Source organism: Vicia villosa, linkage group LG5, assembly GCF_029867415.1.
Source record: "Vicia villosa cultivar HV-30 ecotype Madison, WI linkage group LG5, Vvil1.0, whole genome shotgun sequence".
Lineage (NCBI taxonomy): Eukaryota > Viridiplantae > Streptophyta > Magnoliopsida > Fabales > Fabaceae > Vicia > Vicia villosa.
The window spans coordinates 44,827,559-44,899,647 of NC_081184.1; the positions used below are offsets into that span (position 1 = coordinate 44,827,559).

Sequence of the window (72,089 nt, forward strand, 5' to 3'; positions counted from 1 at the left end):
TTTTGTTTCAACACTAGTATGCTAAAAGATCATAAGAATACTGGAGCCATTTATGCATAATGATAACACAGTTATCACAAACATGTTTTAATCTGGGTTGGTTCTATAAAAGCACAAGCTTTGGAAGTATTCCCTGATTTCGTATAAGATGTTACATCTTATACCAGATTAATAAACCAGTGCAGAAAATAAATAGCTTAATGAATTGTTTACCCAGTTCGGATTCACAATCCTACTTTGGAGGCTACCAAGCCAGGGGCAACACCACTAAATAGAATCAATTCATAGACCCTCAACAAACAACCAGTTTGCGATCTAATCACTTAATACTACCCATGCTATACTTCTACCTAAGACTCACCTAGGTATGAGACCCTCCTCAAATCCATTCAATCACAACATGTGATAACATCAACTAAGAAATTGAAGACACGCTTCAAGACAAAAAAATACTTGATCTTGCTTAAAAGCTTCGATCAAGAAACAAAACACTCAACTCTTACCTACAGGTTTTGAGTGAGAATAACACTTCTCTTACCTACAGGTTTTGAGAAGAACATGACAGCCATCCCACAACCCGGGTGATCTACCTTGACAAATCCTAATGATTACATCTTTTTAATACCTGTATTACTCACCAACTAGGTTACAAAGCTTCCTATTTATAACCTATTCCCAACTAGACCTAGGCCTTCAATCACAGCCTTATTTACAGTTACAAATCAGCAGAAAACTTCTGCTAAAGGAAAGGTCTTCAATCATAAGTTTCCTAAATTATCTCCATAATTAGAAATTGCATAATCTTCAATATTCTGACTTGATTCTTTTGACCTTGAAACATGCGCCACATAGGATTGCATAATATTCCATAGAATATTCTGCATTTGTTGAGTACATACTGAATCTTCATATTCCAGCTCAGCAGGCGCGATGTCATTAGTTTCTGCATATGATATGTCATAAGACATGTTGTCACCGAACATGTCTCAACATTCCATAGAACATCTTGCTTTTGTACCTGTTTTGTACCTGTTTACATTTGCAAGTTCTATACATCCTATTACATATTGCTGCTACTACAGTTTAGCCAAACATAAATGCCAATCACATAATTCAAAGAATTAACAATCTCCCCCTTTGGCTTATTTTGGCTAAAACTACACATATAATTATAATTACATTTATACTCGATTTGCAGCAAAACATAAACTACAAACTGAAGAAGCACAGGCCTTTCATATCTTTGATAGTTTTCATATATTCTTTAATCTTCTTTGTCTTCAAAGACTCCTTTGTTCTTTTGACAGGAGTGCATCAAAAATACCTCTCCCCTTTTTTAGCCATAATATGGAAAAGGGAACATCCATGTCATAACATCTTGTTCGACATCTGCATCATCTGCATGTGCATCTGTGGAGTACACACGATGTGAGGTACACACATTGTGCCGTACACGAGGAAGAAGATAGGAGAGACTTTCCGACAACACAGAAACCAGTTCTTGTCACTGAAGACCAATGGTGAAATAAGAGAACTCTTAATTACTCGTTGAGGAGCATAAGAAGAAATTAAAGATCAAAGCCTCCACCACTTCTCGTAACTTAGAACACAAATCATAATTGTGTTCATAACTCAGATCACAAATCACAACAACAATAGCTCCAACTATAGGCATGAAAGTACATATGATTGGACATGTTTTGACGACCTCATATGAGAGCTGATGACAGAAAAATTTAGCATCACCAGCCCATGTTTCTCTTTTTCTGGTCAAAACATGGCATGCCAACCCATCACAATACCAGACCCAGACACAACTTATCTATACACAAACAATTGACATATTAGCTGTTATAGGTGATACACAATTATGTTGTGACTGAAGAGGAGAGATGACACCATTATATAGTCATTTGTAATCATAGAAATTAACGATGGTTTTGGTCTTTGTCAAAGGCGTTATTTAGGAAACATACCCAAAAGCAATTACACTTTCCAAAGCGGTTTCTGACTATTTCTTCTGGAGGGATTTATTTCTAAAACCAACGCATGCACAGTCATCAATTACAATTTACACCTTCTACTAATGTGTATAGATTGTATCAAAAAATATTTCCTTGTCTGGCTTAATTGATAATTATGTCCTCAAACATGTCCTAACATCCTGTCAGACATTGCCTTAAACCACCTTTTCAAAACTCATATACACAAACCAAGCCTCTTCAAATAGACTTGAGGAAAAATCTTATCAACCAGATTAATAACCGCCCAATAAGTCTACTAACTCCCCATGTCATAGACACAATACTCCTGTTGCTCGTAACCACTTCAACACAAAATAAAATCCACATGTATCTCTTCACATGCTTACAATGAAGAACCATAACTAGTGAATTTACTCATATCCTTGTGAAAACAATCCTGAACCAAAATATCTTACTTATTGATTAGTTAACTCAACAATGACATACCAGCTACCTGGCATAACCAATCCACCCAACTTCAAGATACTCTTACTGTAGGACTTAGGAGATTTGACTAACTCATCACATGTGCAATATTTTCAAAGTATCACATGTTGTATTTCCAACTCGTCCTTACACCTGGCATCACCAGACACTGTAAATTCACATGACTCTTGCAGGACCAGCACCTCCTCTTGGAGTAAAACCTTACAAACTAGCTACTCAAGGCTAGAAACAAACAAACCCAGGAAAGGACACAACTAGCTACATCTTGTTGCAATATGTCCAGACATGTTATCTGACATCCTCATAAGGAGAAAACAAAACTCCATACATTCATTAATCCACCAATCCATTGCTCCTCATGTCAATGATGACCAAAACTCTCAACTGATCATAAGCACTTGAGCACACAAACACTTCTCTATGGAGAATATTCACAAACACTAGCTCAATAACTCCACGCACTTTGAGTTGCTTATATATAAGGTACACTTCTGGTTTATGCCCTTAAACCTTCATGCATGTTGACATGACTCTAATATTTCATGTAACCACAGTTTGCAGAAGGAATCTTCAAGAATGCTAATCGTGCCATTCTTCTGCTCCTAACATTCACTAGTAGTAGTGTGTCAAAAAAAAAACATTCACTAGTAGTTGTTGATACTAAGTGATTTCTTCAAAACCCAAAAATAGTAGGTATGCATTACCTGAACATACTACTCTAAATAAACTCAACCCCATAGTCCCAAACCTCTTCATAGGCTGATATTAGTAATGATGTTTACGAAATTAATTGGACATCACCAGCATTTACCTCAGAACCTATCAGATTTTGTTCTGGTATCATCATCCAAGGGACTTATATTCACAGAAGTCCAAACACAACTCCCTAATTACAGAACAGGATCTCAAGAGATCTTATCTTTACCATCTACCAGACATCAGAACATACTTTAAGAGAAATAAACTCTCAAAACATTTTCTGAAGACAAATGTTCAAAAAAAATTGCATCCAATCAACTTACACCCACTCAGTCTCCTGTCAGAGGTTTTGTAACTAATACACATGCAAAATTTCTAATAAATGCTTAGCTTCAGTCACGCTGTTTATCACATCATCGGATAAGAAATGCCTTCTCACGCTAGGTAGGACATTGATCTGATGTCCTTCTTCTTCACACCTGTGGTACTTGCTGAAGCAGCCAATACGTTCTAGATTAGGTAGTGGCTTGAACTTAAACTCAGCTCTGGAGAACACACTCTTCCTTGACTGAACAAGCTGAGATAATGTTTTGACATCTGATACGACATCATCCACTCTTACGATGGTTCTGGGGGAATATCCATAGTAGCACATACATACCTTCTTGTGCGTAATCAGGGCATCAAGCCAAGTAGAAGTCTTTTTGAACAGGATTGCCAACACTCTTTTTCTTAACAATAGCGACACCTCATGAAAAATTGTAGAGATGTTCATTAGGTGTAGTTGGAGCACTAATGTCCCTTAATATTGTCCTCAGACAATTTAGCTCACGTGGGGATCAACTTCTTCTCTTCTGGTTTCAAGATTACTGCACTTTCATTAAACATCTCCAGTTTAAGTGTTGAGACATTATGAATGATACTTTTTGCAAAAATACAACCATGAGTAGTTGCAAATGCATTAGCAACACAACCATTAGTTGTGGCATGAATAGGATACACAACCATCAGTAGTTGTGATCAGAGTAGGATAACAATCAGTAGTTATCTGGTATCATTATTATTACAACCATTAATAGTTATCGTCATTGATATAATCATTTAAAGTTGATTTATTGGTGAAAATAGCATAGATGTAGTAGACTTGCAATAATTTGATAACCATCAGTAGTTATCGTTAGATTCCAAAAGTACCAGCAAGATAGTATCTTTCGATTACATCATGGTTGAATATTTCAACTGTGAAATCCAAGAGTGAGTAGCAACTCTCATCCCATGATCTTCAGACACAACTTCCTAGTCCGAGGAAGTTCACCCTTTGAGATGATGTCCTGACATCAGATAAGACATCAATCTCACTCCTATGGAGTTTTCCACTAGCTATGATTCTCAAACTTCAGCAGTTGATTAAATATGCAGATAGACCATCAATAGCTGAGACCACATCCTAAAGGGGTTTCTTTACAAACACAAAATGAGAAGATTCCTTTAACCAATCAGCCCACACAAAAACTAAGATTCTCTTCCCAGAAAACATCTTAGAAACATAGCTTAGATGCCTCCTCTTCCAGACGAGAACTAGGTTCCAAACATATGTGCTCACACATTTGTTTGACACCCAAAGCATCTGTGAAACAACAGGAATCGCCTCATCTAATTCTATGATGTCCGAACATTTAGTAGGACATTCTTCCCATTTACTTGGAACATACAAAACTCAGATTAGTTCTGAAACCATCTTTGCTTTCTAAAATTATACCACAGACAGACCCTTAATCATTAAGAGATTAAGACCACATATACCAAGCTCCAGTTGTCACAAAAACAAAGAGTTACAACGAATGCACATGCTCCATACACCAGTTGAGGAGACCATACTCAAATACTAACATATAAACCATGGTTAAAAGAGATACCATGCAGCAGAATACAACTAAAATTCATCATCAACAAAGCTCAGGCCTAACACAATAACCTTTGTACAAACATATCAATCCAGGTGCAATAGGTTGGGTTTGAAAGTAAATCAAACTCCAAACAACAGTAGCTTACCAACAAAGCTACTCCCTTGGCATATAACAAAAGGCATATTTCATTCTTACCCTGTCATGAATGGTCCATCCTCCCACTTCTAGGGACCATTCAACCAATCATATGAACCCTCCTTGTTCATATGGCTTGACCAATTTTCACCTTAAGCAGATTTTTCAGCTAAGTCTTCTTCTTCCATTACACAAGGATCTCCTTTAATCCTTACAAACACCAATGTTCCATCATGCGAAGACACCACATGATAGAACCTTGATTCAAAGAAAACTTTCCACATAGAAGCCAGAAAACCATAGACCTTTGGTTCCACATGATAATAACTTCTTGTTCCAAGCAACTGAGATGCTCTTCCTAGGTGATTTGGATGACTCTCCAGAGCAGATATCAACCATTGGACATTAGTTGAAACAAATCCAGTGCACACTAATCCCTTGAATGATTTTTCATCAGAACTAGAGTTCCATGCTCTCATAGACTTGATAAGAGTTATCAAGTTTGAGTAAACAACTTCTCTCATGTTGACGAGAAACATCACCATTCAGACTGAAAAATATAAATTCTCTTCTCTACTTTCTGCACTTTCTGTTACTGGTACATAGAATTTGTTTTACTTCCATCCTTCTTGAAGAACTCAGAGATCATGAGAAATAAACTCAAGCATTTTATAAACCAGAATAAGATTAACTCCCTTATCTTTCATCAGTCCCAGCTTCATAAAACACAGCTCCATTGATACTTCACAGCACCTACAACCTGACAGGTCTTGACTAATCATATACAATAAAGTGTTGAAGTGTCTTACGATGTCAAGACATTAATAGTGACATTGCACCTTCAACTTCTCTCTTGATGAAAATTCCTCCGGTTAAAGAAAATATCCATACGCAAGTTCATCTTAAGATATACCAGGACCATATTGGACACCATAATCAAAAAGATTCTCTTAATTAGGTGACCACAAATAAGTTTAAGAGATAACTTATCAAGATCCTCACTCACGTGTGAAGAATTTGATATTAACAGTTATAGCATCACCTTCTTCCTTTATCATCAAGAATATAAAAAACAAGAATACGTATCTTGGACAAATTGGTCTTTAATACCTGATTTGCAGTAAAATCTTCTTCTGATATGAAAAATGAAAACATGTGTTTTCTTTAAACCTAATGAAACTTCCATGTCATACAACCTCCAGTAAAAACCACTCATCTCCTGATGACTTCTTTAACACAGAGATCAAACGAGTCAGACTTTACATCTCAACCAAGTGCTCTTCTTCTCCTTTACCATTGCACCAGAAAGTATCATCTCTCTATCTCATCCAGAAACACAACAAGATGCCTGCTCTGATACCAATTGAAATTCTGGTAAGGCAGTCCCAGATGTCAAATGACATGTCAAGACATCTAGTCTGTTATAAAAGTTGCAATGGTAGGATAGGATGATCTTCAATTTTGGTTCAACACTAGTATGCTACAAGATCTTATGAATACTAGAGCTATTTATGCATAATGATAACACAGTTATCACAAACAAGTTTTGATCTGGGTTGGTTCTGTAAAAGCACAAGCTTTGGAAGTATTCCCTCATGTCGTATTAGATGTTACGTCTTATACCAGATTAATAAACCAGTGCAGAAAATAAATAGCTTAATGAATTGTTTATCCAGTTCGGATTCACAATCCTACTTTGGAGGCTACCAAGCCAAGGACAAGTCCACTAAATAGAATCAATTCATAGACCCTCAGCAAACAACCAGTTTGCGATCTAATCACTTAATACTACCCGTACTATACATTACCTAAGACTCACCTAGGTATGAGGCCCTCCTCAAATCCATTCAATCACAACATGTGATAACATCAACTAAGAAATTGAAGACACGCTTCAAGACAAAAAAATACTTGATCTTGCTTAAAAGCTTCGATCAAGAAACAAAACACTCAACTCTTACCTATAGGTTTTGAGTGAGAACAATACTTCTCTTACCTACAGGTATTGAGAAGAACATGACAGCCATCCCACAACCCGGGTGATCTACCTTGACAAATCCTAATGATTACATCTTTTCAATAAACGTATTACTCACCAACTAGGTTACAAAGCTTCCTATTTATAACCTATTCCCAACTAGACCTAGGCCTTCAATCACAGCCTTATTTACAGTTACAAATCAGCAGAAAACTTCTGCTAAAGGAAAGGTCTTCAATCATAAGTTTCCTAAATTATCTCCATAATTAGAAATTGCATAATCTTCAATATTCTGACTTGATTCTCCTGACCTTTAAACATGCGCCACATAGGATTGCATAATATTCCATAGAATATTCTGCATTTGTTGAGTACATAATGAATCTTCATATTCCAGCTCAGCAGGCGCGATGTCATGAGTTTCTGCATATGATATCTCATAAGACATGTTATCACCGAACATGTCTCAACATTCCATAGAACATCTTGTTGTTGTACCTCTTTTGTACCTGTTTATATTTTCAAATTTTATACATCCTAATACATATTGCTGCTACTACATTTTAGCCGAACATAAATGCCAATCACATAATTCAGAGAATTAAGAATAGTTATGTTCTTACTGCTACAATGGTTGTTGTCATCGTAGTTGGTTATTGTGATATGGTTTAAATGGAACTAAACCAACACAGATTAACATTAACATACCGATGAAGACATATGACTATGCTAACAAGCCGGTATCAAGAAGCATATGTCAGAATGAGAAGGTGAAGCACATACCAATCAAAATACTGCTGGGCAATTTAGCTGTTGCTAAAACCTAAGTTGTTTATGCCAAAGCTGATCAGAAGAAGAAGATTCTTTAAGATGCTATTCAACTATCATCAAAAACATCTTGGAAGAAATCAGAAGAAGCAGGGAGCTGCTTATCGGATCTTGCTCGACAAGAAGATGAAGAAGAAGACCACTACAAGATGCTACTCAACTTTAAATCATATAAATCTTTGCAGAACTATGTAATGATCACTATTGTTGTTGCTCGTATAGTGTTTTAAGCCTAGGATTCTTCTTGTAAATTGTCTTAACATAGGAGTTCTTGCTCAGATCTATGTTAAACAATATGTGCTTAATATTTTGTGTAATCTGCTTAGAAGAAGCACTCATGTAAACACAAGTTCATCAACTGAATGTTGATTGTTCCTAGAGCGACCAAGTGAAGGTCAGAAGTCTAAAGGGGTAAATGAATGTTATATCTGTGGATCAGATCACTGAACAATTCATTGTTGGTCAGTCACAAGTGGTTCTTGTGCAAGGGTGTTAGTCACAAACGAAGGTTTGTGCAGGTAACAATGAATGTTTTATATGTGGAACAAATTACTGAATAGTTCATTGTTGGTCAGTCCCACAAGGTACTTGTGCAAAGGGTTGTTAGTCATAGGGGTGCCTGTGCAGGGAACAATGAATGTTATATCTGCTAACTCTGATCACTAAACATGTCATTGGTTGTTAGTCACCGTTTATTGCCCGTGCAAGGTTATTAGTCACAGAGTTGTCTATGAGACGTTAGTCACTGGATGTTGCCTGAGAAATTGTAATTTGATTGGTTATAGTGGATTAAGACCTTGTTTAAGGCGAAATCACCTCAGATGGGTGGACTGAATTAGCTTGAGATTCTCTCAAGTGAACCAGGATATATGTGGTGTTCATTTATTTATTTATTGTTTATTTTTTTCAGTTATCAGAAGCTCAAAGAATTCTTAACTTTCTAAGAAGGCAAACTGCTTCTGAGAAACGATAAACTTCTGATAAGTGAGAGCTTATAGCTTCTGATAAATAAAAACCTCGCAAGCTTCCGCGCGATAGTTTTAAGAGAAAGGGAATTATTATAAACCCAATTCAACCCCCCCCCCCACTTTCTTGTGTTTTTCTCCACCTTCATCATAGTGATGTTTAGATGAGATTTTGAGGGGATTTGAGTGGGAACCCGAGAGTTGTTCGCAAAAAAAATGTAGGATTTTTGTAAAACTTCAAAAATTCATAACTTGAGTTTTGGTTGTCCATTTGACTCAGCGTTAGAATCTCGAGAAACCTAATACAATGTAATTTCTTGTAAGAATGGTTTCATATTATAGAAATAAATCCATTTGACGTGGTTCTAAAGACTCTAAAGACTTGAAGTTGAGAAGACTAAAGTTTATGAAGACAAATGGTTCTAAAGACTAAGTGCTGAAGACGTGGTTATGAAGACTCTGAAGATTTAAAGCTCTGAAGATCCAAAGCTTATTTTCTTCCAACTCATGTTGTGAGCCTCTAAAGTTCAAGAAGACTAGAAGATAACATTATGTAGTACGAGGTACAAGGTACAGACGAATGTTTCGTTCCGCTACCAAGAAAGGACGGACGTTACGTACTATCTTGTCTCTCACTACGTTCAAGCCGCCAATTTTCTAGAAGTTCCAATACTGCCCTCCCACAAATATATTATTTTATTGGCTATATAAAGGGCTTGAAGACTAAAGAGAAAGCTTCTAATTCACGATCATATCCATTCTAAGAAGACTGTTCATAGCTTTATACTCTTAGTCTATTTTTGAAATATATCGTTTACATTCAGCTTGTGTAAAAGCACTTATATTGTAAACAAACCGTGATTCAAACAGTTGTTTGATTTTGCCTCAAGAGACCTGTTGGTCAGTTGTCATGGGAAGTTTAGGACTAGTGAGTCTTAAAGGTTGTTAGTCACAGGCGGTTGCTTTACCCATTCTTATCTTTGGCCCATAAAGACAAAAGGGTTTATCTGGATACTTTGTTTTATTTTGACCCATTTCCCTCCCTCTTCATCTTAATCCCGTTCTTGTTTTTTATTGTTATTTTACATGTGTTGCAAATTTTAGGAGAGTGATTTACATATCATTTCTCTAATTTGTTTTTAAACACATAAATTGTTATTGAACGACCTCGTTGTTGGGTGACTTCTATATAAGTTACTTGGTGATTGCTTAACATAGCGCTAAATTTGTGTCGTATCGAAAAATGATCATTTGTGGCCTAAACTTATGTCTATAAGCCCAAGGATGGTTGATTATTCGACAAATGGTTTAAGACCTTTGAAAACATGTTGTGTAGAGGCTTTGATTTTATCAATTCTCTGATGAGTTTTCATTAACTTTGACCTAAGTTCATTATTCAATCATTATTGATCATTAACTTTTAACAATTAACCATTAACAATTAACTTCTAACTTCTAAGCTTTATTTTATTCTTCTTTTATCATTTTGCTTTATTTTATCTTATGCTTTACTTTACTATTCCTCATTCATCATTATGTTTATGTTTATGTTTATGCTTATTCTTTTTTCTTTTGTCCATTTGGACTCTTATTTTGTTCTTATAACATTAATAATCAACTTGAATAATAAAAAACTTAATGTGGACTTGGATTTTGGTTACTATACCCTAAGCTTGGAGGATGGACTATTGGACTGAGACTTTGATACTTTAGCTTTACTCTGTTGATATTCTGAAGTCCTTGGAGTTTAATCCAAGGCATTGGTTTGATTTTCTTTGTGTGCAGCTTATTTTGAGTTCCATACTTTGTCTCAAGTCCATGGGGTTTACTCCACGACATTGTGATTGGGAATTCTTCTGTATGCAGCTGTTACTCTAGCCAAATTTTGTCTTAAGTTTTTACGCTGCATCTCCAAGGCTTTGATTGCAAGCTACTCATATAAATATGTCATATTCATTTAAGACTTTGCTTGATTCATGATTTATTTGAGGCTTATTGGTATTGTAATTGTTTGGTTGAGTTAATCCAAAGGGTGTGAAATCTAAACTAACTTCTTAATGTCAAGTGTTGGCTTCTTGTTGGTTAGATTATTCTTATCCTAAGCCTTTTACTTTATGCCTTAGGATAGTCCCTTCATCCCCTCCCATCTTCTTTAATTTTCAAAACTTCTCCCTCAATTTCAATATCTTCTTATGTTTGCAAACTCTTTTAAAACCTCTTTTAAATTTAGACATAAATGATTATTTTATGGAGATGTAATCCCCCTAAAGTCTTGATATTGATTAATATGATTGATCCTTTTCCACATGAGAGAGATATTGGCATACTTGTGTATTTATCCAACTTAGAGCCCTTCTTTAATTTGTGATACAAAGGATTCATCTGTTCTCATGTTCAAGAATGATTGGCTGGTTACTATGATGATAAACTGTCTATCCTACTTTAAATAAAAAAAATCTTTCCCTTTTAAGTGGAACTACATTTGCTCTGACTTCTCCATAACATTGAGGAGGTATGTAGGCACAACATGTAATGTCTTGCCAAGCATAATTTTAAAACCAAACACAAACTCTCTTTTGCACACAACTCTTTTTTAACACAAATTTACAAAAATAACCCTGTGGAGTACCACAGATGTGAGGGGTGCTATCACCTTCCCCTTGCATAATCAACCCACGTACCTAAGATCTCTTCTTTTTATTAGTTTTGATTTAAAAAAATTATTTGGGTTATCTTTCTCTCTTTTCCCTTTTCCTTTGGAAACAATAAGGAGTGACGACGTCTTTCACTAAAATAATGAGTCAAGTCAATCAATGGCTTTGATCTCGATTTTTCTCCACTACAGTGAGCAACTCCCGTGGAAGAGGAAGAGGCAACTATGGATGATAATATGTTTTCCTGCATCATGTGATATTTTACTTTTCAAGTGCACTAGAGAGGCCACTGCATTTAATGACATGAGGATAACCTCCCAAGGATTCCATTTTAGACGCTTTCACAAGGGATCATGAAGAAATTCACATCACTCTCGTCTTTCCCTTTCCCAAAAGAGATCGACAACATGATAGTTCCACATGGAAGATTTAAGGAATCATTGAATGCTAAAAGATTCTCGCCTTCATATAACTTAAGTATCGATCAAGTAACGCTAGTCTCATGAATATTTTGATGTCCATTAGATCGTAGAAGCTCCTTCCCGTCAATGAGGATTCTCGATACTGAATGTTTCACTATGGTGGCAGTTACAACGAGTGGAAGTGTCACATTAGGAGTTCCATCTACTTCCTCGCTTCTCAAAATTAGTAAATAGGCTTATCATCTTCCCGCCTTTTATTTTCCATCACTCAGTTAGAGGAGCTTCATTATACGTAGAAGTTCTTTCTTACTAGACGATCCGTCGTCGATTAATCAATGGAGAGGAAAAGAGAAGATCATGAGGCTGAAAAATTTATCGTCATCATTTTCATCAAATAAGCAGCTCGCGATTTTAGAATTAGAGGGATATAATTTTGAAATTTGTAAGAATCGCACATTGATTCCTATAGACGGTGCAATTGTTTCGTTCAATGAACTAGAAATGATGGCCTACTAGATTAGCACCACAACGCCCAAGTCATGTCAGAAATCCAAATAATAGAGCAAATTAAGGATTGTTAAAATTAATGTGTTGTAACCACCACTATTAGTGAGCATTATGAAAGAAGTGTAACCATCACATTATAATGATTGTCTTTATGTTAGAATTGTATCATTAAGATTGAGAGAACCAAAGAGTGCTCATCTTAATTATTATCTTATTGTCTTCTAAGTCAGTTTTGATTCAAGCCTATATAAAGGCTTTGTAATGTTAAGAAAGACAGAGCAGTTGGTGGTGAATTCAATAAAATAGCAGTTTTAAAGCATATCTTCCACCAGTGGAAGTATAGTGAGAAAAGTGTCTGGTGCAGTTTTAAAGCATATCTTCCACCAGTGGAAGTATAGTGCAAAAAGTGTCAAAAACCAGTTTTCCTCTGCAGAATCCTGCAACACCATAATTTATCACATACCGCCTCTAGAATACCACCAACAGAGTGGTATCAGAGCTGCAGATCCTTGCAGCAAAAACAACAAAAGTTATGGCTTTTACAAACAACCCTTCCGCAACTTACAGCAATGTCAAAGTTCCTCTATTTGAAGGAGAGAACTATGATTTTTGGGCTGTTAAAATGGAGACTCTATTCACATCTTTGGATGTTCTAGAGTATGTCAAAAACGGATATGAAGAACAGGCACCAACGGAGGCTCAAAAATCAAAAGAAAAAGCTGAAGAATCAAGCCAACGGCTTGAAGAGTTGAAGAAGAAGAAGATCACAGATGCTGGAGTTCTCGGAATGATTCAAAGAGGAGTCTCTCTATCCATTTTCCCAAGGATTATGAGAGCTAAAACATCGAAAGAAGCCTGGAGTATCCTACAACAAGAGTTCGAAGGAGACTCAAAGGTGCGAACGGTGAAGCTTCAATCTCTTAAGAGAGATTACGAAAATGAAAGGATGAAGGAGAACGAGAGCCTGAATGAGTACTTCAACAGATTCTCCGAGTTGGTGAATCAGATGAAGTCGCATGGTGATACGATAGAAGATCGCAGAATTGTTGACAAAATTCTGATTAGTTTGACAGCAAGATTTGACCTAATGGTGGGTGTGATAGAGGAAACCAAGGATCTATCAACCTTGACTGTTCAAGGGTTGATGGGGTCTTTGAGATCCTACGAGCAAAGGATGTTACGACATTCTGAAAAATCAATTTAGAGTGCCTTTCAATCTAAACTCAACATTCAGTCCAACAATGGTGAAAATAAGCCCCAAATACAAACTAGAGGTGAGTCTTCTAGAGGTGACAGATTTGGAAGAGGCAGAGGCAGAGGTCGAAACCAACGTGGCAGATCTGGAAGAGGCGCAAATGGCAGAAGATGGAATGAAGCATCAAACAAATGGTGCAAAATTTGTAACAGCGGCACTCATGACGAGAAGGACTGTTGGAACAAAGGAAAACCGCAATGTCACAATTGCAAGAGATTCGGGCACCTTTAAAAGGATTGTCGTCTTGCAAATCAGCAACATGCTTCGTACGCAGAAGGAGAATCTGATGAAGGAAATTTGTTTTTTGCTTGTCAAAAAGCATTGCATGTAGAATGTAAAAATGTTTGGTATTTGGACAGCGGCTGTAGCAACCATATGACCGGACAGAAGGAAGCATCTATAAACATTGATTCTTCATTTGGCTCAAAAGTTAAATTGGGCAATGGAGAACATGTCGAAGTGAAAGGGAAAGGAAGCATTGGAGTCACCACAAAGCAAGGAAGCAAAGTCATGCATGACACGCTTTATGTGCTAGAATTAGACGAAAATTTGCTTAGCATTGGACAACTTCTGGAGCACGGCTATTCTCTAAACCTATAGAATAGAGAGTGCAGAATTTTTGACTCAGAAAGAAGAAGTGTTGCCGTTGTGAAGATGACTAGCAACAGGAGCTTTCCACTATGTTTCAACTATGAGAAAAATGTAAGCATGATGGCCAGAGAAGAGAATGACTCGTGTTTATGGCACAGGAGACTTGGGCATTTGAATTACGAAAGTCTCAAGTTACTCTATCAAAAGAAGATGGTGTATGGGCTACCAAGAATTGAAGAAAAATCTGGTGTGTGTGAAGGATGTGTCCTTGGCAAACACCACCGACAACCATTTCCAAAGGAAAGTGCATGGAGAGTAAAACAAGTGTTGGAACTTGTACACACAGATGTGTGTGTTCCTATGAATACTTTGTCTCATGGCAAAAACAGGTACTTTATCTTGTTTATTGACGACTTTACCCGCATGACTTGGGTATATTTCATGAGACAAAAATCTGAAGCGTTTGTAATCTTTAAGAAGTTTAAAGCATTAGTTGAAAAACAAAGTGGCCGATTTATAAAGATGCTGAGAAGTGATCGAGGGAAGGAGTACACCTCAAGTGAATTTCACAAATTTTGTGAAGATGAAGGTGTTGAAAGACAGCTCACTGTTGGCTATACACCTCAGCAAAATGGTGTATCTGAAAGAAAGAACCAAACTGTGATGGAGATGGAAAAATCTATGCTACTTGAGAAAGGTTTACCTAAAACCTTTTGGCCCGAGGCCGTTAACACTGCTGTGTATTTGATGAACAGGTGTTCAACAAAGGCCGTGTGGAAAAAGACTCCATTTGAAGCTTGGAGTGGAAGAACACCGTCGATGAACCATCTTAAAATTTTTGGATGTGTTTGCTATGCTCAAATTCCTAAACAAAAGAGGACAAAGCTGGAAGAAACAAGTGAAAGATGTGTCTTTATTGGCTATAGTTCCATGTCAAAGGGTTATAAACTTTACAACTTGAAGATAAACAAGGTGATCATTAGTCGGGATGTTGTATTTGATGAGAATGCTTCTTGGAATTGGGAAGAAGACAAAATGAAGGAGAAAACAGTCCCAGCAATCATATTACAACAACAAAATTCAGCACCTGAGAATGAGCAACGAGCCCCATGTACACCAAGTTCCTCATCCTCTCCAAGTTCATCAAGTTCAAGTTCATCATCTCCCAGCTCAACTCCAATAAAATTGAAGGATTTGAGTGATATTTATGCAAGATGTAACTATTATGTTGTGGAACCAGACAATTTTGATGAAGCAATCAAAGAATATGTTTGGAGGAATGCGATGCAAGAAGAGATAAATGCCATTGAGAAAAACAAAACATGGCAGCTAGTTGAAAAGCCAAATGACAAAGAAGCTATTGGGGTAAAGTGGGTGTACAAATTGAAGCATAATCCAGATGGGTTAATTCAAAAAGCCAAGGCTAGATTGGTAGTAAAAGGCTATGCACAACAGCCTGGAATTGACTATAGTGAAACTTTTGCCCCAGTTGCAAGATTAGATACTGTACGAACAGTTATTGCATTAGCAGCTCAGAAAGGGTGGAACCTGTACCAACTTGATGTGAAGTCAGCTTTCCTGAATGGAGAATTAAAAGAAGAGGTATATGTGCAGCAACCTCAAGGCTTTGTGACTAAAGGCCAAGAAGAAAAAGTTTACAAGTTGACGAAAGCTCTCTATGGGTTGAAACAAGCCCCTAGAGCATGGTATAGTGAAATTGACACCTACTTCATTCAACAAGGATTTCAAAGAAGTCAGAGTGAGCATACCTTGTATGTGAAGCATCAAGGTAAAGATGATATCCTTCTTGTTGCCCTTTATGTTGATGATTTGGTGTATACGGGTAACAACAAGAAAATGGTTGAAAATTTTAAAATAGAAATGATGAAAAAATATGAGATGAGTGATCTTGGCTTGCTGCCATTTTCTTGGTATTGAGGTTTACCAAGATGAATATGGAGTTTTTATTTGTCAAAGGAGATATGCTGAAAATATTTTGAAAAAGTTTGGCATGAAAGACTGCAAACCTGTTGACATTCCTTTAGTGGTGAATGAAAAATTAAAGAAGGAAGATGGTGGAAGATTAGTAGATGCAAGCATGTATAGAAGTTTGGTTGGAAGCTTGCTTTATCTAAAAGCTACACGACCCGACTTAATGTTTGCTGCTAGTTTACTCTCAAGGTTCATGAGTAAACCGAGTCACTTACACCTTGGAGCAGCAAAAAGAGTTCTAATGTATGTCATGGGAACCATGGAGCATGGAATCAGGTTTGAAAAGAGTTTTAAACTCAAAATTAAAGGCTACTGTGACAGTGATTGGGCTGGAAGTGTTGATGACACGAAAAGCACTTCTGGTTATGTGTTCAGCCTGGGTTCAGGAGTAATTTCTTGGTGTTCAAGAAACAAGACACTGCGCAATCTTCAGCTGAAGCAGAATATATGACAGCTGGTTTGGCTACACAACAATCATTGTGGTTGAGAAGAATACTTGAAGATATCGGAGAAAAGCAAGAAGAAAGTCTGCTGCTTCACTGTGACAATAAATCAGCAATAGCCATGGCGAAGAATCCTGTTTTCCACAGTCGAACAAGAGCAGCTTAGTGATGCCGTATATATGAGAGAATACCACCAACAAGGATAAAAGTACCTGCAGAATTGTCGTGGATACCGTATATATGAGAGACGGTTATAACCACCCCCTTATTTTGTGGCATAAAACACGAGGGTCCATTAGATCATATCTAACTGTAGATAAACGTCTACAAGATGGATCGAGTATGAGTTCAATAGGTGCAGGTGGATTAGACCCTAACCCTGTCTTAGATACGCCTTTGGACGGTTAATTAGACCTACACATCATTGGACCTACAACCGTCAAAAAAATACTGAAACTTTCCAAGTCAATCCATTAATTCTTAAAAGGAAAAAAAACTATTGAGATTTATGAAAAAATTAATTAATTTATTAATAACAGATAGAAACTTATATTTCGTTTTCAAGTGCATGTTTGACTTACAATAAATTATGCTAAATGCCACCCAAAACAGCATCTGCAATAACAGACGAAATATTTGAACGTGGCTAAAACCACATACCACTTACATTTCCTTCATTCGTTAGAATGTTTAATTTTTGTGTTTACTTCTTACAAAGACTTTTTTGTTTGATTTTGTATATCTTTAACGACTTCAGTTGCCAGAGCAGACCGCAACCCAAAGAATATACTCTTATTATTAGTTCATATTGATTTCTAAAAACTAAACTAATTTACAATTTGTTTGTAAGAAATATGAAGTAATCAAATAGAGAGAAATAATTATTTTTTCATGTAAAGTCAACTATCCAGATTTCTCATGCAAGAAAATGTTGAAATGTCATAAAGTTGGTAAATCAAAAGAAACCAAATCAAAGTCAAACTTAATGAACATCAAGTGGTTATAAACTTAAATTCATGTTTACAACTCTTCAATAAGCAAATAAAGCAATTGAACAAAGAAGCCATTTTCTGAATTCTGTCATCACTAAAAAATGTCCAACAATAACCATAATCACACATTTCCAATTTCAGCTACTTTGTTGATTTTCTTGTTGCTAAATCTATGTCAAGAGAATTCAGGTTTAACACAATATGAAGCCTTGTTAAAGTGGAAACAAAGTCTCCCTCAACAACCGATTCTTGATTCATGGATCATTAACAACTCAAGTTCAACACAAACACCATGTTTATGGAGAGGTATCACTTGTGATTCAAAAGGAGATGTGACAATTCTAAACATGTCATATACTGGACTTCAAGGTAATCTTAATCACTTGAACTTATCAGTTTTTCCAAACCTTCTTCGTCTCGATCTTAAAACAAACAATCTCACCGGTGTCATACCTGAAAACATCGGCGTTCTTTCAAAACTCCAATTTCTTGATCTTTCTACTAATAATTTCACCGGAACTTTGCCTCTTTCTATTTCCAATTTGACTCAAGTTTACGAGCTTGATGTTTCGAGAAATGATGTGTCTGGTATATTAGACCGTCGTTTGTTTCCTAATAAGCCCAGTTCTAAAACTGGGCTTATCAGCATTAGGAATCTTCTTTTCCAAGATACCCTCTTGGGTGGTCCGTTACCGAACGAAATAGGGAACATAAAAAACTTGACCTTACTAGCACTCGACGCAAACAATTTCTCCGGGCCTATTCCTTCATCTTTAGGAAACTGTGAACATTTAAGCATTCTTAGATTGAATGAAAACTATTTCTCTGGACCAATTCCACCAAGTCTTGGCAAATTGACCAATCTAACCGATCTTCGGTTTTTCACCAATGAATTAAATGGCACTGTTCCACAAGAATTCGGAAACCTTTCTTCCTTGGTTGTTTTACATCTTGCTGAAAACAACTTCATTGGTGAGTTACCACCAGAAGTTTGTAAAAGTGGCAAGCTTGTGAATTTCAGTGCAGCCTATAACAGTTTCACAGGTCCAATTCCAAGAAGCCTTAGAAATTGTCCTTCTTTGTATAGAGTTAGAATTGAATACAATGAGTTAACCGGTTATGCAGATCAAGATTTCGGAGTTTATCCGAATCTTAATTACTTGGATTTCAGCTATAACAAGGTGGAAGGTGATTTATCTTCTAAGTGGGGGTCTTGCAAGAACTTACAATCACTCAATATGGCTGGTAATTCGGTGAATGGTAACATTCCAACTGAGATTTTTGAATTGAAGCAGTTACAAGAGCTTGATCTATCATTTAACCAATTATCAGGAACTATTCCTTCTCAAATTGGAAACTCTTCGAATTTGTATACTTTAAGTTTGGGTGGAAATAGGCTTTCTGGTAAGATACCAATCGAAATTGGAAAGCTTTCAAATTTGCAACATTTAGACCTTTCGATGAACATGTTGTTGGGAGAAATTCCATCTCAGATAGGAGATTGTTCCAAATTGTTGAATTTAAATTTGAGTAACAATCATTTGAATGGAACGATTCCGTTCCAAATAGGACAACTTGCATCTTTACAAGACTTTTTGGACTTGAGTTACAATTCGATTTCAGGGGAAATTCCTTCGAATATTGGCTTGCTTTCGAATTTGATAAGCTTGAATATCTCAAACAATAATTTATCAGGTTCTATTCCTGATGGAATTAGTGACATGTTGAGTTTATCAAGTCTTAACCTCTCTTACAATAATTTAGAGGGTAGTGTTCCTAAAGGTGGCAATGGCATATTCAAAGTCAATTCTTCTCATGTTATTGATTTGAGCAACAACCAAGGTCTATGTGGTGAATTCCAAGGTTTGAAACCTTGTAATGTTTCACTCATTCAACCTGGTGATGGGAGTAACAAAAAAAAGGTTTGGATTCCAATTGTTGCTTCTTTAGGAGGTGCACTTTTTCTATCATTGGTGTTTGTTGGTATATTTTTCTTGTGCTACAAGAAAAGTTCAAGAACTTCAAGAATTAAAAAGCCTTCATTCAATATACCAAATCCATTCTCAATTTGGTACTTCAACGGAAGAGTTGTATACGGCGACATAATTGAAGCTACCAATAATTTCGACGATAGGTATTGTATCGGAGAAGGAGCATTCGGGAATGTTTACAAAGCCGAACTAAAAGGAGGTCAAATATTCGCGGTGAAAAAGTTGAAATGCGACGAAGAGAATTTAGACACTGAAAGTATAAAAACATTTGAAAATGAGGTTGAAGCTATGACAGAAACAAGGCACAGAAACATTGTGAAGCTTTATGGATTTTGTTGTGAAGGGATGCATACATTTCTTGTTTATGAATATATGGATAAAGGAAGTTTGGCTGATATGTTGATGGATGATAAGAAAGCACTAGAACTTGATTGGGTTAAAAGGGTTGAGATTGTTACAGGTGTTGCAAGTGCTTTATCTTATATGCATCATGATTGTTCACCACTTTTGATTCATAGGGACATTTCAAGCAAGAATATTTTGTTATCTTCAAATCTTGAAGCTCATGTATCAGATTTTGGTACTGCAAGGTTTCTTAAGCCAAACTCACCTATTTGGACTTCATTTGCAGGCACATATGGTTATGCTGCTCCAGGTAATGTTATCTAACTGTCTTATGTTCTAAAATATCGAAAATACTATTTTTCGATTTCTTGTTTTCGTGTTACTAATTTTCACTATTTTCTTGCTACTATAGAGCTTGCTTACACAATGGCGGTGACAGAAAAATGCGATGTATTCAGCTTTGGTGTTTTAGCATTTGAGATTCTAACTGGAAAACACCCTGGTGATCTTGTATCTTACATACAAACTTCTAATGATCAAAAGATAGATTTCAAAGAGATTTTAGATCCTCGTCTACCTTCTCCTCCGAAGAATGTTTTGAAGGAGTTGGTTTTGGTTGGAAACTTGGCTCTTTCTTGTTTACACACAAATCCTCAATCTAGACCTACCATGAGAAGCATAGCACAATTTCTAGAAATGGAGACTACATATAATTCTTGATTGATGTTCTTTACTTGTTTTTGGTCTATTTGGTTTGTATATAGACACTTGTTGTGTATATCATACTGATTGTTATTCCCTTTGTCAAAAGGAACCATGTATAATGAAATGATGTAAAGGCATATAATATGAACAACTTTTATTGTGTTCTTTGTAATTCATTTTAGAATGTGTTTAAATGTATCATTGAATTTTTTTTAGAGGAAAAGACAATTACTTCATTTCATTAACAATAAGAGAATGTATACATGTTGGTACATCATTAAAAATCTCAAAACTAGCGAAAGATGTAGTCGCCCGAGTCAAGACATGAGCAACTTCATTTGCTTGTTTCCTAATGAACTTAACATGAGAGTTCCATAATAACAATGCTAGAGACCGTTTACATTCGAGGGTAATAGCACCACAATCCGTATTATTAGGATGAGATCTTTTTACATTATCCACAACACTTTTAGCATCCAACTCAAAATCCACATTATCATAACCAAGCGTATGCACCCATTTTATAGCTTATAGCAGCCCCATTGCTTCTCCAACAGCAACTTCAGTGATAGGAGAGAACCACTATGTCCTGGCTGCTTTAAAAATACCTTTATCGTCCCTGATGCAAGCACCTATGTCAACTTTATTATTTGAAAAAGAAGCATCAATGTTGCATTTGAGACAATCACCCGACGGTTTACTCCAAGTAAGAGCAACAGAAGGGAGAACTTAAAAAAATATCTCTCAACTGTGTCAATATCTCTCAACTATGATTTTTTTTTTATTTTAAGACTTGTTTGCAAGTTTGAAGGAGAGGGGAAAGGAAGGCTTCCAAAAACGAGTTTTTAAAAAAATATCGAAAAATATTTGACATTTTTTAAGAAAATAATTTGTATAGAATGATAAAAGAGTGTGTATCATAACTAAATTTTTTATTTTATAATACTATAACGACATAAAAGATATTTAGAAAATTTATGTAAGCCCTCCAATAAGTGTAAGCCAAATTGAACATATAGTTTAAGCATTTGCATTTAATTAACATTTGAGTTTCATTTGGTTAGCATTTATATTTGGGGTGTTAGTATATGAACCCATTGATATTTGCCTTTGTAACAGAAATCACCTTTTTCAATTTGAGATAGAAAGTTAGTTACATTCTCTCTCTTTCTTTCTCTTTGCATCTTCATCTTCAACTTTTTGCTCTAACAATTGATATCTAGAGTTCCGATTAGATTCACAAAGAAACACGAGTGTACGTGAGGCGTTTGTGATTGCTTTCGTTTCTTGAATTCACGTTGAATTTACGATTGAAATAAAAAAAATCACATTTCTTAATACTTTGAGATTGGGAAACACGGGTGTTGGTGAGATCTGAGTGAATTTTCACAAGAATAAGATGAACGACCAAAAAGGTAGTTTGAACACAAAGCTTCCAGTATTTGATGGAAAGAAATGGAACCAGTGGATGATTCGGATGTGTATGTTGTTTGGCGCTTAAGATATTCTTGATCTTGTCAATGACGATTACAAGCCGGTTGCAACAGATGCAACGAAAGCGCAAATAAGCGCCCAAAGATAATTGAGGAAGAAGGACCAGAAGGTGTTGTTCTATATCCACCAGTGTATGGATTAGATTGTGTTTGAGAAGATCGCTGATTAAACGATGGCGAAGATCACGCGGGATACACGGGTACGGTGCTACAACGATGATGCATCTGTGAAGAAGGTGAAGCTTCAGAGTCTATGTAAGAAGTATGAGAATCTTAACATGAAGAATAATGAAAAGGTGTCAGATTACATCTCCAAAGTGGTTGTGGTCCCCAATGTGATAAAGGCCTGTGGTTAAACGCTCTATGAACTAGTTATTATTGATAAGGTACTCAGATCCCTTACACCTCAATTTGATTACATAGTTGTAGCAATTGAACATTCTAAGAACCTAAGCACCATGAGAATTGAAGAGCTATAGAGCAGTCTAAAGGAACAAGAGTTGCGTCTGACTGAGAGAAGCACTAAAAGAGAGGTAGAGTATGCTTTGAAAGAGTCTTCTAGTAAGAAGAATCAAAAGCAGTCTTGGTCAAAGGCCAAGAAGAGACGTGGTGGTTCTCAGAAGTCAGAAGCCTCTGAATCTTATGAAAAAAACATCAGAAAGGAAAGGAGAGATGTGACAAGAGAAAGGTTCAGTGTTACAATTGTAATAGGTTTGGTCATTTTACTAAGGACTATGGTCAAACAAGGAAAGGAAGTCATAAGAAGAAAACATAGCCAAATGAGATTCTGATGATAAACATGTGCTATTGATGGCTTTTGAATCTGATGGTGGATATTTGGTAGACTGGTGGTATATGGACACTGGCTGCTCAAATCCCCTAATTGGAAACAAACATTGGCTAACTGATTTTGACTCTAGAAAGAGGACAAAGATCAGATGTGCTGATGATAAGTACCACTTACTCCCGTAGGACCGTGAACTTCCCGATTCCAGCTTCCTTGATCATATCTAGTTTTTCTCTCCAGTGTGATTGACTGTTTCGAACTATTGACTCCTCCTTCAGTCCCACCTGGACCCTCATATACCTCATTCATGGGAGGGGGCATTCTTTCATGACACCTCTATGCCTCCCTTAGACTTACAGATGTCGCTAGGGTTACCCTCAACGTACACACGTGACATTTTTCCAATAGGCGAGCTTCCTCATATCGACCCGACACGTGTGCCATCTTTGGAGTCGGACGTAGGTGGAGTAGGGGATGGCATAGGGGGAGTAGGGGATGACGTAGGTGGAGAAGAGGATGATGATGATAATGATCCCTTAGAGCACGATTATGATAGCGGATAGGATGGCTCTGATCATACCCTGTTGAGCGTTTGTAGGGGTTTGTGTGGAGATGGAGCTGTAGAGTATTGAGGTTGTCATTAAATTTTGATCATGGTAGTTAGGGATTAGACGAGAGTAGTATTTTCAGCACTAGATGACGGTTACTGTATGCGTGGTTCGGACTTTCCCTGGGGCAGCTCTCCTGCGTGAGTGTCTGCCGGGGACTCTTATTTTATCGTTTTATGGTTTGTATTAATAATCACCATCAGCACTTATTAACTTGTGACACTACGCCATATTTATGTATAGTATGTTTTTCTTATGTTCTAATCTATGTTATCTAATTTTCCTTATAAACCTAGGTCAAGTTTTAGAACATATCTAAATACAAAACTCATCATAGGGTTTAATTATTTTATTTTATAAATAAAAAGGGACGTTATTTTGCATAAGGAAAACCATTAATTGATTTATTTATGGAAATAGTCCCTTTTAAAAATACACCCTCGTTGTTAAAAATCAGAGTGTTACAATGTGGTATCAGAGCCAGACCTCTCCCAGTACGATGTGGTTCGAGGACGAACCATGTAGAAGTTGGTGGGCATGTAACACCCGAGGCTAAAGAAGGTGAGGGGTGGTTGTACCGCATGTAACACCCAAGGCCAATGAGGGCAAGGGTGGTCGCTACATTGGAATGAGAGGGATCTTGATGTTGTGCAGGTATGGGACTGCATGGTTGAAGGAAAGCTTATAAGGATTGATGGGTACTACCTATACCAGCAAGATGTATCTTTTTTTCAGTAGCCTAACCATAAGAACTCCACAGTTAAGCGTGCTTGACTTGGGCAATTTAGGGATGGGCGACCTTCTTGAATGTTTCCCGGAAAGCGTGTGAGTGAGGACAAATCATGCTGAAAAGACCCGTGTTGGTTTGTGGGGTCAGTCGATCATCCCGAAAGAAGATTGGGGCGTAACATCCATTGAAATACCTTTACTTGGAGTAAATAAGTACTTTGTGTATTTTGTGGATGAGTTCACAAGAATTACATGTGTAGCAGTAGCACTAATCAAGTTTAAGCATGAGTTATTCGCTGAGTTTCAAAAATTCAAAGTGAAGGCGGAAAAAAAGAGTGGTCAGAAGAAACTGAAAATTCTTATAACTGATGATGTAGGTGAGTACAATTTTACATAGTTCAAGAAGTTCTATGAGGATAATAGAATTGAGCATAAGGTTATTGCTCAATGCACTCCTCAACGCAATGGTCTTGCTAAAAGAAGAAATAGGACTTTGCTTGATATGACAAGGAGCATGCTAAAAGAGAAAAAGCTTCCTCACACCTTGAAGGGTGAAGCTGTTGCCTCTGCAACGTATGTGCTTAACAGGTGTCCAACTAAAAAGCTGATGGAAACTATTCCTTTTGAGAAATGGACTAGAGATAAAAAAAGTGAGTCATTTCATAGTATTTGGTTATGTTTGTTACAAACATGTTCCAGTTGCTACTAGAAAGAAGCTGGATGATAGAAGCAAAGTAATGTTGTGGATTAGGTACCACAATACATATTCTTATAAGCTTTATTGTCCAGTCACTAACAAAGTTGAAGTCATTAGTGATGTCATTGTGAAGGAATCAAAAGTGTGGGATTGGAGAAAGTCTCAATCCAACTATGGTGCGATGTTGACACTTGAGATAACTTCTGGAGGAGAATCTGCCTCTAAAGAGGATTATGACTCTGAAGATGAGTTAGAGTCTCAAGGTGACTCTGAAAGTTGAAGTTGAGTCTAAAGACGTGTCACTGTCCGAAGGAGACTCAGATGGCGAGTTTAACTCTAAAATCAATTCAAACCCTTAAATCAATTCACTCCACAAGTTAACAAAACTACCATCTCCTAAGATGATAGTGTCATCCGCAAATTACAATATATCAACCGACTCCTTTTCTTTAATTTGAAGTCTTTAAAATCACCTAACTCCACTGCTCTGTTGGTAAGACCTTATGACATTCCATTTATGATAATTTTATGAATTTTTATGTTTTTCAAATACAATATGATGTTTTTAGTATGGTGATCAGTCACAATTTTGCTATATTTTATCAGTCGTCTCTGTTAGTTTTTGTGATGTTTGGTCACTAAAATATGCAAATTACAGTAAAAATGTCATTGTTTTATAGTTGTCCGGATAATTGGTTTATTTCAGAGACTACTTATATTTGTGAGAAGATATTGTGTGTTTTGCAGGTAAAATGGAAAAGAAATGAATCGAGCACTGATTAGACACATCTCCTAACATGTGTAAAAGTTAAGAAAAAGACATTCTGCCCAAACGCGTGTCCATACATCATTCCTGGTGAATTTATTTAGCTATTCTTGCATTGCAATGATCCAATTTGTGTCTTGGAGTTCTTCATCTACCGAAGTTGGCTCTATCATTGATACTAATCCAAATAATGAATTTTCATTATTTCTTAAGTATGCTCTAGTTCTGATAGGATTATCTTTCTTGCCCAGGATAACATCTTCTGAGTGATGTGTAGTTAGTCTTGGAATTCTTTTCTGTGATTTTTCTTCAGAAGTTATCATGTTCTCCATGGTTGACAGGGTTTCTGATGTTTCTTTGTCTTCTGAGTCATTAGGAATCAAGGGTTGATATTTTATATCTGCAAGATTTTCATTCTGCTTTAGCTTTTGATGGCCAAGCTTATCATCAAATCTAATATTGATTGATTCTTCAACTATTAATTTCTCTGTGTTATATACTCTGTAGCCTTTAGAGCGTTCAGAATATCCAAGCAGAGAACACTTTTGAGCCTTAGAATCAAACTTGTTCAGATGTTCTTTAGTGTTAAGAATAAAATAAGTACAGCCAAATGGGTGAAAATATGAAATATTAGATTTCCTATTCTTCCATAGTTCATAAGGGGTCTTATCAAGAATAGGTCTTAGGGACACTCTATTTTGAATATAGCATGCAGTGTTTACTGCTTCTGCCCAGAAGTGTTTAGCCATATTGGCTTCATTGATCATTGTCCTAGCCATTTCTTGTAATGTTCTATTTTTACGTTCCACAACCCCATTCTGCTGAGGTGTTCTAGGACAGGAGAAGTTGTGAGAGATTCCATTTTCTTTGAAGAACTTCTCAAAGACATGATTCTCAAATTCTCCTCCATGATCACTTCTGACCTTAATGATTTTAGATTCTTTTTCATTTTGTATTTGTTTACAGAAATCAAAAAATACAGTATGTGTTTCATTGTTATGTTTTAAGAATTTGACCCATGTCCATCTGCTGTAGTCATCTGCAATGACTAAACCATATTTCTTACCTCTTATTGATGTTGTTTTCACTAGACCAAATAAATCAATATGTAGAAGTTCTAAAGGTCTTGAAGAAGAAATAACATTTTTAGATTTGAAAGAGGATTTTGAGAACTTTCCTTTCTGACATGCTTCATAAAGAGCATTTGAGTTGAACTTTAAATTGGGCAGTCCTCTTACTAAGTTGAGTTTGTTAAGCTGAGATAATCTTCTCAAACTAATGTTTCCTAATATTCTGTGCCAAACCCATTGCTCATCATTTACAAATAGAAGACAAGTCACATTTAGAGATTTAAGATCAGAAAGATCAATCTTATAAATGTTATTCCTTCTTTTACCAGTAAAAAGAATTGATCTGTCTTTCTGACTTACAGCCTTGCATGATTTTTGATTTAAGACTATATCATAACCATTGTTACTCAGTTGAATGATGGACAACAGATTTTGAGCTAATACTTCATCAAGTAATACATTAGTTATAGAGGGAGAGTTACCATTACCAATAGTTCCTTATCCAATGATCTTCCTATTTGGTTCCCTCCAAATATGACGTCTCCGCCAGATTTAAGTTCCAAGCTTTGGAACATAAACCTTCTTTCCGTCATGTGACGCGAGCATCCAGAGTCCAGGTACCATGACTGGTGTTTTGACTTCACTACTAAGGGCATCTGCAACATAGACAACTTTCTCCTTAAGTACCCATATCTTTTTGGGTCCTTTAATGTTAGTGTCCCTAAAGCTTTGTTTTAGCTTAGATCTAGCACAATAGTTTTCAGAGTATGATGTATATTTAATATTGTGAGTGTAACCAAATATAAACTGTGTGTGCAAAGGTTTATATATTATTTCCATGTCATCAACTAATTTAGGATTGTAGGGTTCCTTACTCTTAGGTGTTTTGTAGCCTATTCCATTTCGGTTGCTTCTACTAACACCATAAATCATTGAGGCCATTTTACTTCTGTTTATGCTTTTAACAAGAAATTTTTTGAAAAATATCATCATATTCTTTCAGAATATCAGACTTTAAGGTGCTATTAAGAATCTTTGTTTCCTTTTCCTCTAATAGTTGTGTATTGTTATCTTTAAGTTCATAATTTTTTTGTTTAAGTTTCTTTGTTTCAGTTAACAGTTCAATCATTAGCCTTTTAAATTTTGTTCTTAATCTATTATGTCTTTCTAAAATTTCTGATAAGCTTTCTTCAAGCTCTTTTCTAGTAAGTTCAGAAAATACCTCAGTTGACATGTATGCTATGTTGGCATGATCATCTTCTGAGTTGTACTCGTCGTCAGATGATTCAGAATCATCCCAGGTAGCCATCAGGCTTTTCTTCCTTTCAGATCTCTTCTTAGGCCTTTCTTTTTGCAGTTTCGGACATTCACTTTTGAAGTGTCCTGGTTCATTGCATTCATAGCACACATCACTTCTTCTGCTAGGCCTTCTGTATTCAGAGGTTTCTCTTTTATAATTGAATCATTATAAAACTTGTATTTCTTACGCAATCCTCGAGATCGATACTTGGGATTGATCACTTTATTACTACACGGGTAAAGATAGTACACTTGCTATTTTTCCGATCATATGGTTATTATTTATTCTGTAATTATATGCTCGTTAGACCTGATTTTTTTTTTTGAAAAATATAATTGAAGATTCATTTTATTTTTTTATAAATAAATTTTATTAAAAAGTTAATTAAAAAAATGTATAACATATTATAGAAAAATGTTGACAAAACCTATACCTACAAAAAAAGATTGGAAAAAAACATTATAAAATGAGTCACACTACAATGTGCAAGGGCTTCTAAAGCGCTTTTTTTGGGCTTTTAGAGCGCTTAAAAGCGCTGCCAAAGCCAGCGTTGACGTAGGTAACGACAGCGCTTTTGAAACGTCAAAAGCGCTCTCGTAGCCCCCCTATAGCAGCGCTTTTTCCAGAAAAGCGCTCTCGTATCCCACCTATAGCAGCGCTATTCCCAGAAAAGCGCTCTCGTATCCCCCCTATAGCAGCGCTTTTTTCGAAAAAGCACTCTCGTAGCCTCCCCTATAGCAGCGCTTTTATCCAGAGAAGCGCTCTCGTAGCCCCCCTATAGCAGCGCTTTTTCCAGAAACGCTTTCGTAGGTTGCGCTTTTTTTTTCTTTTATGCTTTTTTTTTATCTTAAATTCTATGCAGGTTTTTTATATATATCTCAAAATCTCACTAATATTTTGAGAAATACATTTATTATATTAAACAAATAAAATTTTTAGAAAAAATACATTTAATATGAAACATTTTATGAATTAGTATTGCATATATTTATTATCAAAGTACAAATAAAACATCACAAATTTTGTAAGTACTCTAGAAGCTAAGTTTACAATCAAATTCTCAAAACACAAAATACAATACAACTATATATATATATATATATATATATATATATATATATATTGATTTGCTCCCTAAGAAAACTAGTTCTCTTCAGCCAAACGTGTCTCCTCGATGGCCATAATTGACTTTCCAACAATGCACAAATCAACTTCTAATTTATCTTCAATTGTCCATCACATGTATACATATAAGAATAAGAAGAAAAAGAATAAAGTTAATAAAGGAGTATAATACATATTGACTAAATGACTAATAGATAAGTCACATAAATAAATTGTCACTACACTAGAAATGTGAAACTAATCTTCCTATTTGTGAAACTAATAAGTTATAAATCAGATAAGTCATGCTTGAACATTCAGACACACAAACAAATGTATCATATAATAAGTTGGAAAATAAAAAAAAAAAAATCATAGAAGTTACAACAAACAAGTTACTAAGCATATACCCATTATCAATTTTGCTCACACATTACCAACTATTGAGGTACCCACGTCGACAGCGGAATTGGAACCCATGTTTCAAATCTTTAGTACCAACTAAACCAACCTTCATTAACAAACTTAAAAGTAATTGAGTGACAAAAGGGAAAAAGTTAGATATTTGCATATATATATATATATATATATATATATATATATATATATATATATATATATATATATATATATATATATATATATGCATTATCCTTTCATGTGGAATATAAAGAGATGCATTATGCTGTATAGCAACTGAGACGAGGATGACACGTAAATGTTATGAAGAGACAAGTTGGCAAACCTTTTCAAGAAGGAAATCATAGCTTGGAGGAACAACATAATCAGGATAAATATGGCTTATCCATTCTGACAAATGGACCTCCAGATGGAAGGTATGCTTTAATTCTACCTGTTGTTTGAGGAGAGAAAATTTCATACATTAATAAAATTTCAATTAAAAACAAATAAAAATCATCAAATCCAAACACTTGGCACAACAGTTTCAAATAAGAGAAAGAAGCCAATTGACCAAACTGCCTAATGTATATATGTAATCTATTGTGTATTTTGTATTAGGTAAATGTTGCAGTCGCGGAAGTTGGTGTTAAAATGCCATTGTATTTATCTTTTTACACATTTTTACAAAAATACATCTATGAATTTGCAAGATACCTGGCCCTGGTCTAAATCCCTAGAATGTCCTCTGAGAACAATATCCTCCTGTAGAATATAAGCAAAAAAAAAAAGTAAGTATAGGGAAGGTCGGGTGTTATAGAATCTGCACTGACATCCACATACATTTATCATTCCTAGACAAGTATTGTAGAAATCAGTTTCAACCTGGATACGAGTGTTCATCTCCATGAAGTAAAAAGAACCCCATTCATCCAAAAGGAACTCAACTGTTCCAACATCTATGTACCCAATAGATGCGGCAGCTTGAACTGCTGCATCTCCCATTGCCTTCCGTAACTCTTCGGTCAATGCGGGAGATGGTGCTTCTTCAAGCAGTTTCTGATTACGCCTCTGTACCAAAAATCACAATGAACAAACTAATTGCTTCAGGTGGGATCTTTTGCAACATTATTACAAGATAGGAAAGTAAATAATCAGAACACCTTCGGATCTTTCTCTAAAATTTTTAAATAAAATAGAAACCATATGATAAATTGAGTTCAAGGTTTTTTAATTGTATTTGATACGTCATCCTATATTTTCCAGCAATATCAGCACTAGTTACACTCGTGAAACTCCAAAGAGAACAAAATAGAACAGAAACTTTTAAAATAAGTAGTATTGCATTTAACTTAAAGTATCATAGGTTATCTATTGTGACTGGATACTATTTGTCCTCATATATTTCTTTATATCCCTAATTAGTTAAGATCAGAAGTCCAGAATTAATAGGAATAAGAATTAGTTTTCTGTCTTTTATAATAAGATCGTCCAACTTCTTTTTTTGACTAAAAAATACACACACCAATATCAATTTAATTTTTATAACTATTTCTCTTCTACCCCTTTCCTAAAAAAACTAACCTTATAATTTCAAAAGATGTCATTACTAGAAAGTAACTTTTTTATTACATTATTTGAAAGTAAATTGATGTTTCATAAAATTAAAATTGATGTACCCGAGCAAATGAATAGAGTCTCCAAACATAAGTGGTGTGCTCCTTTGAGCCAAGAACAAACAAGAAACTGAAAAGGGGATTGCCACGACCCCTCTCCATAATAGCTTGTTCAAAAGCACATCCTCCATCCAAGACATACAAAGCCATTGTATCAATTACATGCCTTAGATGTTCATCCTCAGGAGGTGTAACCATTATATCAGGAACATTAGGAGTAAGAACCTAGCAAAAGTTACACTTGGTAGATTAGGGGTAAGAACCATTATACCGGAACAACAAATTATGAGAAGCAAAAGAAGAGCCAACATCACAAAAACCCTAAACAATTTTCAAACATCATCATCATCAAAATACACAAAACATTCCGAAATCGTTTGAAGAAAAATAGAAAGAATATTGTTCATCATATTCATCAAGCATCAAACCCAGAAAAAACCCAGAAATTCTTGAGAGGGAAGAAGAGAGACTCAACGAACAAAAAACCAGAAAGATCTCACCGTAAAATCATCATCATCTTCTTCTAGAATCGCGTCACCATCACCAAACCCCAACAACATCATCTCCACAAAATCGGAGAAAGCTCGAATCAGAGAGAAGAAGAGGACGAACGGAGATTCACATCAGAGAAAGAGAAAGGAATCGAAAAAGGGTTTGAGTCACCGGTGATTGATCGGAGAAGAAGAGGAAGACGATTAGAGGAAGAGAGAAGCCACCCCAGTTTTGCTGAAGATGAAGGACGTCGTTCTTGTGTTGAGGAGGAAAAGAAAATAACGTGTTTTGACCAACACAAACCCTAATCGCTTTTCCTATTTATTCTTTTTTTTATTATTATTTTTTTTATTCTGTTATTTAATTAATTAATTTTATTTTAAAAATTTTAATTTTAAATTAGCTATGAGAGCGCTTTTCAAAAGCGCCTTTGTAACCAGCCTATACCAGCGCTTTTTAGATTAAAAGCACTTTCGTATCCTACCCTTATAGCAGCGCTTTTGAAAGCTCTTTCATAACTTACATATAGCAGCGCTTTTATAAAATCGCTTTCTTAAGGTAGCCTATAGAAGCGCTTTTTAAAAGCGCTTTCGTAGGATCACCTATACCAGCGCTTTTTTCCCATGTTTTTTTGTTTTGTTTTTAGCGAAACCTATAGCAGCGCTTTTTCCTAAAAGCGCTTTCGTAGCTGTGCTACTAAAAGCCAAATTTGGCATAGTGTCACTAACAACTAAAACTCATAGCATCGGAAACTCAATCATGGGTGTAAAAGATTTATCGTTCCGTGGGTATAGAAAATTAACATGAAAAATAAGGCCTTTGGATTCGTGTTTTGGGTTATCCCTACGGTTATCCATGCTTTACCAATGATTGTCTGCTGTCACTAAAAGTCAATTTGTAATGTTTCAAATGCAACCAAACCACCGCAGGTTTAATCTGTTGGCATGAGATCTTCCACTCTCCAATAGAGATTTGATTTATTCAAGATGAGACACACAATCTCTTTTGAAAAATTGTGTGAATGCCGATTCAATTGCTAACCAAATACCATGTATCTACAAAAGTGGGACACTAAAGAAAAATGGGAGATCTTGTTCCGACTATACCATATCCACCAGCAGAAAAGTGTGAATCGAGTTGATGACACTTCTCCGATCTAAATTGTACTTAGCTTGCGGCCTACTGTGAATAATAATATGCATATGCGAAAGTAGGGGTGACAAATGAGTCTGTCTCGTCTATGTCCGTCTCATAAAAATATAAACGAGACGAATAGACTTTATTGAGGGTGCTGACTTAAAATTTGGCCGAGTTTCATAAAAAATGAGTGTAGGGTGGGATGGGTCCACAAATATTATATCTTTTAAGTCTAAAAATTATAAATTTCAATGTTAATGTCCATGCTCGCAACTGTCCGGAAAAAAAACATAATGGAATGGGACGGACATATTAGAGAGTGCGAGAATAAAATCATATTTCATACGGTTAAAAATGTGAGAGCAAAATGGTCATGTCCGACGGACCTGATCTATTTTACCACCTTAAAATTCCTAAGGTCAAATGAATATGTTCGTTTAAAAGTCCAACTTAATTTTTCTCTTTTTTAAATGTGTTTAGTGAATAAAACCGTCTTAATTGCAGGTATCGGAATATAGTCCATCCCATAAAATAAGAATGAACAAAGTCAACGCAATTGTCGTAGTTACGAAAAATTAAAGTAGTTACGACTTACGCAGCACATCCTATACGTAAGACGTGTTGACTATTAATACAAACAAATAATAAATATACAGTTTGGTATAATGGCAATATCATGTTCACATTTTACTTTATGAGATATGTAGCATTCAAACACATATTTTAACACAAATTCGGGTCACCGTTGGAAAATAAAAATTATTAATAGTCTATCCATGCGATGATGCACAGTAAATTTTATTATATTATTATTAATATTTATATATATTTAAAAAGTAATTTAAGTATTTTATATTGATTGTGTTGTTTTTAAATAAAAATATCAATAATATAATAGTTTAAATTTTATGAAATAATTTAAATATATGTATATATTTAAAATATTATTAAAAAATGTGAAATGTATATAAACAAAAATCCATATAAATAAATAAAAAAACATAAGTAAGAAATAAAAATAATATAGGATAAAAAACTGAATCATATAATAAACATCAATAAATTAAAAGAACTTCAAAACTAATATCTAAGGAAAAAAATAAAAAATCAACAATTATCAATATTAATACAACATAATATATTATAACATTAAATAATAAAAATAAAAAATATAATTAAAACAACATACTATATTATAACATTGAATAATAAAAGTAAATAAAAAAAATGATGTTATAACATTTATTTTTTAATCAAATAAAGAAAGATTCTAAAACTCTTTTATTGAGAAAAATCAAATAAAATAAAGTATTATAACACTAAATAATAAAAAATAAAAGTAATACAAAAAGCAAAAAAGAAATTCAATAAATTTACTAACCATTTTTTCTTATAACCAGTTTTTTTTAGTTTGAAGAATTTACTAAACTTTTTTTCTTGAAGTTTTTTCTTATAATAAAAGTTTGAAGGTGTAACATCCCATATTTTTCTTTATTTAATTTAATTTAAATTTAAATTAATTATTAAGATTATTTGGCATTTTATTGAATTAATTGGAGAAATTATGGAAAATAAGATAATTGGGCTTGATGGTTAGTAGAAGGGAGGTGCTATTTGAGTAGGCCTTACTAACTATTAGTCTATTTTCATAAAATAGAAGGAATTGAGAAAGAAAGGAAAATAGAAGCAAAAGGGAGAAAAGAGGAGAAGAGCAAGAACGTGAAAGAGCATAGGAGAGGAGAGGAAGAATCAAGAACTTTTGCTAAGGTAAGGGGGGGCTCTTCCAATTATCATCTATTATCGGTTTATGAATGATAAGATTGAATTTGTATGTTATTTGTTTCAATTGGGATGTATGTTAGGTTTTGGGATTTTGGGGTAAATGGTGTAGATTAGATGAAATTGATGAATTGGAATGAATTGAGATTGTGTTTGATGTTAGACAACCCCAAAACATAATAGAAATGTGTTAGATTATGTAAATTGGTAGTATTTTAGTGTTATGTAAGTTCTGGTACGATTTGGATTGAGTTGGATGTGAGGAGATATTGTAAAATATGTGATTTCTGCTACAGACTGTGCGTAATCGGTTATGATAACCGATTACGGTAACGTGAATTGGCTGAGAACTGAGTTTTTGGGCTGGTAACCGGTTACGGTATGCGATTACCAGTGTTTTTCAATAATAGCGAATAGATCTACGTCAAGCGTAACCGGTTACGCTATTCCCTGTAACCGGTTACATTGAAGCATTTTGGCAAAATAAGTGATTTTTCGTGTGTGTAATCGGTTACGCCATTTTGGTAACCGGATACATTGTAGCTTTTTGAAAAAAATATTTTTTAATACATTGTAGCTTCAAACCGTGTACCCGTTTTAAGCGTCGTTTTAAGCGTTGTGAAGCTAATGCAATATTTTATGTGATAAAATGGTGAGATAGGCCGTGGCTCGATTTTATTTAAAAAATCTCAATTTAATTATCTCGGTGAGTTGATACATTGTGTGCATATATTGTTAAATGTGACAATGTGGTAATATGGTGATGAGATGATTGTGATATGAATATTGTGATTGTTGTGATGATGTATGATTGATTGTTGAATGATGCTGAAACATGAACATACTATGTTTGGTGTTGATAACGGTGAGTTATGTTGAGATGAAATTGTTCATCGTATCGGTGATGATTGTGAGTTTTGATGGTATATTTGGTGTAAATATGTATGATTGATTATTGAATAGTGCTACACATGAACATACTAAATTCGGTGATGTGGTGTTGAGATGATTTTGTTCATCGTGATCGGTGATGATGGTAAGTATGTCATATGTTATGCATGCATTCATAATTATTTTGGTGGCTGAATCCCGATGACGTTTGGATCGGTGGATGGCGTAATTCCCATTGTGTGGAATTAATGATGGCAGGGCCGTATCTCGGTGATGTTTAGATCGGTCAGATGGGTTAATCCCATGACGAATTGGTACCACATGCATAGTGTCAATGTAGTGTATATGTGTTGTTATAAGATGATTGGAAGATTTCCAGTGTTATTTCCTGATGATGTGGTTGATTATATTTGGTGTTGTTGATGAATATTTTTGTGAAAAATTTAAATATATTGCAGTTGGGTGAGTAATGTGCTTATGATGTTTTATTGTTTATAAACTCATAACATTTGTTAATTGTGAACATGTCTCACCCTTACTGTTGACATTTTTCAGATTGGAGAGTAGCGACATTTGACTTTGGTGAGGATAACTTATAGGCTAGTCCGTTAGTTCACGTCGGTGTCATGCTCTGATTTGTAACACTGGGGAACACTAGTTTAGAGTTGATCATTATACTCTTATTTCCGTTGGTTTTTTTATTATGTTTTAATTGGTTTATGCATCGGTAAAGATTATGCTATTCCATTTTAAATTAATTCCGCTGTGTTGAACATGGCTTATTAAAATTAGTATTTCGTTCCTCGTGAAGCATGACAATCGATTTTGATGTTTTGTTCATTTTGAATTGTGACATCTTTGTTTTCATGTTTACTCTGAACATTATTTTAATTACCGCAGGGGTTTAGAAGGGTGTTACAATAAAAGTAACAAATAGTTCAAAGTGATGATACTTAAAAAGTAACAAATAGTTCAAGCATAATCCATGCTAAAATGCAAAAGAAAAAATTTGAAAGAAATTGCAGTTAGTGCATCATATTTCTATAGAAATTAAGTGATAGGATAATAATATGAAGAAAAAAAAAGAACACATACATTTTTAAGTGAGAATTTATTGTTAGAACGTGAATGACTTTGTGGAATTGAATATGAACTGCAAAGCATAACCGTAATTTTTCATCATACCCAAAAATTTATCACATAAATATAATGTATTTATTGATTTTGAGTAATAAAAATATATAGGTGCTAAATGTTGTGGGTTAATAGAATGAAGAGAAACGTGAGATAATGGTGTTAGTTTTTTTTGTGTAAGCAAGAAATTGATATAAGGGAGAACTAAGGGTTCTCCAACTTTGTTACACAAGAAACGAAATAAATCCGACAAAAAAAGATATTACAAACCAATTATGCTTACGACATAAAAGACACCGGGTCTTTGCTAAATTCGTAAAAACTACAATTGGAATGTGCAATATCTCCACAAAAAGACCATCTCCATATCAAAATCTTGATATTCCAAATCATGTTGTTAACATTCCAAACCTCATTTCTAAAACAAAACCCATTTCTTGTAAAGCAAATGATCCAAGAAGTGGCTAACCAAAACACCCCGAATTTGCCTTCTTTAATTCTTTTAACACGGCCCACCGAATGCCATTCCATAAAAAACGGGATTCATTCTTCCATAATCCAACCCGGACAATCCACCCACTTAGCAATTTCTTTACAAACAAATTTAATCACATTGCATTTGAAGAAAATATGGTCCCTATCTTCCAAATGCAAATCACAAAAAACACACTTTAAATTAGAATGAGTAATGTTAATACCTCTATACACCAATTGATCTTTTGTGGGGAGCCTATTCACAAAAAGTCTCCAACCGAAACTTTTAATCCTAAAAGGAACTTCCATCTTCCAAATCAATTCCAAAGCATCATCCCACCTATTGAATGGTCCAAATGGAATGCACGCTTGAACATAACAGGAATAACACGAGGACACCGTAAATCCCTTCTCCACATCAAGAGACCACTCAACACAATCCTTCCCTTCTTGTAACCCCCTAAAAGACTCCAAGAGATCACGAAGCACCATGTACTCCGAGAAGATTCCCGGTTCATGAACCGTCGTCCCCGAGATACCTAAATCACCCCACTTCCAAATCCCCTCACACCAACCACCCATGACCGCCACCGAAACTTTTTTCAAAGAAGTAGCCAAAAAAAGATTCGGAAAACTCTCCATCAAAACATAATTGTTCAACCAACGAACCTCCCAAAATGGTGTGTTGAAACCATTGCCCACTTTGAAGCAAAAATTCGAAATTAAAGGATCCAAAGAAGATATAGATGAAGATGAGAGAGAAATAGAAGAAGAAGAAAAAGAACCGACCTTTAAAATATCACGCCACCAAAAGGAGGAAGATGTCCGAACGTGAGATACATCGCCACATATAACATTCATGGATAAATCACCATACCGGGCCTTCAAAATCTCATACCACAGAATTGGAGCCATTAATAATCTTCCACCTCCATTTGTTTAGAAGAGCAAGATTAAAGTCGGCAATATTCTTGATGGCCAATCCCCCTTTCAAATAAGGTAAAGTCACTACTTTCCAACTAATCCAATGAATTTTCCTTTTTTTCCTCCACCCCTCCCCATAAGAAATTGCTTTGCATCTTAGAAAATTCCTTGACTATTTTACTCGGCATTTTGTAAAAAGACAAGGTGAAGATGGATAGAGAGCACAAAATAGACTTTAAGAGGGTGATTCTACCTCCAAGATTGAGAAAACGATTCTTCCACCCCAACAAGCGCTTTTTCATCTTCTCTAAAAGCGGAGACCAAGAGGAAACCTTCCTAGGATTTATCCCAATATGGATGCCGAGAAACAAGAAATTAATTTCTTCAATTTTGCAAGAAAGATAGAAAGCGGCGGCTTCCAAAAAATTACCTGACACATTAATTCCAATTTACTTGCTTTTATGGAAATTAATGCCGAGACCCGAAACCAACTCGAAAGCTCTCAAGACAATCTTAATTGCCTTGACATGCTTCCACGATCCCTCTCCGACCAACAAGGTGTCGTCCGTAAATTGAAGGATATCCACACTACAACTCCTATTAATAACAAACTTCTCAAATTCACCTATTTCCACGGATTTACGAACCAACCTAGCAAGAGCTTTCGTAACCAAAACAAAAAGAAAAGGTGATAATGGGTCACCTTGTCTTAGACCCCTCTTGACAATGAGTTCCTTAGTTGGACTACCATTGATCATAACCGACATGTTGCTTTTGAAAATTAATAATTCCATCCACATCCGCCACTTAGTGCAAAATCCCATTTTAATCAACAAGTACCGAAAAAAATCCCAAGAAACTTTATCATACGCTTTCTCAAAATCTACTTTAAAGAGAAGACAAGAACTACCTTCTTTTCTTGCAAAATCAACCACTTCGTTAGCAACAAGAACACCGTCGAGTAATTGTCTTCCCGGAATGAACGCACTTTGACAATGAGAAATAATAGAATTCAAGACATGTTTCAATCTTCCCGCTAAAATTTTGGCTACCACCTTGTACAAATACCCCACCAAACATATAGGTCTATAATCATCAAGACCTAAAGGATTGGGAGACTTCGGAATTAAGGCCAAAAAGGAGGATGTAATCGCCTTGGATAACTCACCACCCACAAAAAAATATTCAATAAACCTCATGAAATCTCCTCTAAGGAGAGACCAACATGTCTTAATAAAATGAAAAGAATAACCATCCGGACCCGGACTTTTAGATCCCCCACAACAAGCTATTGCTTCCTTCACATAGAAACTTTTTTAATTATTTTATTTTAATTAATTAAATTAATTTATTAATTGATAAAATATTTTCATATTAATTATGTATGATGAAATATTGTTTCAATTTAAATAAATATTAATTATTATGATGAATAAAGCATTTGGTAAGAAATTTTATTGGAGAGAATTTGAATTTAATAAAAAAAGAAAACAGATATACATTTAATATAAAAAAGTTAGTTAATTTTTTAGCTTTATTAATTAATAAAAAAAATAGTAAAAAGTTTTGGCGGAAAAAATTTTTAAGATTATAATTTAGTATGATTTAATTTAGATGATGATCACAAGGGATATGTCTGTTAGGTAAATATGAATTTATGTCATTAACTATTTAAATTATTTTATTTAACCATATAATCACTAAAATATGTTATATAACTATATCAATCACTTACTTAACATATTCTTCCGTCTCACAAATTTTTAATGATGTTTGACAATTTCACATAGATTATAAATTATGAAAAATAAAAAGAATGATAATTTTATTTTATTATTTATATAAATTATTGATGTATTTTTATACAAAGATCTTAACTACAAGTACATCCAACGACTTTCCGCAAATTACGGATAACAAATAGTTAGTTTGTTATTTCTCCGTCTCTATATATAGAGAAGACATCAAATTGAGGTAAATAATTTCAAACTCAATTTCACTACACGCTTCTTCTTCGCATACTAATTTGAGCGTTAGAATGCTAACCTTGCAGGTCCCACACTCCACCGTATCGGAAGCATCATTATGCCATCTCCGTCATTTCTCTTCTCATTTCAAGTTCCAAAATGGAACAGTGACATCATCTGTCGAAATCGATTTCTGATTCCTACAATTTCCACGAATTTAGATTCTCTCTCAAACTTCGCAGTTTATAACCTCCTCCAATCACCGGAACGAAAGCAGTTGTGAAGAAATTTGATCCAAGTTCAAAGATACCTATTCCCTAACCACTTAACAAAAGCCTCCCATAATTGTTTGGTAAAAAAACAGGATTCGGAAAGATGTAGAACAAATTCTTCTTCAACAAAGCAAAAGGCACAACACTTGTCCCTTTCCAAAACCGCTACATATTTCTTATAAAGATACCTTATTTAATTTTTTACACATAATACTAAGATAAATTACTTACAAAAAATAATTTCAAAGGTTAAGCTCCCTTCTTTGTGTAAGTTAAAGCTTCATTCTCTGTTTAAGTTCCAACTTCTAAAAGAGTGATGCATGAATGTGTCAGAACTTTGCATTCAAATTCACTATTTTTTTAGCAGTCTATTTATTTGAAGAGGGAAAATGTACAATAAATCTTTGAAGCAAGATTGATTTTCTACACTTGCAATCTATCAAATGAGAAAAAATACAGAAACAACATCAACACCATTATGTGAGATAGATTGCAAGGGCAAAAAATGTTTTGTTCTAGATAGAAAAATCTTGAAGATTTTTTGGTTTTGCCATTCATTCCAAAGAATGATGCATGCGAGTTTGGCGCGGTTTTATATAAGTAAAGATTAAGTTAAAATCTATTTGATGAGTGCTTTTATAGTGAAATCTTATTATTTGATCCCTCAGTTATATAAAAAACCTGAAGGATTAGTTCATTTATTTTACACTTATAAACAAATAAAAACTTAAACTGCAAAAGCTGAGATTCGATGTGTGTCCTCATTTGTTTCCCCCCTCGGTTTTCTTAAAAACCAAGGGAATATGTTATTTTTATTATTATAAAAAAAATAAAACATGACGTGTCTATGCATAATACCTCTTTTTTTTTTGGCTGAGGTGAAAGCTTCGTCATGAAATGTATTATTTATAGTAGTGAAATTTCTGGATAAGCTTACTTTAAAGTTTGCATTCCCAGCCAGCGACTGATCGGTCACCATTTATACCTAATTTCCGTCATGTATTCGGTCGAAATCTATCGATTCGGTAACACTTTGATCAGAGTTTTATTGTTTCTGTTTAAGTATCTCATGTTTGATTGTTTTTATGTTTACTTTGCATTATGTTTTAATTTAAGTTATTTAGATTCTTTTGATGCCGTTTGGTTAGTTGTGTACAAATTTCAGGTTTGAACAAGTCATATTAAGTGTCAAAGCAACTATGAAGGAAGGAGAAGCAAGAGAAAGGTGAAAATTCAAGGTTCTGGGGTCTAACACGGCCGCCCGTGCTTCCAAGCACGGCCCGTGTCAGCTAAAAAACTCTTCTCCATACAAAATCCAGGGGGGCAACACGGCCGCCCGTGCTTCCACGCATGGCCCGTGTCAGGACTGCTGGGAGCAAAAATAAAAAATAAAAGAGCAACACGGCCAGTGCTTCCAAGCACAGACAGTGTTGCTGAGAGCGTGAAAACTTCCAATTTTAGGGCTTTTTCATTAAATCTCCACCTTGAGAGCACTTTAGACATTCCATTTGGCTGAGATTTGTACCTAGACTATTTAGTTGAGTTTGAGAGAATTATTTTGGGACTTTTGCATCATATGATAGAAAATCACAGAAGAGAGAAGATAGCTTCATTAAGAGTTTTGGAGACGGAGGGATTCAAGGGTTTCCACCATTGAAGATCAAAGTCACCATTATTTTTGAGTAATGTCTACATTCTTTATTATGTCTTTCTTGAATATTATGAGAGGCTAAACCCCCCAATGCTAGGGGGTGGTCCTGATTTGGTTTTTGTAATAACGATGAATTTGTGATTTCAATAATACATTGGTTTATATTATTCAGTTAAATTATGCAATGTTCTTCATGTTTTCTTTATTGGTTAAATAAGGATTAATCCATGGCTAACAAATACAGGACTGTAGTTGTTAGGGTTTGTGCATAATTTGATTATAGTAGATATCACCTAGGACTAGGGACACCCTATAATTACCACATAATCTTGATTATATAAAAGCTTGGTTTCAATTTAGGTTCCTAAGGACTTAGGATTTAGGTTGGAAGACCAAAGGTTTTCTCACTAAGGACTTAGGAGGAAACACTCTAAGGATGTGGTAACTGAATGTTATGAACTTGTTGAAGAGATCTTAATTCTGAAGTGTTACATGCCAAATCAACCACTCACCCCAGCATCTCATATATTTGATAACAAAAATCAATTTATTTTCTCGTTATTTTTTCTTTGCAAGGATTTAATCAAACAAAACCAAAACATTAGTTTTTGTTCAATTGAATCATACTTTAAGAATCTGTATTTCCTACGCAGTCCTTGAGATCAACATTTGGGGAATTTCCCCTATTATTACTACAGAGGCAAAAATAGTACACTTACTATTTTTCCGATCAAGTTTTTGGCGCCGTTGCCGGGGACTGCCAAAATATAGATTTTTAACTTAAGTTCAATTGAAATTTTGTTGATCTGCGACTAAAATTTTCACTACAGAAAAAAAGGCCTCCTACCACGCCCAGAAAACCGAGGCTTTATGCAAAATAACCGTGGCGTAACGCTGAGGCCACGGAAATCCAACGGTGGAGTATACGGCCGTGGCCAAAAGTAAAGTCCACGGTTTTTTGGTATAGACCACGCCTTTTTTACAACCGTGGCATTTTTAGGCCACGGTTTAGGTAGCTTGATTATGGCCGCGGTTTGTATTTGCCATGACTGCAAAACTGTGGCTATATGGTAAAGCCACAGTTTCAATTTAACGTTTACGATACAGTTTGGGTTCAAGATATAACCACGGTTTGGTAATGACCACATATTTAAAACCGTTGTTATATGTTATGCATTCTAAACCATTTATCTTGCCACGGTTTATTTCTGTATCGTTACATAAATATGTCATTATATATATATATATATATATATATATATATATATATATATATATATATATATATATATATATATATATATAAAATAAACAATAATATTGATCAATATAAAATTAACAATAATATTGATGATTAAAATCTAATTAAATACAAAAAAATATTCAAGAAACAGAATATTCAAGGGCATAAATATTCTTGTTAACTTAACAGAATCCCCTAAAAAAATAATTGATGACACTATTAATCCAAACCACCTTAATCCAAATTACAAATTTACAACATTGAAGTACAATATAAAATTGAACAAATACAACATAGTAACAAACCACCTTAATCCAAGATCTATCCCAATAACAGTCCCCAACTTGGTAGCTTCCTCTTTTGCATCAGATGATGCAAACAGACATCCTACAACTAAATAATAACATGACGAATAGTATGAACCACCAATGATTATATATATATATATATATATATATAATATGAATAATTACTTAAATTATAAAAATTAGTAATTAATTAATTACCTGATGGAAGATTATGTGAGTTTGTCCATTTAGTATTACAAATGGCACGTTGAAAGCAGCATTTTGAAGCCAGCTCATAGAATAGTGATAGATAATAGTTTATGTAGAAATCATGAGAAATTACAACAAAATAAAATAGTGACAGATAATAGTTTATGTAGAAACAAAATTTGCAATTAAGGATGCAAAATATTATGTTCAAGTAGAAGAGCATATTTGGGAAAACTGACTATGTATCAATGATCCCAAATTTGTAAGGGGCATCTGGTTCAACTTCGGGAGGTGTCATTATTCAAAAATGAAATATATGTTGTTCTTTTAGTTAGACTCCACTGTTCAATTTATTTCACTTTTGACATTTGAAGTAAAAAAACACAAATGATAATTCTACTCTCCTAATTTGAAACAAGTACCTTAAGGCCTTCAACAAGACAATGATGAATGTAACCAGATTTGTATTAGCTGAGAGTGTAATTTGAAACTGCACCTTTTACACTAGTTTGATACTCTTTCTGTGATGTGCCAAATTGTACATGGCTGGACTCTGGTTCATTCGAGGTCACCCATGAGACGATTACTGCTTTTCTTTCATAATCACCTTGTGTGATATGCACCTAACAAACAGATGATAATCAGCCTCCTTTTATTTTCCTTGAAGATACAGCACCTGAACACAAATGTCATAGCTTAAGGTCCAATTGAGCCAAAAAAAATAGAAGCATAGAAGAGAGAAGATTACAAGGGAGTCACCAACAAGGAAATTACATACCACGCAAGGAATTCATTATTTTAAATTATGGATTATACATTTGCAAAGCTTAATGAACAATAACTCCACCCTTTTTACGATAGAGGAGTGACCACCAAGGATATCTATGACAAATCATTGCCTCACTTCTCCTCTAGACTAGATTCTAAAACAAAAAGAAATATAGTCTCCCTTCACACTTCTGACATGTGATTGATCACCAGTAGGTCTTGATTTTACCAACCCAAAATCTGAAACTTTGGCCTCAAAACCTTCCCCTAATAGTATGTTACTTGGTTTGATGTCACGATGAATTATACTTGGCTTCACCTCTTCATGCAAATAAGCTATGCCTATAAAAGGTACCAAGCAATTCTATGCTGATAAAAAGATGTTTGTTAAATGAACATGGATTATCATTTAAAAGTTATACCTTTTCCTGCTCCATTTGATACATATTCATAGACTAGTATTTTTGCTCCATCTCTTTCTGATAAAAAATAATCAGCCCATTTTAGCATGAATTTATGTTGAAATAAATCCAGTACAACGTTAAAATTAATTCAAGTTTACCTGGTTGTTCACAATATCCAACCAGACCAACAAGGTTCTTGTGTTTTGCAGCTGAAAGAAGCCTAACTTCTGCCAAGAACAAAGAAAAACTATTAACTACAATAGATTAAAGAGTTAAATATAGTTTTTGATGCTAATCATTCCTGAATTCTTCTGCACTTAAGAATGACACAGAATGAGGTCTCTTTATGGCTAATATTCCTTCTAACTGAGTTTGGTGACATTGTTTCAATTTGGATTCTAACCGAGAGTGTTGATTCCATACCAACAACTGCTCATATAATAATTAACATGACATTAAACAAGAGGTGATTTAAAAAGCTCTAGAAGAATACATAAAGCATAGAATGACACAATTATGTGTTAGTACACCTGATTATCATTACCACCAGAAGCAAGTTCCCTATCATCACATGCCCATTTCAATCCACAAGCCTGTTAAAAATAAAAATTGTCAATAAAGCCATGACGTCCTAAAGAATTTGCAGCATCTTTTATGGTATCCACAAAATCTGCAAATATGTGAAATAAACCAACTGAAGCATCCGTCTCTAAATGAACAATCGCAATAGAAAATGAAGAAAGGAATGAATGGATACTGCAAAATTAGAAAAATAAGAAAATTGATTACCCTTTGGGTCGTAACAGCACACTTATCCTTTATACCCGCAAATCCAAATGATTTCGACTGTAAGATAACTACCAGTCAGTTAAAAACTTAACAAGACTTTCTAGCAATCAACTATAATCTGAGCAGACTGTAGATATTAATTTACTTTTCAAAGGTTGGTTAGGGACAAAGGTGCAAGGAGAACGCAAGACATATAATACAAAGAGAGTTCAGTTTCTATACTGACCAGTCATCACAACAAACATATGATTAAGAATAACCAAAGAAAAGAAACATGAAAGACTTCGTACCAAACAGAGTTCAGTTTCACGTCCCATTTTCAACATGGCGCGATATACTTTCCCGTACGCACCTTCACCAAGGAAAGACTTCGTACCAAAACTATCTGTCACAGACTTCAATTCATTTACTGTAATCGAAGGCACAGAAATCGGTTGGAGATTCATAGGCCGAGGAATGGTTACTGCCGTGTGTCTTCCATGATAACTAGAGTTCCCTGCATAGTACGAAAGCAGAATCAAAACAAAACGCAATTGTAGTGCCAACACAAACACAAATATACACAATCAAGACTTACAATTTTCAAAACATCTCAATTTGAACAAAAGCAAGTTCAAAATTATTCAGTACAAGAATTTATAATATTACAGATATAAAAACTATGAAATATGAATACTGTGTTCCTTATCTCGTTGTACCCCTGTCAAGGAAACCACCAGTGTTCAACCAAACATGTAGTGACAATAAACGGTGTAAAACTCAATCACGAATGAAACCATGTACCTTAGAGTTTGTTGATAGTCAAGATCTTTGCAAGTAAATGAGCAGTTCCTCTAGAAAAAGAGTAGTCTAAACTCCATAGATTCAAATGTCTCAAAAGTCTCCTTGTCATCTCCTATGAAACCTGCATTGACAACACGGTTCATAACTAAGGAAATGATAAATTGGCATCAATTGGGATGAGCTCACATCTATGTTCTAGTATTCATAAACCTATTGACAAAGTATCAGCCAAAAAGTTACATCATCTCTGTGTGTTATTTCTTGGTTTACCCTGCAACAATGTTGAAATCGTTAGAAGAAGAAACATATGAAGACGATTTGGATTTGGGCGTAAAAAAACGAGTAACGTCGTAGAAAGACAAGATTGGAGAAGCATACATGAAAGGCGGAGCATCTGGTTTTCTTTTTCTCTTCGTCGTTGTCGAAATTGCATTTGTTAATCTCTGATAGGTAACTGCCGAACTCATTCTTTACTTCACCGCTTTGCTTAGTTCTTGTCATCAACACGAAGCTTATGCTATGGTGAATCGAACCCCCAAGGAATTGAGCTCAATTTGTGACGGTGAATGTTCAATTCTGTCCGTAAAGAACCTAGGGTTTTGTGTTAAGAGTCAAAATCGCGGTTGAAATGGAGGAATGATGTACTTCGGATGTGATTGGTGTTCCGAGACCTTTGATTCAAGCGAAGGCGATGATGGTGGTGGTTATCTAGCGGCGCCGGAAGTTACGAAGACGAGAAGAAGACGACGAAGCTGGCTTGTATTCATGGTTGTGAGATTGAATGAAGAAGATGGTTGAATGAGTCTAACCACCGTTCAGAAATGGAGATGTGAGAGAATGAGAGACGAGGGTTGAGTCGATCGATTGAGGAGGCGTGAGAGTTTTGGTGGTTGTTGAGTTTTGGCGGTTGATAGAAAGAAGAAGAAAGGGGTTGATGAGGTTTGGAAAGAAATTAGGTTTAGGAAAAAAATGGTTTGAGTGGCTTATCAAATTTTGTTTTGCGCTATTCATTATTTTATTTTTATTTTAGAGGGAAACTTTTTGGTTTGGGCGGCTTATTTAATTTTTTTTAACCGTGGTAGTTGAAGAAAATACCACAGATTCACACTCCAGATTTAATATTTCAAAACATATTTCCACGGTTTAAAAATTCAGGCCAAAGCATATATGTAGCCACATTTTTTGAGTCGTGGAACAATTTGGCGTGGCCGTAGACCATTTTTCTTGTAGTGTTTATTTTCTGCACTTTTTATTTTAATTTTTCTTTCTAATTCTTATATTTGTCTAATCTGTGTATGCGAGGTAAGACCTCAGCTGAATTTCTTTTTGACGCAGAAATTGAAAGAACTTTGCACGCAAGGCGTAGACAAGCTCGGTCGGCTAAGCGGGAATCTGAAGAAGAAATTGTTACAGTTCATTCAGGTTCAGGTCCTGAAAGTGAAGAAGAAGTCATGGGTGAAAATCCTCCTCCTCCTGAGAGGCTCCTGGGTGACTACGGTGTTGCAAATACACCGGGGGGAAGACAAACAATTGTAAACCAACCGGTAAATGCTGCCAACTTTCAACTGCACCCAAGCACCATTAATCAGCTTGAAAGAAAACCTTTCACCGAAAAGGTTAACGAAGATGCAAACAAGCATCTGCAGAGATTTTTGACCATGAGCACCACTCTAAAAATTGACGGTCACACGGAAGAAGCAAAGAGGCTTAGGATGTTTCCTTTCACTCTAGCGGAAGAGGCAGAAGAGTGGTTCTATTCTCTACCAGCGGGTAGTATCACATCGTGGGAAGAGATGGAAAAGGCTTTCCTGAATGAATATTTTCCAGCGTCAGTCTTTCTACGAAAAAGGTATGAAATTCTGAACTTCAAGCAAAAGGAGGGTGAGTCTTTAGGCGATGCCTATAAAAGGTTCAAGAGGACTCTGGTGGCATGTCCAACACACAATATGGACAAAACTGAACAGATGCAAATGTTTGTCAACGGGCTCAGAATCAAGACAAAGCAGTTGATCGATACAGCAACTGGAGGCTCAACAAATTTCACAACAGCCTCTGGTATCATCAAGATCATTGAAGCAATAGCTGCAAATGAGCAATTGGAGTTGTATGACAGGTATACGAGCAAACCTGAAGGAGTCATTGATCTGAAGCTAGACACCAACAAAATTCGGGTTGAAGATGCTATAGCTGCCGAGATAGAAAAGAGATTAAAGGCTATGAATATAGGTACTCAACAGGTTGCTCAAGTCCAACACGCTCAACCTGTAATCTGTGAAATTTGTAATGGCCCTCACCAAACTGTGTATTGTGTTGCTACTCCCAAGCAAATTGAAGAAATCAAGTTCTTAAGGCAAAACAATCCGTATTCTAACACCTATAATCCAGGGTGGAAGAATCATCCCAACTTCTCTTGGAAAGATCAACAACAAAATTCTCAAAAGGCAGAGTGGGAAGTAGCTATTGAGAGATTGGCTGGACAATGCTCTCAGTTTCAAGAAGAAACCAGAAACAACCACAGGAACACCACAACTTCGATCAAAAATCTGGAAGTTCAAGTGGGTCAAATAGCACAACATCTCACTCTACAGGCACAAGGTACCTTTCCGAGTTCAACTGTGAAAAATCCAAAAGACGAAGAGAAGATTAATGCCGTTACTAAAAGAAGTAAGAAAGTGGCAGAATCTGAAAAAAAGAAAAAGAGGAAATAGATGATCCCTTGGTGATTGAGGTAGATTTGGAGATAGGAGAGAATGTGAAAGAGCCCGAAATTGTGATACCACCGGTTAAGCAACTTGAAGAGAAAAATAAGAAAGATGCTAAACCGGCAATCAAGCTACCTTTTCCTTCTAGAGTGACAAAGAAGAATTCAATAGAAAAGGATTTTGAGAAGTTTGCAGTTTTGTTTAAAAAGTTAGAAGTCAATCTCCCCTTCGTTGAAGCACTTGAGCACATGCCGTTATATAAGAAATTTATGAAGGAGGTGATTGCTAAAAAGAGACCCGTGGGAGGAGAACCAAAAATTGCAACTAAAAAATATGGTATAGTCTCGCCAGCAACGAAGATCCCTATCAAGAAGAAAGATCCTGGAGCAGTGGCGATACCATGCACAATCAAGAACAAAATGTTTAAAAAGGTACTCATTGATTTTGGTTCTAGTGTGAGTTTAATGCCACTATCTATCTTCAAAAAGCTTGAATTGGGAAAGATAAGCGAAAGTGAGAAAAAATTAAAGTTCGCTGAACACACCATCAAGAAATCATATGGGGTAGCTGAAGATGTACTGGTGGAGATTGATAAGTTTGTATTCCCTGTTGACTTCCACATCATGGACATTCCTAGAGATGAAGAAACTCCTATCCTTCTTGGTAGACCATTTTTGTTGACAAGTCGTTGCAACTTTGACATTGAGAAAGGGACTCTGACGGTGAAAGCCTTTAATGAAGAAGTAACCTTAAAGATGTTAGAAGTCAAGAAACAAAGTGAAGGTGTACATGATCAAGCTTTTGTTGGTATGATCGAAAGTGAGGGAGAATACAAAAGCCCTAAACATCTCCAAGAAAAAGTTTCAAGCATAGCTTCTTAGGTGGAACTAGCTCATGTTTCTATCAAAAGTCCTAAGGTCGATATAGAAGTTAAGAAGAAAAAGAAAGAAGAAAACCAAGGTGAGAAGATGAAGGTGGAAAGTGAGTTAAAGAGAAAAGTGGTCCATGGTTTTCATCTTCATGAGTTCTTGGTGGAGGAGGTAACAAGCAACAAAGTTTGGAAAAGGAAATACCCTCCATAATAAAGGGTAATGGACCGTCGAGCCATGCGACGTTAAACGGAGCGCTTCGTGGGAGGCAACCCACGGTTTTAATAATTAATTTCTCTGTTTATCTGTTTTATTTTCAGGAAATAAAAGAGGGCATCTCTAGTGAAAGCTTGGAAGTGATCATTGGAGTGCAATACCCTCTGTAAGCAACCTCTCCAAGGCTTGCTCTAAAACATTGAGGACAATGTTTAGTTCAAGTGTGGGAGGGGTTCTTTTCATTTTCTTTTAGTTGTTGTCCATTTTTGTTTTTGTTTGTGTGCTGTGTTAACATTGTGTTATAGATCGATTTATGGATGCCGAATGAATGATGAATGGTAGTTAGTGGATGAAAGGTGCATCTTGAACCTATTCCCCCAAGGCACCCTGGAAGTTGATGCAGCCGAAAGAAAAGTAACTGTTGGACGCAACTTGGTGATACTGGACAAAGAGGATTGTATGGTGTACCTGCGCCGGAAAGAAGCCACATGACACGAGGAGTGCTTTGAAACCTGTAAGCTTACCCAACATGGTGAGGTTATAAAAAGCCAAACACAACAGATGATCATCATGAGAGTTCATTCAGGTATGACTTTATCATTCTGATTTTGCGTATGTTCTACTGACATAGCATAATATGAGGACACACACTGAGGCATTTGTTTGTTTTTCACCTGAGCCTTTCTAGCCATCCTAAATTATATGTTTATCCATTGTTACCCCAGTTAAGCCATATCCTTTTGTTTGTTATAACCATATCTATTAACCCGCAGCCAAATTCTTCCAACCCTTTCTCGACATTAATGTTGTGGTTTTCAGAGTTGTGCAAAAATCTAAGTTTGGGGTATTAATCATCAAAGAAGAGGGCAAGTGTAAAAATGAAAATAAAAATGTTTTTGAGACATATGAATGTATGTCCCACAAAAAAAAAAGAGAAAAACTTTCCCGAATGAAAGACTCAGTTACATTAAGCACTCATAGAAGAATTGAGTGACGCAAAAGAGTCTAAGTCGAATAAATTCCCAGTGTAACAAGTTGAGTACAATGATGAGAAACACAACATGAATGCTGAACCCAAAACCAATTTTTTATCGATTTACTTGTGTATCCCACCGTACCGAAACCCCATTACATCCCAAAAGACCTCGAAAAGTGTGTGAACTTTGTTAGTGTAGTGAAGGTAGAAATTATTCAAAATTAAGAGTTGATATTGCATACCTTTATTTCGTGAGTGCAAAACACTTTAACCCTGAGAGATTTGGTGAGAAGTGTGAAAAAGCTTGCAGGTAAAAAGGTACTCTGATGTGGAAGTGTGGTAGAAAGTTCGGTTCGGCAAGCTAGAGGTTCTATCAGAAAGGTAGACGCAAGTTGTGAATAACATCGGCAGTATTGTGGAAAGAAAACCCAGGGTGACCTCTGTTTGGTCTCTTGCATCACTTGAGGACAAGCAATGAGATAAGTTTGGGGTTGTGATCGGTCACCATTTCTACCTAATTTCCGTCATGTATTCGGTCGAAATCTATCGATTCGGTAACACTTTGATCAGAGTTTTATTGTTTCTGTTTAAGTATCTCATGTTTGATTGTTTTTATGTTTACTTTGCATTATGTTTTAATTTAAGTTATTTAGATTATTTTGATGCCGTTTGGTTAGTTGTGTATAAATTTCAGGTTTGAACAAGTCATCTTAAGTGTCAAAGCAACTATGAAGGAAGGAGAAGCAAGAGAAAGATGAAAATTCAAGGTTCTGGGGTCTAACACGGCCGCCCGTGCTTCCAAGCACGGCCCGTGTCAGCTGAAAAACTCTTCTCCATACAAAATCCGGGGGGGCAACACGGCCGCCCATGCTTCCACGCACGGCCCATGTCAGGACTGCTGGGAGCAAAAATAAAAAATAAAAGAGCAACACGGCCAGTGCTTCCAAGCATGGCCAGTGTTGTTGAGAGCGTGAAAACTTCCAATTTTAGGGCTTTTCATTAAATCTCCACCTTGAGGGCACTTTAGACATTCCATTTGGCTGAGATTTGTACCTAGACTATTTAGTTGAGTTTGAGAGAACTATTTTGGGACTTTTGCATCATACGATAGAAAATCACAGAAGAGAGAAGATAACTTCATCAAGACTTTTGGAGATGGAGGGATTCAAGGGTTTCCACCATTGAAGATCAAAGTCACCATTATTTTTTAGTAATGTCTAAATTCTTTATTATGTCTTTCTTGAATATTATGAGAGGCTAAACCCCCCAATGCTAGGGGGTGGTCCTGATTTGGTTTTTGTAATAACGATGAATTTGTGATTTCGTCAATACATTGGTTTATATTATTTAGTTAAATTATGCAATGTTCTTCGTGTTTTCTTTATCGGTTAAATAAGGATTAATCCATGGCTAACAAATACAAGATTGTAGTTGTTAGGGTTTGTGCATAATATTATTATAGTAGATATCACCTAGGACTAGGGACACCCTATAATTTCCACATAATCTTGATTATATAAAAGCTTGGTTTCAATTTAGGTTCCTAAGGACTTAGGATTTAGGTTGGAAGACCAAAGGTTTTCTCACTAAGGACTTAGGAGGAAACACCCTAAGGATGTGGTAACTGAATGTTATGAACTTGTTGAAGAGATCTTAATTCTGAAGTGTTACATGCCAAATCAACCACTCACCCTAGCATCTCATATATTTGATAACAAAAATCAATTTATTTTCTCATTATTTTTTCTTTGCAAGGATTTAATCAAACAAAACCAAAACATTAGTTTTTGTTCAATTGAATCATACTTTAAGAATCTGTATTTCCTACGCAGTCCTTGAGATCGACATTCGGGGAATTTCCCCTATTATTACTACAGAGGCAAAAATAGTACACTTGCTATTTTTTCGATCAGCGACTATCCCAAAAAGAGTTGTTTATACCATTGTGAACCTTCAAAGAACGTTATTAGAAAAAGAATTGCTATCTTCATGGATCAACCTATCCACAAGAATGAGATCACTCCACCAAAAAGAATCCCATTTGTTGATCACATTCTTGTTACTACAAAACATTTCCACCTCTGGATTTTTGTGTCTCTGTCGAAGCAGCCCACTCTAAATAGCCTTCTTTTCCCTCACAATACTACATTTCCACTTAATCAATAGAGCTTTGTTGAATAATTTTATATTTTTTATACCAAGACCTTCAGTACTCACTAGACATCAAACTGATTCCCAACTAACCCAATGGATAATGCGCTTATTCTTATAACCAAGCCACCAAAAATTGCTTTGGATTCGTCGTATCTCTTTCAATACCTTAACAGGGCCTTTATAGAAGGACAAAGAATAGACAGAAATCACGTTCAACACAACATTTATCAACACAATTCTTCCTCCCATATAGAGGTTCCTAAATTTCTACATCGAGAACCTATTCCTAAGATTTCTCAAGAGATTTTTCTATAAATAAATATTCTTAGGGCTGCCCCTATCAACACCCCTAAAAATTTACAAAGAAAATAATTGATACTAGAAGACAACACTCATATGGATCCCAAAAATGTTACTTTTGTGAAAGTTAACCCTCAGCCAATAGATCCTCTCAAAATTGCCTTAAGAACAAGTAATAATCTCCACCGCTCTATTCATCAAAGGAGTTAATCCCTCCATGGCTAGAACAAGTAAGAATGAGGACAAAGGATACCCCTGTCTAAGACCTCTTTTCACCATGAAATCCTTAATGACACTACCATTCAGAAGCGTCGACATGGAGCTGTTGAAAATGCAAGCCTCCATCCACTTAATCTACTTTTCACCAAAACTCATTTTACCCATAATTAACCTTAAGTAGTTCAAATCGACATTATCGTACGCTTTTTCATAACCAACCTTCAAAGCTAAGCAACTTATATTTTCTCTCTTAGCCAAATTGACAACATCATTATCCATAAGCACTCCATCCAATATGTAACGCCCCGAATTTAATTAATTTTAAATTAAATTATTTGAGAATTTAATTATTCGACTTTAGGCGAATTTTGGGAATTATCGGTTGTAATTGGATTATTTAGTCGGTTAATTGGAGATTAATAAGGTTTGTTATGTTAAAGAAATAATATTAGAAATATTATTATTATTGGACTTTTATTTATTTAAGTTGGTTTGTTGGTGGGTGATATGAACCAATATGGAGGTGTAATATTAAGCCCAAGAGTATGATTGGAATAATAGTAACTATATCATTATTAGTTGGACTTATTGGATTAAAGGAATAAAAGGAGAATATACAAAAATTAGGTTTCTGTGGAGAATAAGGTTTTGCCTTTTTGGGGAATAGATCGTAAAGCGAAGTTGCAGACAAAAGAGGAACGAGGTTTTGGCCGAGAGAAGGAATTGATCGATGATTGCTGGGAAAAAGGCAAAGGGCAAAGGCTTGCACTCGATCGAATATTAGAGCGGTCTCCAAACTAAGGTAAGGGTGGGGTTCTTACTCTATAATGAGATTTATGAAGGATATTATGTAAGAGTGGGTTTTTACATGATTATTGAGATTGTATGATAATATATGATGGATAAAACATTTATAGGATGAAATCCATAAATTTCTATGATCTTGAAATTGTTAGGTTTTATGAAAAAATGTATTTTGTTGATTTGATGTATATAATTCTATCACACCTATGTTTTGATATGTATTTACAATGTTAAGTATTAATGTACAATCGTAAACTACGTTGCAGAATGTGTGTGTTTATAATTCTGTTAGAATTATCATCGTATTTCAATAGTATATACACTTTCCCGGATTTTAATTTTATACTACTGTATATGTGATGTCCTATATGTTTAATATTGTTTTGTTCTACTATATATTATGATATGGAGTGTTAGTAAAATATATGGCTATATGTGTTGTTTCGTCATGAATTATATATGAACATATACATAGCTTCGTTAGGATATATGTATAAGTACTCTACTGAGATTTCAAGTTTTCTAATAATAATAATAATAATAATAATAATAATAATAATAATAATAATAGAGATTTAATATTATTGATATAATATTTTTAGGAATTTTGTGTTAGAGAAGAATATTTGAATTATTTGGTAAAACTTAAGTTATCTTCAATTCGGTTAGAGTTGTTAATAGGGTTGTCAGAGTTGCTTTCGAGTTGTTTAGAGTAAAATTTGATAAACCATAGATTAAAATTGAAGGTATTTGTCCCTTTAGAGTTGTTTTATTATTACTTTAGTCACACCATTAGCCAATTAAACTTATAAGAGTTGTTAGTAGAGTAGTTGTGCAATTTAGAGTTGTAGGGATTGTATAGTAATTGTTGCTGATTGTCTGTGATGATGTTGTTAGTAAATTGCGAATTTGTAGGCTGTGATGAAATTGGTTGTGATTATGTTGTTGCTATTTTATGTTGACTATTGTGAAGTTGCAGGAAGTTTAGCGACGATATAGGCTTCTGCCTAGTGACGATGATGTTGTTTGTTGTATGTGATTGTTGCATTCATATACATATGTGTTTTTGGCGACGGCCTAGATTGGCAAATTAGCGACGAAGGCTTATGCCTTGATGCCTCTGTTTAACTGGCAATTGGCGATGGGGGCTGAAGCCCTGGGTACCACATGCATGTGCATCATAATGGGACGCATTTCAAGTTGCATCTCTGAGTTGTTGTGATGATGAAATAGTTGTTATACCGTGTCGATGATATCATTATGAAGCTGAAATAGTTGAGATGTTTTGTTGATAATTTTGTGATGATAAATGTTGTTTAAAAAGCTGTGGACTGGTGATTATGCATGAAATAATTCTAATATAGTATTTATCATACGTCCGATTCAATTGTTTGATATCTCACCCCTTTTGTTTGAATGTTACCCCTATGTTGGTAACGTGCAGGTAATCTAGAATGAAGACTGTTTACCTTCAGTAGTTCGAGTCAAGTGTTGGTCGCTCTGATACGTAACAGTCGGGGGAAGAACGCTTGTGTTTTATTGTTATTAATATATATTTAGTTGTTGAATTTTAAGTTGCTATTAATAAGTAATTTGTTGTTTTTAAAGTTGGTTTCAGTTGGACAAGATAATATATCATTTAAGTTAAAATTGTGATTCCGCTGCTTATTTAATAAATGTTGGTTTGTCTTCAAAGATCAAAATATGTTGTTATCGCTTCATCCGAGTTTTAAGTGTTATGTATTTGTTTTATGTGCGATTATATGTTGTTGTTTTATGAAGTAAATGTGGCATCCTATTTATTGTTAGAACAAGAAATCTTCTGATCAATATTCTTAGTTTTGATGATAACATTATGTATGAATTTTGTATAAGAGAATGTGGTACTCTAATCCTTTACGTTTTCCATTTCAGGAAAAGTATAAAAGAGTATGCACAAATCAGCATTCAGAAGCATTGACCCAGAAGTTCTGGATGGCTTCATCAGAACATGGTCTGGCAAGACATCAGAAGATGGTCCTGCAGAATCAAAACATGAACTGAAAAGCATCAGAAGATGGCAGTCAGAAGTAAAAGCTCTGAAGCTCTGATGGTATCACGCTCAAAGAACTTCAAGTCTGAAGACAGAAGTTGCATCTGCACCAAAGCTGAAGACTCTGAAATTCAAACGTCTATTCTATACATTCTGAGTCCAGAAGAAAGTACAAGTACAAAAGGCTATAACGACAAATCTCTGACTGACAAAAGGAATGTTAGAAGCTACAAAAGGCAAAGTCAATAAAAGTAGCAAAATCATGGCTCGAGGTAGTTGACAAAAGTGTGAAACATTCAATGCAGCGTTATACTATTCACGCAAAGCATTAAATGCTCACAGCAGTCATTTCCTCTCAACGCCTATATATAGAAGTTCCATTCAGAAGCAGCATACAACTCTCTCACGTGAAAATACCGAAACGCTGTCAAACTAAAATTCAAAGAAGAACTTCATCTTCAACCTCACAACTTTGTAATATCTTAGTGAGTGTTAAGAACTAGAACTTAAGAGAAAAATCACTTTGTGATTACAGCTTTATTAGAAGCAAGTTATACTCTTGTAAACATTTATTTTTACATTGATTGTAAGAGGATTTCTTAGAGTGATCAAGTTGTGATATGTAGACTCTAGAAGAATTAGAGGGTATCTAAGTGGAGAACCATTGTAATCAGTTTGATTAGTGGATTAAATCCTCAGTTGGGGTAAATCACCTTGTCAGGGGTGGACTGGAGTAGTTTAGTTAACAACGAACTAGGATAAAAATAATTGTGTTAGTTACACTTATTCAATCCCCCTTTCTAAGTGTTTTTCACTCCTTCAATTGGCATCAGAGTGGCGGTTCTAGGTGCAAGCACTTAAACGTGTTAGACAAAAGATTCAGGGAGAAAAACACAAAATCAAAATGGTTGAAACAACTTCATCTACTCATCCTCCTGAGCAAAACAACAATGGTAACAATGGAAGCAGTAGCTTCAATGGTTACAATAGACCACCAGTGTTTGATGGTGAAAATTTTGAGTATTGGAAGGATAGACTTGAAAGTTACTTTCTTTGTCAAGATGGTGACTTAGTGTTGGATGGTTAAACACATCCTGTAAACACTTGTGGAGTCAAGATCACAAGACAAGCTGTGAGTGATGACCAAAAGAAAGAATTCAAGAATCATCACAATTCATGGACCATATTGTTAAATGCTATCTCTCATGCTGAGTATGAGAGATAACAAACAGAGAAACAACTCATGATATCTTTGAATCTCTAAAGATGACTCATGAGGGAAATGCTCAAGTAAAGGAGACAAAGGTTCTAACTCTAATCCAAAAATATGAAGCATTCAAGATGGAGGAAGATGAGAACATTAAAGCAATGTTTTCAAGGTTCCAGACTCTGACTGCTGGATTGAGAGTGCTAGATAAAGGCTACACCAAAGCTGATCATGTAAAGAAGATCATCAGAAGCTTACCCATAAGATGGGGACCCATGGTGACTACCTTCAAGATTGCCAAGAATCTGAATGAAGTGTCTCTTGAAGAGCTGATAAGTGCCTTGAGGAGTCACGAGATTGAGCTAGATGCAAATGAGCCTCAAAAGAAAGGTAAGTCTATTGCATTAAAATCTAATAATAAAAATGAATTAACGCTTTTCAGGCTGAAGAAGAAGAATCTGACGAATCAGAGTCAGAAGAAGAAGAAGATGAACTATCTCTCTTATCCAGAAGAGTAAATCAACTCTGGAAGAGCAAGTAGAGAAGGTTCAAGAACTTCAAGAACTTTAAAAGACCTGAAAAGGGAGAATCTTCTGAACATAGAAGATCCAGCAAAAAGAAGGTGACGTGCTATGAATGTAAAGAGCCTGGACACTACAAGAATGAATGTCAAAGCTTCAGAGAGAAAAGCCCAAGAAAATATTTGAAAAGAAGAAAGGTCTTATGGCTACATGGGATGACTCAGATTCATCAGATCAAGAGTCAGACTCTGAAGATGAGCAGGCCAACATAGCACTTATGGCAACAATTGACGCTGGTGAAGAGTCTACTTCTGATTCAGACTCTGATGAGGTATTTTCTGAACTCACTAGAGATGATCTAGTTTCCAGCTTACTAGAACTTCTAGAAGTCAAGAGTCAACTTAGTATCAAATACAAAAAGTTGAAAAAGCTCTTTGAATCTGAAACTAAGAGACTTGAAATAGAAAACTCTGAACTTAAGGAAAAAGTTTTAAAACTAACTAAAGATGTTGAATCATCTTCAAGTTCAGAAAAGTCTATTCCAAGCACTAACAATATTCTAAAAGAATATGACTTGAGCTTTAGAAAGTTCTTATCTAGAGGTATAGGCAGAAGTCAGCTAGCCTCTATGATATATGGTGTAAGTGGAAATAAGAGAATAGGCATTGACTTTGAGGGTGAAACCCCATATAAACTTGAACCTGTTGATGAGATGATTATCAAATACAAACCTCTGTATGAACAGTTCAAGTATGGCCATTCTCATGATATCAAACACACATCACACTCTCAGAGTTTCCATATGACACACACAAAGAAATATGTTGTTGCACACTCTAGAAAATCTTATGTTAAACCTCATGCTAAATCTCAGTTCAATCAGAACTTGAGAAGGACTAACCCCAAAGGACCCAAAAGAATGTGGGTACCTAAGGATAAGATAATTCCTGTTGCAGATCTCCTTCAAAGCTCAAAAGACAAACATGTCATGGTACCTGGACTCTGGGCACTCACGACATATGACAGGAAGAAGGTTTATGTTCCAAGACCTGGAACTTAAATCTGCTGGAGAAGTAAAGTTTGGAGGGAAACAGAAGGGAAAAATCATTGGATCTGGAACCATATGTATTGGTAACTTTCCCTCTATAACTAATGTTATTTTAGTAGATGGATTAGCTCATAACTTATTGTCCATAAGTCAATTAAGTAACAATGGTTCTGACATAATCTTTAATCAAAAGTCTTGTAAAGCTATTAGTCAGAAGGATGGCTCAATCCTATTTATAGGAAAGAGAAAGAACAACATTTATAAGATTGATCTTTCAGATCTTAAGAATCAAAATGTTACTTGCCTTATGTTTGTTAGTGAAGAGCAGTGGGTCTGGCACAGAAGATTGGGTCATGCTAGTTTGAGAAAGATCTCTCAGATTAACAAACTCAATCTGGTCAGAGGACTCCCCAATCTGTAATTTAAATCAGATGCTCTTTGCGAAGCATGCCAGAAAGGGAAGTTTTCAAAACCTGCATTCAAGTCTAAAAATGTTGTCTCTTCCTCTAGGCCGATAGAACTTCTGCATATTGATCTTTTTGCCCCAGTCAAAACAACATCAATCAGAGGGAAGAAATATGAATTAGTCATCGTAGACGACTATAGCAGATGGACGTGGGTAAAGTTCTTAAAACACAAGGATGAGTCACATTCTGTGTTCTTTAACTTCTGTAATCAGATCCAATCTGAAAAGGAATGCAAAATCATAAAAGTCAGAAGTAATCATAGTGGTGAATTTGAGAACAGATTCTTTGAAATTTATTTCAAAGAAAATGGTATTGTCCATGATTTCTCTTGTCCTAGAACTCCACAGCAAAATGGAGTTGTAGAATGAAAGAATAGGACTCTACAAGAAATGGCCAGAACCATGATCAATGAGACTAATATGGCTAAGCATTTCTGGGCAGAAGCAATTAACACAGCATGTTATATTCAGAATAGAATCTCCATAGGACCTATTCTAAATAAGACTCCTTATGAATTGTGGAAGAACAGAAAGCCCAACATTTCTTATTTCCATCCATTTGGATGTGTATGCTATATTCTAAATACTAAAGATCATCTGAACAAGTTTGATTATAAAGCTCAGAAGTGTTTTCTACTTGGATATTCTAAACGCTCAAAAGGCTACAGAGTATACAATACTAAAACTCTGGTAGTTGAAGAATCAATCAATATCAGATTTGATGATAAGCTTGGCAATGAAAAGCCAAAGCAGTTTGAGAATTTTGCAGATATAGATATATCTAACTCAGATCATGAAGAACCCAAAAGTAAAGATGTATCAGAAGATCAAGTTGCAGCGTCTTTAGAGAATCTCAGAATATCTGAAGAGTCAACACTCAGAAGTCTTTTAGACTCAACTCTGCTCATCCAGAAGATGTTATCATTGGAAAGAAAGATGATCCCATCAAAACAAGAGCATTCCTAAAGAACAATGTAGAATGTCAATTTGGTCTAGTGTCTTTGATTGAGCCAACTTCTGTTGATCAAGCTCTGGAAGATGCTGACTGGATAATTGCCATGCAAGAAGAGTTAAATCAGTTTACAAGGAATGATGTCTGGGATCTGGTTCCAAGACCTAAAGGATTTAATATCATTGGAACAAAATGGGTCTTCAGAAACAAGCTGAGTGAGAAAGGTGAAGTCATCAGAAACAAAGCCAGACTGGTTGCTCAGGGCTATAGTCAGCAAGAAGGCATTAACTATACAGAAACCTTTGCACCAGTGGCCATGTTAGAATCTATTCGTTTATTAATTTCTTTTTCCACTCAGAATAACATCACTTTGTATCAAATGGATGTTAAGAGTGCCTTCTTAAATGGTTATATAGATGAAGAAGTTTATGTCCACCAACCTCCTAGTTTTGAAGACTCTAAGTCTCCAGAACATGTTTTTAAACTTAAGAAATCATTATACGGACTGAAGCAAGCTCCCAGAGCTTGGTATGAAAGATTAAGTTCTTTCCTTCTGAATAATGGTTTCACAAGCGGACAAGTAGACCCAACTCTCTTCTGTAAAACCTTTAAAAAGGATATTTTAATTTGCCAAATTTATGTTGATGATATTATATTTGGAACATCTAATGCTACACTTGGAAAGGAGTTTGCTAAGTCTATGCAGGAAGAATTTTAGATGAGCATGATGGGAGAACTCAAGTACTTCCTAGGCATTCAGTTCAATCAAACTTCTGAAGGAACTTATGTTCATCAGACCAACCATTTTAAAGAGCTTCTGAAGAAGTTCAATCTGTCTGAAAGCTAAGAAGCAAAGACTCCAATGCATCCAACGTGTGTATTAGGTAAGGATGAGGTAAGAAAGAAGGTAGATCAGAAGATCTATAGAGGTATGATAGGATCTCTTCTATATCTAACTGCCTCTAGACCTGATATTTTATTCAGTGTATGCTTGTGTGCTAGATTCCAATCAGATCCTAGAGAATCTCACATAACTGCTGTTAAGAGAAGTCTTAGGTATCTGAAAGGTACTACTAATGTTGGTTTAGTCTACAAAAGATCTAAATAATACAACTTAGTAGGATATTGTGATGCTGATTACGCTGGAGATAGAGTTGAAAGGAAAAGTACTTCTGGAAGCTGTCAGTTTCTGGGAAGTCATCTGATCTCCTGGTACAGCAAGAAGTAAGCCACAATTGCATTATCTACTATAGAAGCAGAATATGTTGCTGCTGCTGGATGTAGTGCACAGATGCTCTGGATGAAAAGTCAGCTAGAAGGCTATCAGATATATGAGAGTAACATTCCTATATTCTGTGATAATACTTCTGCTATTTGTTTATCTAAGAATCATATTTTACATTCTAAAGCTAAACATATAGAGATTAAACATCACTTCATTAGGGACTATGTTCAGAAGGGTGTTCTATCTTTAAACTTTATGGATACAGAACATCAGTGGGCTGATATCTTTACAAAACCCCTTGTTGAAGATAGGTTTAAGTTCATTCTAAAGAATATCAGTATGGATTTATGCCCAGAATGAAGGTGTTGAGAAGATCTGATATATGGATTAGATTTGAAATGCTTATGTATTTTCTTATCAGATGTTCTGGTTATGTTTGATCTTTTAGACACTGTGATTCTGTTATTGCTAACGTTTCATATGTCTAAGTATGATCCAGAATTTCTGTTAAAGCAAAACAGCAGTCACCAGCTATTCCGGATGATGACCGCATGTTCATTCTGAAGGGACAAGCATGCGTGCAGTTGATGAGATGCAGCCCTAGGTAACTGTGCAAATCTTTTCAAATCTCACGCTTTCTCCTCTAATGTCATTCAACATTAAATGTGATTGATTCTCTGCATTCTGTAACTGTTCCCATTCAAAAGTTCATTGCATTTTGTTTCACGTCCGGGTCTATATAAACACTTTCCATATTCATTTTACCCTTTTTCACGCATTCATCATCTCTTATATGCATTTCTGTCTTTTCTTTTCTCTCTTCAAAAACCCTAAAGTTAAAAAACCTAAGAAATCTCAGTTGTGCTTCAATGGCCTCTTCATCTAAGCAAGAAGTTGGTTCGTCTTCTCAGCAACAACAACAACAAGATCAAAATCAACAGCAACAACAACTCATTCCGCAAAAAAATTGTTTGATTCCTTTGGATGAGTTAGAAGTTATATGTGAAATGATGGTCGATTTTGATAATCTTGAGGAACACAACATTCGTTTGAAGGAGGACATGTTCTTTCAAAAATGGGAAGCATTCTTCTACGGTTTGTGTGGACCAGTTTATCCAGATTTGGTCAAAGAATTTTGGGTTCATGCAACAATCATGCCTAAAGCTATTCTTTCCTTTGTTCATGGCGAACCGTTCTCCATTACTGAAAATCTGTTAAGAAAATTGTTTGGTTTGGAATCTGTTGAAGGTGCTTCTAGAGCAATTATAGGAAGAACAGATTGGAATGCTATGAGTACATAAATCTTCAAGTCTGGAAAAGAGTCTACAGATATCAAGGAACTGAAGGATTCTTACAGAATCTGGGCTAAGATCCTTCTGGGTTGCATCTATCATAGAAAAGCAACTGTTTCTCCCAACTATGTTAACAAGGACCAACAATACATTCTATATTTTATTGGTAAACAAGAGAAGGTGGATCTTCCTTACATCATTTTTAACCACGTGTGGAATCATGTGAAGGACTCTAGAGAACAATTCAGACTGAAGAATCCCAAGTACAAGAGAAACATCATTCCCTTTGGAAGAATCATTACAAATCTTCTGGTTCAAACAAAGATTGTTGAGGATCTGGAGAAAGCTAGAATTATCAAGGATATTTATGCAACGAGTGAAAGCACTATGAATGCTAACACTCTGAAGAAGATGGGCTTAATCGAGACCATTGGTGCTCCTCCTAGAGTGGACACTGAAGTTCTGACCAGAAAAGCTCATGCTCTGGCTGACTTTGAATTGTTTTTCAGGAATGAACATCCAAATGTTGTTGTCTGCTATATAGCTATGTGTAAGGAGGAAGGCTCTTCTTATGATCCTATATGGATAAATAAACAAAATCAAAATATTCTAAGTGGGGGAGAGTTGTAACATCCTGATTTTATTAATATTTTTATTAATTATATTAGTAATTATACTATTTGGTATTTTTAATAATTATTTATTTATTTAGTTATTATGTGATATATTAATTACTTGAAATATTTAATTGTAGGTGTGTTTATGTTATTTGGGTTATTTAAGTTGTATGAGAGATATAGTTAATTGGGCCTTAGTAGTAGAAACGTAATAGTTGGATTATGGGTTAAGTCCATTAAGAGAAAAGAGATAGTAAGAGGAGAAAATTAGGGTTTTAGAGTTGGAGTCTCATAACTTATTTTTGGGGAGAAAGGAAAAATAGAAGAGAGAAGAGAAAGAAGGGAGGAGCACTTGAGAGAAGAAGAAAATTATGGAGGAAGCCTTAATTTTTGCAGCAAGTTGCAGCATAGAGTCACCTTGGCAAATCGGGCATATCTCTCAATCCAACCGTTGGATCGTTATGGTACTTGGACACAGCGTTCCTGACTCATAGAGGTAAGTTCTGACCGGAGCGATTTTGATTTTGAGGGTTTTAAATTTGTCTGATAATCTGATTCCCGAACTGGTGTTTAGGTGTGTCTCCAATTGATGTTAGAAAGGATTTCTTTTGGAGAAAAGCTTAGAGGTATGGTGAAAGAGTCCATATTTACCAAGGTAAGGGTGGAGTTCGAATTATATAACCAGGAATATGATGATTGTATGTGGGATTAAGGTGTATGAATTTCGCCATGGATTATTTGTTGTGATTCTGTCATGTTGATTCAATGAAATTAGTTGTTGTTGTGGTGATAATTGTTGTTGTTTTATGCGAAGTTGCAGGATGTTTCATTGACGGTGTATACCTCTATTTATTGGTATAGCGACGATATAGGCTTATGCCTTTGTGGTGATGATGTTGTTTGTTGTGTGTGTTTGTTGCATTCATATACATATGCGTTTTTGGTGACGGCCTGGATTGGCAAATTAGTGACGAAGGCTTATGTCTTGATGCCTATTCTCATACCCTAATTTTTGACCCTAAGATCCTGTAACATTCATATCCCAATCATTAATCAAGAGCTTCACTTGGAAGTTTTGTTTGTGGTGTTGCACTCACCTCATCAATAAGAGGGACCATCAAGCACCAATGATTGTTTACCTTGTATGCATATTATACTAACCCAAATACCAAAAATATTTCTTTGTTTCTTTGTAGGCTTTTGTTTTGTAGGTACCAAGCCAAGACATGCAATAAACAAGGCATTTTTCACATTTTTGACTGATGAAATCGATTTCCCTACTGGGTAAATCGATTTCCCTGCAGCAATCTTCAACAAAATCACATTCTGGACAGCATGAAATCGATTTCCCTCCTGGGTAAATCGATTTCCCAAGTGTATTTTGCGCCAAATTATCTTCTGGAACAGAGTGAAATCGATTTCACTCCTGGGGAAATCGATTTCCTTAAGGCGAAATTCAAAAAAAATAGAGAGGGAAGCTTGATTTGATTTTGGCACCTATTTTCTTTGACCATCTTTGTCATTTCACCAATTTTCCACCTCATCAAAATAATTCTCTTCATTAAACCCACTTAAACCCCATTTTACCACTTTTTACCATTTAATTGCCACTTTAATCACCAATTAAACACAAGCTAATTACCAAATGCAAAAAGACCAAATTACCACTACTCTTGCTCTCATCCTATAAATAGAGCCCACTACTCTCTCATTTCTCAAGCTTTGAGAGCCAACAAACCCCTTGCAATTTCTCTCCTCATCCTTACCAAAATTCACCAAAGCTCTTTTTCCTTCATAAAATTTGTGATTCACATCTTGAACCTCACAAATTTTGAGCTAAGCAACCATCCATTTCACTCTTTTTTCTTCAATTGTTGAGAGATCAAGATTTGTGTTGGTGATTCTTGAAGTAGATCTAAGTTTTGTTCAAGATTTGGTAATTTTCATCATCCTTTTTCATCTATCATAATGTGATTCCTTTGTGCTTGTGTGTGATGCATCTTTGATGCTATATTGGTGCTAATTGATAGTAATTTGATGGAAAATTCGTGCTCAAGTTGATATGTGATCATAAGGTGTTTGTATATTTGTTCAAATCAAGTTTCATGCCTTTAAATGCTGTTTTTGCTGAAATTTACACTGAGGAAATCGATTTCCTTAAGGCTGAAATCGATTTCCTGCTGAACGTAACTTGTTTTTTTGAAAATTGCACTATGGAAATCGATTTCCCCCTGCATGAAATCGATTTCCAGCAGGCAGAATGTGGTTTTTTGCCTTTTTTGTGCTTGTTTTGGCTTCCTTCTTCCTACACTTCATTAATATCATTGGATCTAGGGTGTTGATAGGTTTGAAATGACCTAATCCACCAAAATGGATGAATGATATTAATGATAGTGTGAGTTGATTATCTTTTGTGTTTTCATTCTTATTTTCATCTTATTTTTCTTTTGATCGATGAAAGTCTTAATATCTTGAGAATTCTATGGATTCTTGATGAAGACTAGATCAATTTGTTTTCATTCTTATCTTTTCATCTTATTTCCTTTTGATCGATGAAAGTCTTAATATCTTGAGAATTCTATGGATTCTTGATAAAGACTAGATCAATTTGTTTTCATTCTTATCTTTTTCATCTTATTTTCTCTTGATCGATGAAAGTCTTGATATCTTGAGAATTCTATGGATTCTTGATAAAGGCTAGATCATTTCTTCTTCTCCTTCTTATTTCTTTTGATTGATGATCTTGATACATGGAGAGTTCTCCTACATTTGTCCCGACTCGATAAAAGATCAAATATGGAAGAGAATTGTATGCGGTTGATTTATGACTTATGGAAATTTATCGTGTAGTCGCTATGATTTTATCAAGCTTCTGATAAGTTTCCGTTGACCTTAAATCCGAGTACATCCTTCACTCACCATCGATCTTCATTACTAACTTTGATAACATACTTGACAAGTTTCAAGATGGTTATCTTTAACATATAACAACTAACTTTAATTTCCGCCATTTATTATACCGCTCTTTATATTTCTCGCTTTATCGCTTTATTTTATCATTTCATCATATTTACATTCCGCCATTTTCTCTTTGTCCATTTGGACGTTTATAATTCCGCTATTTTCCCTTTGTCCACTTGGACATATGTTTATGCTTCCGCTATTTTCCTTTTGTCCACTTGGACCATACTTTACTTTTATGCTAAAACACTAATAAACAACCAAAATCTAAAAAACACATAAGGCTCTCTTTGGACTATTGGTTACTATCCCTAGCATTTTGGAGATTCGGACTTATGGACCTAGTGCCTCTGGACTCTTATTCTGTTATTACTCTGCTGTTATTCTGTCTGTCTGGAATTGGATTGTTGTCTGTTTATGTGTGCAGGTATTTCCTTGAAAGCCCTTGATGGTTAATTCCAAGGCATTGAGATAAGGATTTTACCCGAAAACAGCCGTTACTCTGCCCGATTTTCGTCAGAATTTTAATGCGCTTAATGCAAAGTGGTGCTAAGATAATAAGTTCATCTGGATCTCCAAGTGATAATGTGTTAGTTTGGTATTGATAAGTCCAAAGGATGGGAAATCTACCTTGACTCATAATGTCAAGTGTTGGCTTCTTCTTCGGTTAGACCGTTTCTTTCCTTAGCTTTTATTTTACGCAATAGGATAGCCTCTTCATCTCCTCCCCTTCTTAAATTTTCAAAATCTTCTCCCTTTTTCAAAAATATTCTTATGTTTGCAACCTTTTCAAAACCTTTTCTTTAAAAAATCTTTTGCCCTTAGTGGCCTTTTTCTTCAAAGTTTAGACACCGTTAATTGTCGAAACGAGTGGTTATACCCCACGATTTTGAAATTGATTGATATAATGAGATCTTTTCCGCGTGAGAGAGCTAGTGGCATACTCGTCGATTTTATCCGAGTTGGAGCCCTTCTTTCATTAGCGATGCAAAGAACTCGTTTGTTCTCATGCTCAAGATCAATGGCTGAGTATTTCTCTCCGACGATGATAAAGTGTTTATTCATTTTTAAAATGTTTTCCCTTTAAGCGGAACTACATTAGCTCTGACTTCTCCATTGCACCGAGGAGGTATGTAGGCCCAAAGCTTAACTCTTTGCCGAGCTTATTTTAAAAATAAAACAAACCCTTTTTTAGCACACACACACAGATTTTCAAAAAGGTTCCCCTGGAGTACCACGGATATGAGGGGTGCTTTAAACCTTCCCCTCATATAATCAACACCCGTACCTGAGATCTCTTTCTTGTTTTTAAAAAACAAAACTTTGGGTTTTACGTTCTTTTCCCTTTTCCTTTGAAAAAATAAAGCGCGGTGGCGATTTCAAACGGAATATTTATTCGAGTCGATCCCATGGCTTCGATATCAGATTTTCCCCGCTACAGAAAAATGGCGACTTCATTGGGGATCCAGTTTTAAGTGTGTTAAGCCTATTTTTGTTTATCTGTGTGTTTTTATTTGCATATATTGTTGTGTGCTTTGTTTGTTTATTTTCTTTTTTTTTTCTTTTTGGTGCTCGGTGGTTCCTCTGTGATGAGATAAAGTTCTAACCCGAACTTTGGTGAGTAACTTGAGATAGGAGGTGGTAAGACCAATAGTCGCATGTCAGGAGCAATCCTTACCATGAGCGTCATATGGTGGAACCCCAATCAGTGGAGGCCTCATGGAAGGTGGTAGATGTTGTTACGAACCATCGTGATAACTCTATTACTTTCAATAGTGAGTGTCCGTAGAAGCTGAATGGCCTAGAACCCATTTAACCCATCTAAGCCTTTTTAGGATGTAGCGCAGAAACAAGGTCAAGTACCAATTTGAGCTTGTTGTCATGTGATGCTATGCTCAGACGAGGTCTTTTTAGGCATATTATTGGCGCCCATGAGCAATTGTGCGTGCCGGTAATATCCAATAGAAGATTGAAAACTCTGGGAACCTTTGTAGAACCCGATTGGCAGGTACAAAATTCCCTAGATCATACCTTTGAACTATGAACTATGATCTTATGTGACCTTGCGTACTCTTGATTGTGGTTGATGCATAAACCATGCATTCATGCATCCATGAAAACTCTTTTTCTTTTGATTTTCAAGGAACTTAGACGTCTTTCCTTGTAAACATCATAAGTTTCATCAAATTCAATGGATCTTGGGTGTTGATGGGGTGAAAACTCTAATCCACCAAAATGGATGATTGATTTTGATGATAACTTAATCGAAGCTTTAGTCCAATGTTGAGTGTTTACAAGTTAATATCTTAAGTTCCTTGAAACTCAAAAATAAAAAAAATAAAAAAAACAACAAATCATCTGCATTGCATGCATCATTCTACATTTGGTTCTGCTTTCTAAAGAAGTTTTCTAGAGCCTTATTTCCTTTCTCCTGGTATCATCAGTACAACACTCTTACTAAGAAGAAATGGAAAGCATCAAACAATAGATTCTTGAGCTCCGTGAAGAGGTGGTTACTCTGAAGGCTGGTATGGAGCATCTGACTGCTCTGGTCGAGGCTCTAGTTACTGCCCAAGTCAAACCTTCTATGATGGAAGAAAGGATGGCAAAGGTCTTTCTTGAAACTCTGAACTTATCCTTTCCTGAGGGGATAGTAGTCCATACACCTGCTGACTCCCATGGAGAAGTGGATATGAAAGTACTTCTAGAAAAGGATGTCCGAAAGGAATGTTTGTTTGAAGAAGGTAACTCAGCTGGTAGTGTGAAGAAGTTTGGTAATGACTTTTCAAAGAAGAGAATCAGGGGAGGAAACAATCATCACCAACATCAGCATGTTTCCTATGTCATTCCTGTATCCAATTCAGTTCATGCAATCCCAGATTATCAGCAGAGTACTCGTCAACAAGATTCTCCACCGAACGAGCAAAATCAATCTCAAAAGGGGAATTTTTGTCCTATCCCCATGACTTACACAGAACTGTATCCCGCTCTAATTCATAAGAAGTTGGTTCAACCAAGATCACCACCTCCAATTCCCGAGAAACTCCCTTGGTGGTACAATGCTAACGTTACTTGTGCTTTTCATCAGAATGCTCCTGGACATGACTTAGAGAATTGTTGGCCTCTAAAAAATGAAGTTCAAAGATTAATCCATGCTGGTATTTTGACTTTCCAAGATGTTGGTTATGATGTTCAAGCCAATTCTTTGCCAAAGCATGATTGAATCACTATTGATGGTAGCCTGAAGTTCAAAAGATGTGTCGTTCAGCATATGCCCATATGGAGAGAGTTTTTCTCAGTTTTTAGTATTCTTATTGATTTCCATTTGTAATATTTCTTGTTTTTCAATGCATTGTTTGCATGTAGAAACTTGTTTATTTTTGAATGTTAATGCTAATACAATGATAATGTTTGTCTTGAAGTAATTCATTCGTTTCACTCATGTTTATTTGTTTTTATGCATTATGATACCAATTGCTTTTGCCAAACTCTTGCTTATGCAAAGATTGGAGGGAGGATGATGATCTGAAAACGCAAAATTTCTGGTTGTATGCTTTTGAATAAGACCCTGCTGATGATGTACAGGCATTATTTCAAATCCCCAAACACCGGAGATATAAGGAAGATAATCCCTTGTTAACCCCTTTGAGCCTTGAAGTAGGAGTTTCTTTTCTAAATGAAAAAACCCTAATTTTTAACCTGGGGCAGGGTAGTCTTCAGTTAATTTGACCGAGTGTTCATATTTCAAAAAGGATTGTGCATCCAAAGGTCAAGCACGTCATATCCACATCAAAGGATGGATCATGGGAAACCACAATGGTTATTCCCCGCGCATCAAAAGGCTGGAAAATGTGAAACCACAATGGTTATCCTTCATCCGCCAAAGAATGAGGCAGTCACAACCCTCTCAACAAGTCAAGACAAAGTCAATGTCACACAATTTGTTCAAATCAAAAGAATGAAAAAAAAATGAAATGAAAAAAAAAAGAAGAAGAAAAAGCTCGCTAAGTCAAAAAAAATTGAAAATAAATGACTTAGGCAAAAGTTAGAGCATCCCGCTGGACGACCAATTCAAAAGAATCAGTCCAGGCAAAAGTTAGGGAAATAAAAAAAAAAAGAGAAAAGAGTGAAAAGTGAAAAGAAAGGACTACAAAGCAAAAGTCCTCAAAAATGAACAAATCTGTGTGAATACAAAAATGAAGACAAAAGGGTGACTGCTACTCCAAGAAAGCCTCATCAGGTCCTTAATGGCACAAAATCCTTTTGAGAGATGAATACTTGTGTTAAGTTAACTGAACATAGGACTGGAGAACATCACGAAGATGGGGTGGGCTAAATAAACTTTGAGCCTAAAAATCTTTTTTCTGAAAACCGTGAACCAGGCCACGTTACAACCCTCAAAAGTCCTAATTGAAGCAGGGTTTATTTCGAAAGCATACTTAAACAAGAAAGCGTTCCTGACTCCTATCGGTTATGCTGAAAACTTGTGTTGGTATCATATGCATACAAAAATCAATGTCATTCCTTAACCAGTGATTCATTCACAAGGTTCTGTGACATCTTTTCAATAAAACTTCAAGACTTACATAATTGTTGCATTTTCATTATCATTCTCAGAATAAACATTTTTCTGCTTGTAAACATTTGTTTGACATCCAGAAAGTTTACATCTGATCATCAGTAGAAAACTAAAACATTGCCAGGGGCATGTTGTTTTGCCAGGGGCATGCTTTTGCAAGTTTGATTACCATCATAGGGCAAATCTCGAAGACTTTGTCGAGTAAAAGAATGTGCCAAGTTTAGTCAATCTGGGG

At 35.5% G+C, this 72,089-nt stretch overlaps 2 protein-coding genes across 9 annotated transcripts; one reads left to right on the plus strand and one right to left on the minus strand.

Moving 5' to 3' along the window:
• The first annotated feature begins 17,710 nt into the window (after positions 1 to 17,710).
• On the plus strand, positions 17,711 to 21,094 carry LOC131606576 (MDIS1-interacting receptor like kinase 2-like). The gene is made up of 2 exons (XM_058878774.1): positions 17,711 to 20,485; positions 20,588 to 21,094. Exons 1-2 carry the CDS (start codon positions 17,941 to 17,943, stop codon positions 20,893 to 20,895), a joined length of 2,853 nt encoding a protein of 950 aa, XP_058734757.1. The 5' UTR covers positions 17,711 to 17,940; the 3' UTR covers positions 20,896 to 21,094.
• Positions 21,095 to 43,674: 22,580 nt separating this feature from the next.
• On the minus strand, positions 43,675 to 47,613 carry LOC131606577 (uncharacterized). Of its 8 annotated transcripts, none has more exons than XR_009284891.1 (9): positions 47,093 to 47,613; positions 46,925 to 46,985; positions 46,715 to 46,835; positions 46,222 to 46,427; positions 45,932 to 45,988; positions 45,301 to 45,735; positions 45,161 to 45,217; positions 43,980 to 44,646; positions 43,675 to 43,866 (listed from the first exon to the last, which is right to left on the minus strand). XR_009284891.1 is itself a non-coding variant. In XM_058878776.1 (9 exons), exons 4-8 carry the CDS (start codon positions 46,375 to 46,377, stop codon positions 45,194 to 45,196), a joined length of 369 nt encoding a protein of 122 aa, XP_058734759.1. In that variant the 5' UTR covers positions 46,378 to 46,427; positions 46,715 to 46,835; positions 46,925 to 46,985; positions 47,093 to 47,613; the 3' UTR covers positions 44,682 to 45,080; positions 45,161 to 45,193. The 8 variants fall into 8 exon arrangements, 5 of the variants coding, with proteins under 5 accessions (XP_058734759.1, XP_058734760.1, XP_058734758.1 ...); XM_058878776.1 differs by lacking the exons at positions 43,675 to 43,866; positions 43,980 to 44,646 and adding an exon at positions 44,682 to 45,080 and having other exon boundaries at positions 45,301 to 45,369; positions 45,673 to 45,735; XR_009284892.1 differs by lacking the exons at positions 43,675 to 43,866; positions 43,980 to 44,646 and having other exon boundaries at positions 44,682 to 45,217; positions 45,301 to 45,369; positions 45,673 to 45,812.
• Positions 47,614 to 72,089: the final 24,476 nt, after the last annotated feature.

Bases quoted from the DNA above. Each gene is read 5' to 3' on its own strand.
- LOC131606576 (XM_058878774.1), top strand. From the start codon at position 17,941: ATGTCCAACAATAACCATAATCACACATTTCCAATTTCAGCTACTTTG. The intron at 20,486-20,587 runs GTAATGTTATCT...TTGCTACTATAG, and splicing joins ATATGGTTATGCTGCTCCAG to AGCTTGCTTACACAATGGCG.
- LOC131606577 (XM_058878777.1), bottom strand. From the start codon at position 46,377: ATGAATCTCCAACCGATTTCTGTGCCTTCGATTACAGTAAATGAATTG. The intron at 45,736-45,931 runs GTAATCAATTTT...TATTTTTAACAG, and splicing joins GTGCTGTTACGACCCAAAGG to GCTTGTGGATTGAAATGGGC. The intron at 45,370-45,672 runs GTGTACTAACAC...TGTTCTTGGCAG, and splicing joins CTGGTGGTAATGATAATCAG to AAGTTAGGCTTCTTTCAGCT.